The sequence below is a fragment of the Centruroides sculpturatus genome, unplaced genomic scaffold (genome assembly GCF_000671375.1).
Source record: "Centruroides sculpturatus isolate CEXI.00-Female unplaced genomic scaffold, Cexi_2.0 scaffold151, whole genome shotgun sequence".
Lineage (NCBI taxonomy): Eukaryota > Metazoa > Arthropoda > Arachnida > Scorpiones > Buthidae > Centruroides > Centruroides sculpturatus.
In genome coordinates this window covers 377,248-445,579 of record NW_019384363.1, presented here as the reverse complement: position 1 = coordinate 445,579, position 68,332 = coordinate 377,248, and the positions used below count along the sequence as shown (strand labels likewise).

General features: G+C 29.5%; 1 protein-coding gene and 1 long non-coding RNA gene across 3 annotated transcripts; both read left to right on the top strand.

Annotated features, from left to right (window-relative positions):
- Positions 1-20,169: 20,169 nt before the first annotated feature.
- On the top strand, positions 20,170-30,038 carry LOC111641514. The gene is made up of 4 exons (XR_002759420.1): positions 20,170-20,472; positions 24,353-24,424; positions 27,257-27,344; positions 29,759-30,038. It is a non-coding gene; the product is annotated as an uncharacterized LOC111641514 (long non-coding RNA).
- Positions 30,039-34,888: 4,850 nt separating this feature from the next.
- On the top strand, positions 34,889-61,968 carry LOC111641551 (rhomboid-related protein 3-like). Of its 2 annotated transcripts, none has more exons than XM_023387735.1 (7): positions 34,889-35,124; positions 39,368-39,391; positions 42,736-42,903; positions 43,012-43,182; positions 46,792-46,934; positions 48,126-48,238; positions 61,726-61,968. In XM_023387735.1, exons 1-7 carry the CDS (start codon positions 35,035-35,037, stop codon positions 61,836-61,838), a joined length of 822 nt encoding a protein of 273 aa, XP_023243503.1. In that variant the 5' UTR covers positions 34,889-35,034; the 3' UTR covers positions 61,839-61,968. The 2 variants fall into 2 exon arrangements, with proteins under 2 accessions (XP_023243503.1, XP_023243508.1); XM_023387740.1 differs by lacking the exon at positions 61,726-61,968 and adding an exon at positions 48,352-48,938.
- Positions 61,969-68,332: the final 6,364 nt, after the last annotated feature.

Here is a 68,332-nt window from a genome sequence, read left to right as displayed (position 1 = left end):
TATTATTTATAACATTTATCATAAAATATAACCATTGTTGTAAGAAAATTTAATTATATTTTATTTTACATAAAAAAAAAATAAACTGTCTGATGAATTAATTATCTATTCTAATTTGTTTTACAGAAAGCTATTAATAATTTGCAAGAAGAATTAAAAGTTATTAATGAGAAGTTAGAAAAATTAAAATGTGAAGAATGTAGCAAAGTTTCTGATCCACTCCCTCCATGAAATATTTAAAACTTAAATTTTTAAATAAGATTTTTAGGTACTTCTCCATTAACTGGGTGCCATTCAATTTTCATTCCAGTTTTAGAAAAAATAATGTTTAATTTTACATTTTTTACAGATAAACTGTATTTACAAATCTATGAAGTTTACAAAAGAAAATTACAAATAATATTACTAATTTTCAATTATTAAGATTACAAATTTTCACCATTTCATATAGGAGGCATAAATTTTGATCTCTCTTTTAGTATTGCTATAAACATTTTGTTTTTCTGTATTGCTTTTGCAACATAAATTCTGATAAATACGACTCTAGGAGGTTATTTGAGGTTTCTCATTGTACTTTATTTCGCCACTTTGCACTACCCCACAACCTTTCTATATTTTGGGTGTGGCAACCCGTTTGTGGATCAATGAAATTATATTTATGATTTACCTGGAAGTGTTCGTAACCAGTTTTTACTAATTCTTCCTTTTTATGTGCTTTTCAACAGTTGGAATAAATTGTTGTTCCTTCCTTTATGTTATTTTGAATTTTATTCATTAATGTTTTTGCAGAGTGATCAGGCACAGCTACTAAAAAACATTCATTTGTCTCCCTGTAAATTCCTCCAAAAAACCACTGTTGTGGTAAATTGTTGTTCCTTCTTTTATGTTATTTTGAATTTTATTCATTAATGTTTTTGCAGAGTGATCAGGCACAGCTACTAAAAAACATTCATTTGTCTCCCTGTAAATTCTGCCAAAAACCCACTGTTGTTGTAAATGCATCCTGTATTGTATTTTCTTTATGAAAACATACTTTCATCAATTTCCACAATTTTGTTATCGCTGTCTATTTTTACTGTAGGACAAGTTAATAAAGCATTAGTACATACCTCCCTCATATAGTTGTTCCAATCCACAGTCATGCTTGAATCAAATCCTATCTGCATTCTGCAGAAGTCAACAGAAGTTAATTTGCAACACCATAAATAGATGAACCATAAGACTTTCAAGAAAGGAATTTGGGATCCTTCAAACAATTCTGAGTTCTTAATCCTTTCTTTTCTTGACAACTGCAAATATGGCATCTCCATCTAGGGACGTCTGACATACAAAAATACAGTATCATTGGATGATTTTTAGAACAGAACCTTTTGCTGTGCAAAATAGCTTTATCTTGAAAAAAGTATATTGCACTTTCCTCGTCATCTGGTAAATTTGACAGTATATACTCCATTTTAAGTCAAAAAGAAAATATGAAGTCAAAAAATAATATAACTAGTCACCTAGTCACTTTCAACACATTAACATAGTCTGTATCTTACAGATATCTACTGCCTTTTCAAAAACCTAATTTATATAAACGCATTACATTAATGCCACAGATAAGAGAACCAGCAGGATATAATATAATGTTAAAAATAATTAAAAAACCTTATTTTAATTTTTATACTTTAGTTTGGTAAAAACTAAAAAATTAATAACTTCTTAAGTTCATAGTTTATAGATGCACAAAAATTTACAAGAAAATGTAAATTTAACACAACTACAACAATGCTATTGTGTAAATATGCTAATCATTTGTGCTATCTAACTGGTTCTAGCAAGTTTTGTTTAAAAACATAATAGACTTTTATAAATTTTAAACAATATTATTAAAGCAGTTAGCTTTGAATCAAAATCACTACAACAGCAGTTTGTTGTGAATTAAAGATGATATTAGGATTTAAACACAATTCATAAGTCATCAATTGAATGGCACCCAGTTAACGGAAAAGTACCAATTTTTATTTATATCTAGAAGCACAAGCAATAATTACACTCCAATCATTTTTTTAAAATTTTTTTTGGCTACTTTTAAGAATTTTTAATTTTATTATGAAGTAAAAAGCTCAATAATAATTTCTTTAATTTTAATTCAGAAATAATGAATTAGATAAACATTTAGTGAAATTTTATATAGATTATAACTGATTAGATTCTTAAATAGTTTTAATTATAGCAATTAGATTTTAAATAAAATATTTCATAATTATAAATTTAGTTTATTTTTATTTAATAACTTTTAGAATTTAAAATTGTTGTGAAATTTTAATAGCTGTATTATCAAAATAGTTGTGAAAATATTGAAAAAGTTATTGTGAAATTTAATGAAGTTGCTGCTTGAATTGAATTCTAAATGGTTGAACTGTTAAAATGATTGATATATATTTGGTGAAAGTAGCTATTGTAATTTGCATTTTTAAAGCACATATCTAATATTAAATTATCTCAAAAATGTGAATTCAAATATTTCTACATTTTATATATTTTTTAAAAATAATTAATCAATTTTTTTAATAAATTATAGAATTACTTTTAGCTTTAAAATTTTGTATTGCATGTTAATTTTAATGTATTGAACATTCAAGAAGGTAAATTCTGTTAAAAAATAAATTGTATGTTTTAAAGATTTTAAATTATTGTGTATTTTATAGTCAAAGTTAAAGTAATGTTGTTGTTTAATCAAATATATGATTAGTATTTATGAATGTATAATGTAAAATGTTGTATTTGTGTGATTATCACTTTGCTTTTACAGTTATCGATTGAAAATGTTTGTGGACTAAAATTGTTCTTGAACCAGTTCAAAAATTTCAATCATATCACATATGAATAGGCATATCTATTGTAGTTATTAATACAAAATAAGAAAAAAAATATATATATATATATATATCTTTATACAGTTTGAATTTAATATAATAAATTCTTAAAATGTTTTTATCACATTAAAGATATATTAAAGTAAGAGTTTTTAATGATATTATTTTTATCTGTACATATTCTATTATTTTTTAAACATTATTTTCATTTCATTTAATAATTTGTTATAGTTTTGTAATAAAAAAATTTACCTTGGGAGTTGACTTCTACTATAATTATTTTCCAAACATAACTACTGGATGATCAAATAAAATTTACTTGTCAAGTTTACTCCTTGCAACGTTTTGTACTATTGTGCTTTTTACTACTTGCTATACAAAAATATTTGAATTTTAAACATTTATTACTATAGACTCAAAAGAAAATATTTCTGAAACTTTGACTCATTTTGGACCATCAATTTATTTAATTAGGTGCTACCAATTCCTGACATCACTAAGTCATTAGTAAACTTTTCATTTGATCAATTTGATCATTCTGTAATGTATATAATATGCATATAAATTTTATACTGTCAGAAAGATTTTAAAATTTTATTTTTCTTTCCTTTACTCATTAACTTGCACATTATAAAGGACAGATGATCAAAAATTATAAAAATGGTTCTAAATTCTATTCTGTTCTAATAACTTGCTATATTAAACATCAAAACATTTAAGATACAGAAATGATTTACTAAAATATTTTTATTTACTTATTAAATCAGTCAAGAACTCCTGAAGAAATAGCTGTACTGTGTAATTATTTTCATAAATGTGAAAATAAAGAATTACATAGTATAGCCATTTCTTTAGGAGTTTAATAATAATTTAGGGTGAATGGATTTGATTCCACTTTAAATATAAAAAGAAATGGTTTTAAGAATGCTTGAAAATGAAGAAATTGGGTTTAAGTTTTCATTCATGTGCCTCCATAAGAGAATAATAGATCACAAACAACTCTAAACTGGACAGCACAGTAATACATTTTTGGGTGTCACCTTACTCATTGATTACCTTTTTTTCTTATCTCAAAATATGGCTGGGTTGCAAGGTTGGGATACAGTTGGTAAAAGGGGGTTAAGGCCTTGGAGGTATAGCCCTAGGAGGAGAAAGGAGGGGAGGATTAGGGAATGGTAATAGAAGGAGAAAGAGGAGGAAGGGTGCCAGCTGGGTTTGTTTAATAAAACAGAATTACATAATTGCAATTTATGATGTTTGTACATAATGACAATTAGACGATAGGCCTGAACGTTAATTGGGCCGTGGTTGGACTTACATTATAATTGAAGGGTGGGTGCTGAATTAGATTAATCAACTGTGTGAAATTTGTAGAGGAGAAGGTGGTATTATGGAACACTGCGGGTATTATGGAACCACCCCATTTCGAACTGATAATAAAGGCGAACTGTAGAGGAATGTGGCTGAACTGAACTAGGCAGACATCCATAGCAAGGGGAAAACCCGTTTTACTTCAGTTAAACGGTTGTCCGCATTTAATCAGCAAATTTGTTTTTTTCAAAATTCGAAAGTTTTGAATGCTAAGTGAATTTAATTATTTTTAAAATATAAATCGTGTAGTTGTAGGTTCACTGGTGCATGTATTCCGTTCCAGAGACTTAGGGGTACATATTAATCTGTGTGATGTTCACGTTTTTAAATTTTGGTCTCGACAGACATAAGTTAATTCAAGACGGCGATGCGTGAAATATGGACCCCATTGGTGCTTTTACAGTAATATGGAACTCAACTCCTCCGAACTTTCTATTTGCGAGCAGACATTCCTCCAGAGCAATTTGTGAAAAAGACACTAGGTAGAAAGCCAATTCTTCCCGAAAATACGAAAAAGAGCTGCTGGAGTATATATTGTTGATGGAGGTCATATTTTTCTATTATAAAAGTATTTTTGCGATAAAATACATTGGAGTAAATAATTTGGTAATTATTTAACTTTTTTTGTTCTTTCCTATTTGTTTTTGGCTACATTAAAGCATTTTTTTGAAAATATACAGTAAGGTTCCATATTACTACCCGATTTTCTCTAAGCCTACTTTCGGACTTTTTGTACAAAAGCATTCAAAAACCATACTTATAATTACACTAGCGAAAAATCCAATTAGGAACATTTAGATTACTAGTTACTAGTACTTTTCGCACAAAAAATGTGAATGTAGTTATGATACCTTGTTTACAATTCACTAAAATGTAATTGGGGTTCCATAATACCACCTTCAGTCATCTGCCTTTACCATTCCACCGATGGCCAAGCTATTCCATTCCCTGACCACCTGGATTCGGTCGTGAGTTCGCGCCTCGCCAAGACGGGCTGGCCACGTGGAATTTTCCAGGTTTACTCCATGCAGTGGCGTGCCGTTCTTGGAAGCGGTGGAAGCTTCCCTATCATTAAATGGCACGCCATTCCACTGTATTTTAGTCATGTATACATTGTTATTCATATGTCCAACCGGGATTTCGGCGCTCGATAACGTAATAACCAAGCAAAAACAGCAGAATAACTTTGCGCCACACAAGTCTTGGCCATAACAGGTTTCAATACAAAGGTAAGAGGTTTAGGAACAGACTGTATTTTCAAAAACCTGCTTTTAGTGATCGAGTAGTTAGTTTAAACGTATAATCGACAATCGACCCATAAGCTTTAAATGGCGAAATTTGACCTCAAAATCTCGAATTTATCAAATGTATCTTTTTCTATTTGACTTGTATAACTTAGTGATTATAAATGAGCAAAGGTATTTACAGTTCCTCCGTTTTTCCACTCTTGTATGTCTATTTGCTTGTGTATAATGTTTTTATTTTTAATTGGTTCCTTCTGAATAATCTCCATTAAATTAAATTTCTGTTCTGGTTATGTAAACAAATTTAGCCAAAAATCTCTCTCAAATATATAAAATATATAAATTATGCTAATAACCAAATACTAAAACGAAGAGTTTTCTACAAATTATTTAACTGAAAAGAGTTATATCAAAGTATTAATTTATATAATGAATATTTTATTTTAAATTTATGAAAATGGAAAAGATTTTCTCTTTTGATTATTTTTTGTGTCAAAATAAATTATGTATTCTTTCTTTCGATATATTAATATAAGCTAAAATTTTATCAGATTTTCCTAACAAAAAGTATTTTTCATAATAATATTCCTAGCTTATTACGTTATATAAATACAGCATTAAGTTGAAATTTATAATAATAATATCATAGCTCACAGTTTTTGATAATTAATAACATCAAATAACTATATCATTCAATGAATATATTATCATTTTATTTACGTAAAAAACCCAGAATTTCAGAAAATACAATAATAATGTAATTAAATTTTTCGTAAGTCCGTAAACTTCTTAAATTATTGTATAAAAATTAATTAAACACATAAAAAAAAAACAAAAATTATCGTAAAAATAGGATAAGACATATGCAATAGAAATCATTTTTCTTATAATACTTTTTTTTGGTACTAGAACATGATAATATGCCAATATAATGCTTTCTATTATTAAGTTTTAATTAGGAATAATTTTATTTAATGAGAATTAAAATTTAAATTGTAAAAATTTATAAGAATTTATTTTTGTTACAACTTTAATACAACAAATTTCAAATAATTCTCATCGGTAATGACTTATATTTTGTTTTCTCTTTATTAACCGACTTGTACTGACTTACAGTGTATTTTAAACATAGGTTCAGCTGTTAGGTCACGTGTATTCTAACCTAACCATCCGGTAAAATCGCTTCTCTTGCCCAAATGATGCCGGATTATTGATGGTCGACTAATTGATGTAATTGTTCATAAACTAAGATAATTTAACTGACTTTTTGTATTCATTTTGTAAGAAACAATTGGCATTGAAGAAATAGCATCCGATAAGAATCGTTTTGACAATCGTCAAAATTGTATTATTGACGTTATTCGTTTATGTAACAATTGAAAACTCTCAGGTCAATCAGTTTTCAATTGTTTTTACTGTAATTTTTCTGTAAAATCAGCAGTCAAATCGTAATTTAATACTTTTCGACGGCGCGGCGCAACGCACTGTATTGGAGTATCAAAAGACAAATGAAATAAATTGCTACATAACCAGGCAATACAACTGGATAACAAGACAAGTTTAACTCACCAAAGACGAAAACCGAGATATTTAAAAAGTTCCAACCGTAATTACGACAACGAAAATTATCAAAGTAGTAGAAAATGCAAGACACATTACATTATCAACTTGAAAGGAAAACACTGCACAGAAGAAGAAACTTGTCTGATACACACTGCAACAATACTGTATACGCCTGGAAAGTATGCTTTACAAACTAGGTTTACTTCTTGTAGATAGATTCAATGATTCGATTTTAGTCTTTAGGAAACATTCTTCTTTTCTCAACTCACCGATCAGATAAATATGCGAATCTCTTCAAGACAACGATGGCATCTGCATTTATAACAAGTAAATAACAGTCTAATTGTCTAATTGCATAAATGCAAAATATTGCAATATTCAGATTACATTGATATAAAGAATATAATTTCGACAGAAGTTTCTTACAATAGCAATTTCCTGTCTTAATTTCAAATATCACTAACGATAAGAAGATTGGTCGTAGGAAAACATACAACACACAAATTACGTACTGGTTACATATTTTATTCTTAGTTATTAAATACAAAGAATTTAGATATAGATTCAGTTTCGGTTCAGTAGTTCAGTTACAAAATATTTTGTTAAATACACCAAATGTACCAAATTTCTGCTGGTGTTGGCATATTTTCATTCCTTATTATAGTATTCAATCCAACATAAACACGCAGCTTTTCGCTTGCCCTTCGACATTTCCAGACGAATGGCAACCCAGAACTCACCACGTGGAGGTGGCTGCGTCAGAGTTCCATCAAGAGTTAGAAAAAAAGAAATTCCACACATGACTAACATCATTTGCTGAGTTTCATTCGTCCTAACTCACTCTATAAAAACCTCTGTACACTTCGGATTCAACTTTTCCAAACTTATATTATTACTATCTAAACTAATGGATCTAATATTACAACTAGTAATAATGAAAGACAAAACCATTTAACGATATCAGGTTATAAAACAAACGCACGTTATGGTGACTAAACTATAATTTACTTTAGAGAAAACGCCAAAATACTCGCCCTGTACTGGCTTTGAAGAAGCGGGACACACACAGAGAACCCTCTTCGTATGCCGTCGGTGTTTTCTGTCTTCGGCCAAAGTGTCGACCTTAAGAGTGCCAAAATGAACCCGGAGAATTTTTTTTTATAATTAACGTTGAATCAGGCTGCAAAGTACAATGTTTGTCTCGGGCGCCAAAACGTTTCGGCACGGCTCTGAGGAAGATACATTGGAGTGTTAACGAAATGGTATTAAATGGAAACCCTACATAATACAGCTATGTTCACCCGAAGCGTTACTCGAGTTAACGCAATTCGAGTTAGAAAACTTTTACTGTACATAAAAAAACGACATTTAAAAGCAGCAGGTAATCTCTTAAACTTGTAAGGAAGGTACAGTACATATTTATTACGGAGTTTACATTTAAATACAGTAAATATTACACTATAGATACCAAATTCTATATATTATCTGATAAATTAACTTAATTCAACATTAAAATAATTACATATGTGTTTCAACTTCACATTCTATCGCGAATTATTCCATTTTGATTTCTTAAAAATCAAATGTAACAATTTACTTACATTACTGAATATTACTTGATCGCAATTCTATAGGGAAACCTCAGTAAAGAAAAAAAAAAGTGAAATTTGTGAAAAAATTTCTGCTAAAAAATGTCGATCTGCAATAGAAAAAGCAACAATAAACTGTAACAATTCGTTACATATTGTTAAAATATATCTCTAACAACGGGGAAATAAGCCTCTTCGACCCGCATTCGTGTCTTCTTTCTTCGCCCTACGCGGGCTTTATTTTTACGGGGAAGTCGGCCGTCTTCGACCCGCATTCGTGTCTTCTTTCTTCGCCCTACGCGGGCTTTATTTTTACGGGGAAGTCAACCGTTTTTGACCCGCATTCGTGTCTTCTTTCTTCGCCCTACGCGGGCTTTATTTTTACGGGGAAGTCGGCCGTCTTCGACCCGCATTCGTGTCTTCTTTCTTCGCCCTACGAGGGCTTTATTCGAATTGTTTTTTTTTTTGTGAGAAATAAAAAATTTGTATTCTCTTTGCACTATAAGGTAGTATACGGGTCGTTTACATATTCAACTGGAGGAATGTTAGTGAAAATGTTTGCTATTAAGATCGTTTCTATTTATTACGTGTAAAGTTTTCTAGTAAAGTTTATTTTTCGGTTTACAAAGATGGCTGCGCTCGATGAACGTAATCGAGCATTAATTAAAATACTGTTGAATACTTGTTAAATATTATTATTTTTCTTGAAGGAACTTTGGCAAAATAGTACTTTACATGTAATAACTTTAAATAACTCGTCGAACAGTGCGTAACTGTACAGATACGATGTTGTTTAGTCACTTTGTATAAACAGATTTAAAAATCCTTCTCCTCATGCATAGTTTTTATAATTTAAAAAATATAATTTGTGATCTGTCGATAGAAATTCAGCTAATGTTCGAATTTGAAAAACTACATACAGTCGAACCTGTCTATAAGGAATTTCACGAGAAAGAAAAGCGAATTTGAGATAAATGGGTTTCGAGATTTAGTGGTTCCTTCATTATACGTATCTTATTAATATTATACAATAGCAGATACAGTAAACACCTGCGTTAAGTAAGTAAATAAAACATTTTTGACATATCTTAACGAAGTTTGTCAATTGTTTCTAGTGGCTGACTTTAGTCTACTACTTCAGACGTTTCCTCAGAAAATAAAATTTTTAGGGGTTTAGAATAGACTTTATAGTTTATCGAGTTTAATCCCATATCTTATTTTATTAATATTAGGCGAATCATTGCAGGATGGGGTGAGAAATGGGCTATGGTATATGTTATTCGCAATTGATATTGTGTTAATGAGATAGAAAGTAATTAAAGTTGAGCCAGAAAAAGTTAGGAACTGATTTACAGAGAGGGGGGATTAAAAAGTCGATAGAAGATTTAGTTTATGGAGTTAAGATTTGGGCTGTTAGAGAGAGAAAAGAGAAAGAATTTAATGAGTTTAAAACAGAAATTTCAACTATTCAGGTTCATATTTACAGCAGGAAATGGGTTCGAGGTTGACAAATAGAATAAATGTACGATGGCAAAAACTCAAACGGTATTACAGTATTAGATATTGACAGTGAATGCGATGATGTGGAGTCGTAAAAGACACATTATGTGGTATTTTAGCAGTGACTTCCCTTGTATTTTCTAAAATATAAATACGTATTACGCGATTATTTTCATATTTTAACGTAGTACTTTAAATTAGTTAAAATTAATATTTTATTATAACCGCATTATGCATCTTTATTATAAATTTGTATACTACATGTGAAAAAACGATAAAATTGCTATTGTATATTCGAATATCAGTGGCGGAATGGAAGCGCTGTATTGTCGAATACGGGACAGCTTCCACGGCGAAAATACAGTATCTGAATGGTGTAAAGTAGCCAACCTCATGCGGTTTAGCTGGGTGGATGTTACACACCAAAATGTCGTATAACGCTTCCAATGATTCTATCCAGGACCGGTTTTGGGCCCGCTAGATATTTGGCCGCCTTCGCCCCATTACGTGAAACGCGAGCAGATTTATAACCAGGGCTGTGGAGTCGCGTAATAATCTACCGACTCCGACTCCGACTCCGACTAGGGGCAGACTTGTTACCGAAAGAGACCCGGAAATTCTGATATCATCACGTGACCTCAGAATAAAATATTCAATAAATAGAGTTGTAATAAAGATAGAGCGTAGAAACTTTTTATTCCAAAGCTAAAAGATTTCTCTAAGTAATATATAAATATGAATTCGATAATTTTTACTTTTCCGGCTGTTATATATAACAGAGGAAAGTGTAGCGCTCGGTCAAAAAATGAACCTTCCCAAATTTTTACATTTTTGGACTCGGGACACCTTGTAATTTCGAGATATGCAAAAGATTCGAGGTTTTTTCTATATGTGTGGATGTTAGACTGTGTGCGGGGGGACATGATTTCGTTCACCCTGTTCGAAGCCTAATAATTTCTGTGGTCGGAGTGGTCAGAATCGGAGTCGGATGGTTTAACACAGGAGTAGGTTATTTAAGTCAAAGTGATTGAACTAAATCATGTCCTCATATACATTCTAACATCTTAGGCGAGAACATCTTAACAGATTTTACTGTACTATTATAAAATAACAAAAAGTTTACTTTGAGGGTAGAGACGAATTTTATTTTTTTAAATTTTGAACGCTAATAACGAGTAAAATATTCATTAAGAGATATGACACACGACCACTTTTATGTCTTCACCCTGTCGACCTTTAATTAAGAACCAAAATTTAATAGTATTAATGCCCCTTTATACGCAAGCTACAGTGCCACATTTCGTTTCTTAAACTTTACCCATTCTGAGATATTGTTTAATATCTCAGAACAGAAAATAAAGAAATTAAACAAATTAGACGCCAACACACACGCGCGCGCGAATTTTTCCCCTTTATTGACTTTTTTGAGGGGTTCGGGAGGTCTCCAAACGTGTAGATTTGCAAAAAAAAAAAAAAAAAAAAACTTGGAGGGTTAAATTTGACACGATTTCAATACTTTTCCGTTTTATATACATAACAAGTTGGTAAGTAAAAAGGAGTCGGAGTCGGCGGATTTTTTGACGACTCCGACTCCGGCTAAAACATCAAAACTCCACGACTCCGACTCCATAGCCCTGTTTATAACTGAAGCTTTTGTTTAATTAAAATTTTGGCATTTTCAGAAGGGTTTATTTATGTCCCTATTCCCTAATCTCTTAATTATTTAACTATTTCTTAAGTACGAAATAAGTCGAAATCGGTTACTTTGTACGTACAGTACTTGAATGTTTATAGTCTCGGAAAAAGTGGAAAGACAAATTTTTATCCTGCTTCTAACACAATAAAGTGCTATAAATTAAGACACTTGGCGGTTTTTCTCATCTTTATTTAGTTGATCAACTAAATAAAGATGAACTAAATAAAGATGAAAATTAACCTAAGCTGTGAATGCCGAAAATATGAAACAATGGAACGCATCTATAAAGACTGTCCCTCCACTGAATACCAAAGGTAATTTACATCTTATTTTCATTCAATTCAAAACCTGATAGCCCACTAGTGCCGAGTGGATAAAACCACCGTACACTGATCGAGGGTTCGCGCCTGGCCAACTGGCTAACCACATGGAGTTTTACGGGCTTTCACATGTCTAACACCAAACCAGGAGCTAGTTTCTATGGATAGTCATCACGGAAGGCATCTTTTCTTGATAGATTCGACGTGTTGCGTTGTCTTATCTCATCAATACAATACAATTCAAAACTCGACAATGAGAAAGTTTTCTCACTCGTTGTCATTTGCCAGATTCCCATTACACAAATTGATGTCGACGATTACGTCCATACTTCATCCTTCATTCGATCGAAATCATAGTTTCAGGCATTTTAAAAACAAATCCTCTAATAGATCCACATACAATCATCTTCGTCGTATTTATGTCACAGACTTATATCTAATTGTTGCTTTTTCTTCTAGAAACTTCTCTGCTGTCCATTTTGTTCAGATTTCTGCTCTTCAAGGTTTTTCTCATCTTTATTTAGTTGATCAAATAAATAAAGATGAGAAAAACCGCCAAGTGTCTTAATTTATAGCACTTTATTGTGTTAGAAGCAGAAACAAATTTCAAAGCACGGTTTCATACCATTAAAACAAATTTTTATGACAAACCGATACATAAGTCGTAAATTTAAGGAAAATAAATTCTAGAGTTTTTTCTGTACTTCGCGTGTCTCATTCATTAAATTTAGTTGTAAATGATACTACCAAAGTAACAGTTAATTTTTTAACGTTGTATAAGAATTGTACACGTTTTTCTTTACATCCCCTTAAAGATGGGACATACGAAATCGTAATATCACTAGTTTAACATTGAAATCTGTAAGTAGTACAAGATGGAAGAGCAGAATAAAGGCAGAATAAATATATGAAATATTTTAATGGATTTTTTAAAACTCCTATCAACTATACAGAACTATCATAAAAACATACCAGTAAACTTATCGGTTGGATTAACTGAACCAATCTCTAGCCGAGTACAGTGGGGACTGATTTCTTCGTAATATTAGATGTAATAAACAAGAATTTTTCCAGTTCAACGAGAGTAACCGAAAAGTTTAAATTTTGGAAACTTCCGTGGACATTTGGTCCTAAAACGAATTAGGTAGAAAACAAATGACGGACAATGTATTGAGTTTAACATACGGTATTTAGATTTTTACAGCTGTGGTGAGAAACGTTTAAAATTTACAATAACCCTGTAACGTCCTTTGAGATACACTAGTAATGAGACAAAAGATGCATTTGACATTGACCGGTATCGGCATCCTCGGAATTTGGCAGCCTATGTGCATGCACGCACTGCACACCTATCAGGACCCCTCTGATTGCGTCAATTAGCCACTCGTATGGAGCTATTTGACTAATTGTTTTAAGATTCAAAGAGTAAAGAAGATTTTATGTTATTTTTACGTACGTTTCTTTACAAAGTTATATTTAATTATAATTTTCTTTAAAAGTATATTCATACAATTGAAGAATATTTTGTACCAGGTATGTAACGGTACATCCACCACACATTTTATTTCACCGAGTAAGTTTTCATTATTTTATTTTTAGTTGTAGCCCTTATATCGTGGTTAGCGATTCGGAATGTAATTGCGATATTAAATGTCACGGCACGCTACTGACTCCACGTCTGTAACGCCTGAATAGGGCCAGTTACCCTTAAAAAGACCTCCTAGAAGGCATTACCCAAGTGTTGCGTTGCCATAACTTAAAAAACAAGCCCTAACCATCTCGGTCTTCCGGTTTTTTTTCATTTGCAGATTTTTTCTTGCCTTAAGGGCACTAAGAGGGTCCCCCCTTTTTAACATACCCATTAGGGTTCGGCCAAACTCATAATGGATGCGACCGGATGCAAACGGACAGACTACTTCCGAAATATTCCTGGGATTTTTCATAGCCGGATTCTAACCCTGGTCTCCCAAAGTGGCAAGCCGACGCCGTTACGCCTCGGCCATCCGGCCGATCCGCTGGGTATTAAACGAGTTCTGGAAATTGAAGTCAGGAAATCCAGATAATATAAATTAATACTCAGTTTAAAATAGCGTATAATTATATTAAATTTATTTATTTATTCTTATTTCATTTAAAATTTATTATTATTATTATTATTATTATTTTAATATAAAATTTTTGCCACTAGGTGTCGATTCGNATAGGATGACAAAGAAAGATAAATTTTCTATTTTTTTACAACTTTAAAAATATCTAAAAAATCACTTTTTTAAAGTGATTTTTAGAAAATTTAGAATATTTTTAAAATATGAAAATGTTCACTAACAAACTCTTGGTTCTCACATCACTTCAGACTTTCTAAAAATTATGTGGATCATCATCTTGTAATTTTTCACAAAATTTGTAAATTTTACACACAACTTCTAATACTCTCTTTTACAAGATTAAAATTGTATTTATTAAAAAATAAAATTGCATGTGTACACGTGAAGAAACTTCTATCATAGAATTACAAAATTTGCTTCTTTTCTTGTTGATGAGTGATGCAATTGTTCTTTATCAAAGTCTGTAGGTCACTGATTTGTTTTCATCTTCACGGGGGAATTGATATGCTTTGCATTGGTGAAATTCATCTGGAATCACTGACTTCTAATGGCATCACAAACTGTTCCAAAAATTTGCAAAAATTCAAAGTTAATTTCAATTGTATGTAATTAAAAAGTTCATTTGCTTTTCACTCATCAGGCAACATTTTAATTGTTCACAAAAATTTACAAGCTCTCTTTTCCAAATTATTTTCCTGTAACTACCTTATCATCTAATCTACAGCTACTATTTTCTTATCTCTACTCGATCCATTGAATGACATGTATGAAGGTACGGATGTTCTCTTTTTACCCCCCTCCACTTTTCTGAATGTCTCATCAGTTTGAGCTTCTTGATATCTTGTTCTTTTGCTGAAGAAGGGGAAGAGTTCCAAATGTATTTTCTTGGACATTGGTAAATTCTTTTGATGTAATTCAATCATGAATTACTTGGATTTGTGATTATGTGCTTTTTTTGAATTTTGTTTTTCAATATTTTTGTGGTTTCATATCTTCTTGACTTTCTTTTTCTAGTTTTTCTACCTTGTGGTGATGTTTTGCTCTCTTTGATCTGAGACAACATTTTCTTTGTTGCTTCAATCTGACTAATGATATCTTCCTCATTATCTGGAGTTTGTTCTTGTTTGTCAACCTCATCTAAGTTGAACATATGTACAACTTTTCCATCAGGAAGGATTATCTGATTTTTCACCAGGTCGATTGTTAATCCTTTGCTGCCTATCATATCTCTACCTAATATTCCATTGTAATGCAATGTAATTTTTTAATCTGTTATGTAACAAGGGAAGGAAAATTGTAAACTTCCAATTTCAAATATGAGTTCTAAAATTCCATATGTTTGTATGGATGACTTGTTACGCTTTGAAACTGGAGCTCTCTATCAGAGTTTTTCTTTCTATTTTCTTTTAATTTGAGAGCAAAATCTTTGGTGAGAAATGTCACTTTAGATTTAGTGTCAATTGCAAAATTTACAGGTTCATCCTCTAGAATACATCTGTAAGTTTGCTGACCTGATGGAGATTGGAAACTTTTTATCCCACTCTCGGACACCAGTGTAAGTTCGCCGACTTCCGGGGGGGGAATCGTTAATCCCGCGTCAGAATGATCTAGGGTGAACGCATGTGGGTGTGGCGGAGGAGACACAGATGACAAGAATCTCACATAAATCTGTTTAATTTAACAGGAAATAACTTACACTATGCACAAAGTTCCTCAACCAATTAAATGTTCGTAAGTTTTAAACGTCGAGGATGTTTTTCTATCGTCACTCGGAGATGGGCCCTGGGCTGCAGCGGGTAAGGAGACTTGTCGGTAGGCGTCGGCGGCACGGCTCTCTCAATGGACACTGTGCGGACTCTTCGTCTTCTGTGCGTTGACACACAAAGAGTTTTCGCTTTGGACTTTTTTGGAGTGCAGGTACTCCGTAGCACAGTTTACGGAAGAAGTCCTTCTGTCCTTGAAGATCGGGGATTATATCAATCTCCGTTCTCTAATTTGTTTTCTGATTGGCTCCCTCGTCTGTTTCTAAGCGAAAAACGATTCCTTTTCGAGTCACGAGAAAGATTCGCCTTGAAGAATCTACTTGACACCATCCGTTATTCTGGCTGCAAAATGTTGATGGAACTTTGAAACTTGCGCTCATATTTTCCACCATTGTTGTCTAGTCTGTGACGTTTTTGGAATTTAATCACACGACACGATGTCCTTTTTCGACATTAATCTTTCCTCTTTTCAAAATTTCTATTTTCTAATTATGTGCATATGAGCGACTTTTCAAAGGTCCATCTCTACTGGAGGTCGTTTGTTTACAATTATTAATTAATCATTCAAAATTATTACATTCTGTTTACATCAATAAAGTTTTTTTTTCTCTCGTCGCGGTTTCATATGACTAACACAACTAATTCGATCTTTGATCGGTTTTTAACAATAGACGATTTTTCTTCTAGTTTCGTTTTAATAAATTTCTAATAATAATTATTTAATTTCAGCTCATTTTTGGGGCTTCACACATCTTATTACTGGTCTTCCAGAATCTGTACTACTGATTATCTCCTTTTTCTTTCCTTACTCTCCTTTTGAATTTCGAGTTTCTCTCTTTTTGTTGTTTTCATATTTCTTTCTACCATCTATGTTTCAATTTCCTTTGGGACTTTGTATGTTTATTCTTGGTTGGCTAAATTGTTTGTTACCTTTTTTTCTAAATTGTTTGTTACCTTTGTGTTGGGAGGAAATTTCTATCATTGCTAAATTTGTGTGTGACCCTATCTATTCACCATCAATGTATATTTGATCTAAATCTGTTCTGACAGAAGTTCAAATTTCCTTTCATTAAAGATTCCATTCGTTGCAGAATCTGAAAGTTCTGATGGGCTCTAAAATTCTTCTGATTTCTCCTACTTGCTCAAAGACCTCTTTTCAACTCTATTTGTTTTTGCATCCCAAGAATTAAATTTTTCGCTCATCTGTTCTGCGGTTTCTTCTTTTTCAATTTGTGCAATGGTGTCCCATCTCCTATTTATCAACCACTCTATTGTCTCCTTGCTGATTGCTACTTTTAACACCTTGTCAAACGTAGCAAGTTCTCTCCAGATAACTGTCTAATTCTGTGGTCTATGCCATTTTGAAATTATATTTTGGGTCTTTTGTCAAGTTTTTTAGTCTTAAGTTTTTGTATTAGCGTTGTCTCTGTAGCATCTGTGCCTAGTTGTTCTATTTCTATCTCTATCACTAGGGACCAAAGTCTAACCACATAAGTTTGTACATCTTCTGATCTACTCTGAATGCATGCATAAAATTTCTGCAATTGCAACGAATATGACTCTCTATTGAAATGCTCTATCATGATCTTTTTGAAAACTGTGAAATCTTCTACATCTTTTATTCATTTATCTTTTCTGGTGAATTTTCTTGCTATTCAGGTCAACTTTAACCTTGCTAATGCTAGCATCTGTGATTTTGACCATACTGCAAATCTAGTAACATCTGTTAGTGAATCAAAGAAGTCAATTATGCGTAGACTGTTGGGATCTCCTGAATATGTTGGAAGTAGTGGAATCATACCATCTAAACCACACTCAGTGGTTTAGGTGGTATGATTTTTTTTCATAAAATGCCAAAGAAATAAATTTTTTAAAATCTAATATAATAAAACAACATTGGTCTCTCTCTCTCCCTCTCACTCATTGATATGAAATGTTTGAATACAAAAAAGAGTTTTCATAGTAAATTGAAGTTAATCAAAAGAGGATATTGAATATGTTACCATAAATCTAAGAATGTAAAAATATTTTGGACATTGAAGTGCCAAAGTTAAATTCTCAATACTTCACAGAACACCATGGCATCCAATTATTTAAATACTTTATACCTATTTTTTAATTATTGTTATTAATAATTTACTATGCATTATTTTAAATTACATCATTTTATTTTGTTATTTTATTAAGCTACTGTGAAGCATCAAATCCACACTAATTGGGGCCAGATCCATCCAATTTTCAAATATACATATAAATTAGCATTTTAGGCACTTTAACTTCAAATACATTGTAAATTAAGTTTGGATCAAAGTTCAAGTCAGTATCTCACAAGGAATGTAGGAATATTTTCAAAGATCCAAAATATAATTTACAGAATCACTATATTTAAACAATATTTAAAAAACTATCACTATATTTAAAAAATATGCTAATTAATTGATATTTCAAAATTAAAAAATTCCAATTGAATGCTAAACATCAACAATGCAAAGCTGAAAGAATATCAATAACAAAGTTACCATTTGAAGGGGGTTAATATTCAATTTTTGACAGCCAAATCTGGATTTTCCAATGCTTCAGTGTAATTATAATTTATAATTATAAAACTAAAGTTGTTTTATATAAGGACATACTATAAATTGCAATGCAGATGTGGAAAGCATTATAAAACAGTGCATAATGCTGAGGTTGGACTACTAAATGCATTCAGAGTTCCCTAATATAATAAATTATAAATTATTATTATAACTCTCAAGATAACTCAATTATTTTGAGCAAAATTACTTCAATATTTTTCTAGAAATAGTATAAATGTTTGATTTTGAGCTCTATTTCAAGATCTGCTTGTAGCTTCAAAATTCTGTGCTACTACCAATTATATCATTGTTGTCGGAAAACTTAAATATCAGCTGTATATAATAGATAAATTTTTACTTTTTAGACCTCTTTGGAAGTTATGAAGATATACTTTTTCTTTACAAAAAATGTTTTTTTTAATATTTATTTAATTTATTTACTATTTCAAATATGGATGTTAGTTTCTGTAGTTTCCTTATTTTTTTTAGAAGAGATATTATTTTTCCTATAACTTGATTTGAAAAATAAAATATAGAACTTAAGTCACTGAAAAATTAGTACAGTGGTGCCTTGTATTTTGAATTTAATTCATTCCAGGAGATCATTCAAACTCTGAATCATTTGAAGTCCGAATCAACTTTTTCCTATTAGAAATAATGGAAAGTGAATAATCCATTTCCAGACCCCAAAGAGTATGCATTTTGATAAACTTAAAACAACAAATACAAATAATTGAGGATAAAAATAACCTAATTAAATGCCTTAATAATAAACTAAAACACAAAAACCATAAATAAAATACATAAATACTGTATAATAAAGTGAAAAACTGCATTTATTGGTCAGCAATATGGACTACCACATCTTAACATAGATGTGTGATTTAATTATAACAGTTGTAAAATTTAACATATAGATAATGTGAAATTTTATTCTTTGTTTAGAATCTTGCTTTAAAAGCTTACTTCACACTTAATTTGAATAAAATCAAGCTGAGATGTATTTGGATAAAAAGCCTATTAGGCATATTATTCTTTATTACTTTTGAATAGGATATAACACTCTACAAACAGTAAATACAATTATAATGTGTATAGGGAAGATGCTCCTAAATTTTGAACATGTCAAATGTGGTTTAAAAAATACTATTTGGAAAATTTTAAACTAAATGATACAAAACATATAGGGTACTCAAAAACTATTGACAATTAAAAATTGCAGGAAGAAATTGTTAAAAATTGACAAATAACACAATACAGTATATATAACCAAATATCAAAATTAAAGTAAGAAGTGCACTGAAACCATACAAGCATAATGCAAGAGCAAGAGATGGCTTGGACGCATAAGAGTTTTCATTTATGCTTCCAGCACATTTTTACACTGTGCGCATAGTTCGAACTTTGAAACATCATTTGAAATATGAGGTGAATTTTTTTTGACTTTTGCATTTGAAGTACAAGGTATCACTGTATATTAGAATTTAATTAACTTAAATAATTTTTTCATTAAATTTTATATTTAAATGTTAACATTGCCACTAAATAATGTGATGACATAGAGACAGGGCTTGACAAATCTCAATTGTCAGGTCACCATAGTATTTGAAATTTTATGTGAACTTATTTGCTCCGTTATATAGCACATTGCATATTACATTTATTATTATACTTAATACCATAATCTAGATTGAAGCTGGTGCTTTGATGAAGGAAAAGTTTGTTGAGCCCTGGTTTAAGAATTTCAAAAAATTTTGTTGTTGTTTCATTTATAGTTACATTATTATTTTGCAGTTAAGTTGTTAAATCATCAGATGCTTTTATCAGATTATTGATCAATAGGATTTATCATGGTGGAACTTTTTTACTGTATTTAATATTAAAGTAAGAGCAATTATTGAATTTTTTTATTAATGTATAATTAAATTATAAAAGTGGAATCTTTAGTTGATAATGAATGAAATTGATTTATAGTTTGTTTTAAGATCATTCAAATACTAAACTATTTCATTCTACATAAAATGGCAATAAGAGTTATGATAACATCATAACGTGTATTGTTAATATAATAATTATAGGGTTTGTCCAATAAGTATCGGAACTGAAGTTGTAAAAAGAAATTTGTTGAAGATATATGTACAGTAAGTTAATAATCTTCAAAATATGATCCTCCTGCATCAATACACTGCTGCCAGTGCTTTTTCCAGTCTTTATACGTCTCCTAGAAGTTGGCAACCGCAAGGATGTTCATGCATCCTGTCGAAGTCACTTGGATGGCCTCAATTGTCCTGAAATGATGTCCTTCAGGCTTCTTTTGATCTGAGGGAATGAAAAGAAGTTAGGGGGAGTCACATCTGGATTGTAGGGAAGTTAGGTAGCTTTGACACATATTTGGCCAGTACCTCCCTCACAATTTGCTACATGTGACTGGGCACATTGTCGTGATGGAGCATCCAAGTATGAGTGATCTCTCTTTGGATGCGGCAAACCCTAATCCTCAAACGAATACTTAACCAGTGATCAGAGTTCAAAAGTTCTTGCACTTTGGCTACATTTTTATCAGTTTGGGTTGTTGTAGGATGTCCAGCACGTTGTTCATCTTCAACGTCTTTCCGGCCATCTTTGAATTGTTTGTCACTCAAAAACATATGTTCTGGACATGGCTTTGTCCTTGTAAGCCTTATGGATCATATCAAAAGTCTTCATAGCAGATTTGTTCAATTTAATGCAAAATTTGATGGCAAAACGCTGCTTAATGGTTTGCTGTATCTTGACTCTTGATGCGAACACTAAGCACATTTTCACTTCAGGTGTGATCTACACACTCCAAAAGCTCAGAGACAACTGAGCCTGGTCTGGTAGCTTAAGTGACATCCCCCATCACCAGTCCTGCTCATAGAGACCACCCTCCATCTCTTCCAATTGGCAGAAAAAAATCAGTCCCGTTACTTATTGGACAAACCCTGTATATACTAAAAGCTATTAATTTACAATAAAATTAGAGAGGTTTCGGATGTTCAGCACTGCTTTCCTGTAAGCTTAGAAGTTTGACAATGGCATTTGGAACATTGAGCATGATTGCACTGACGTTCTAAATGCCATTGTCAAACTTCTAAGTTTACAAGAAGGCGGCGCTGAACATCCAACATACACGTTTTCAACGTCTTTAATACAATTAATAGCAATGTTGCGGCAGACATTTTCAACGTCTGCCGCAACATTGCTATTAATTGAAAGCATTTGCTGTTATATTTTTAAAGCATTTGAAGGTTTTCAAAAGTTTAGTTTCCTTTATTAGAAACATTTAAAAACTTATCTTAATAACCATGAAATATCCTAAAGATTTTTGTTCTCATCATTGTGTAGATGTTTAGTATTTTTTTTATAGTTTAGAATATTGTCCTGTTTAACTGAATAGATTGTTTTTATGTGCGCCACATTTTAATGGTTTCATTTAATTGTTTAATATATTAATTTGATATTTTATCAATATATTTATTAACATCAACTAATATTTGTAATCATCTATAATAATTTTCAAAATGTTTGATTTAATCAGATAATTGCTGTATTAATAATTCTGTGAATTGAATTTTATGCATGTTTAATTTCTGAATGACAGCATGAAAATTGCATTGTTTTTCCATTAGGAGAATTCTGTATCTATAACCTAAATTCTTCTGTAATCTATTTTCTGAATGCTCATAAATGTGATTTTATATTTTAAGTTTCTCTCTACTGATGATTCTTAACAATTCTTTGGAAAGAGTTGATCATGCCATAAAATTGGTTTTTTTTTAGAATTTAAGGAAATATAATTTTGTTTTTCAATACTTCAATATAAATTTAAAGTTATAACAAAGAATGTAACAGTAGTATTTCTTTTTTAATTTATTACTTAAAACATAATTTACAAATTTTAACTTGTTTTTGTTTCCAAACATTTTTTACTTTTTATTTTTCCATTTGAGAAAAATCTATTTTTTTTTTAAACTTCTGTACTTTTTACATAAAAGTTAAATTTATACTTTTAATAAATTAATATATAATAANTAAATTGTTTGATGTATTTTTCTTAAAATAATAGTTTTAAATTATTTTATCTGAGAAATTTCAATTGAACGTTATTTCAATACTGATATTAAATAAATAAATACTTTAAGTTATAATTGTTATATATATAATTGTACATAATTTGTATGTGTGTATGTATATGCATATATATATATATATACACATATATATATATATATACATACATACATATACAGGAAATCCTCATTAGTTCAAAATTGAAGAGAGAAAATAATTACGATTTCTTCAAATTATCGAGTTTTGAATGATCCAAGATTTATATACAGTAGACCCCCTATAACATGGTAGATACATTCCGTGTTGTATGAATCACTTAAATACATGAGCCAATCACAGCCTGGCATGTGTGCAGTTTAGGAGCTACGGCTGTTTGAAAGGTTTTCTTCCATAAAATTAACCAATTCTAGACTAATTCAACTCAACATTTCCAAAACTCATATAATTTTTTGGGGAATAATCCGTATAAACTATGCTCTAAACAAAAAATTGTAGGATTACTTACTGAGTGTTCACCGTTCAAGATGCCATTGCTTAAGCTTGTTTTCGTCGTGGAGCAACTCGTCGCGTGTTTCCTGATAAGTTATTTTTCTGCAAAAAATTTGAACTTTGGAGACATCATTAATATAAATATAATTTTTATGGGCGTTAAATAAATGGTTTTTAGTAGGTCCGCTGCTCGTTTAAACTCAATGGTTTGTACAATATCCGTTATTGGTCCAGATTCAACCAATCCTGTTGCGATAAAAATTGGCAACAACATTTTACTATGTTATATGAACATGATTGCAATTTTTTCGCCATGATATACGAACCCGTGTTATAGGGGGGGTCTACTGTATTTCTGTACAATATGCCAAATATTACATAACTGATGTAATTTAAAAGTTAGAAGCAAATGGAATATGGCTATGTATACAAAATGCTATTTTTAATAATTAATAATAAAAATATAAATAAACTGCAGGTAACAGTATGTGTCTGGTGACAACCTCATATGTTGAAATATTTTACGAAAAGTAAAGCAAAATTCCTTGAAATGTAGCCTAGATTATTTTTAAAGTGGTCCAAAAACTAGTAAGTTGCCCAAATACAAAAGCATAGAGCCTACAAATATCTCAATTTACTATTCGTAGCTCAATCTTGTAATCCCAAAACCCAGCTGTATTTTATGAGATAAGAGAAAAAAAAAAAAAAAAGGTTAGTCCATCACCCAAAAATGTATTACTGTAAAAGCAGTGTCTTATTGACTAGATTAGAGTTATTCTTGATGTATTGTTTTCTTACAGTATGGAGGCATGTCAGTCTAAACAAATGAGTTAATGTATGCATATTGGACAGAATTTTAACTTCAAATTGTGTAGCCTTATTTCAAACTAACTGAATTTCTTAACTTGTAAATCTTTATATCCCTGGTCAGGATGAAAATACAGTTATGAACTAACAGGATTTTGAACTATCCGAGTTTGAATTAATGGAATTTCTTGTATTATATTGCAAGTTATATATAGACAATTTGTATGTTATATATGTAGTTAGACTTGCCTGACTAAGTATATATATGTGTGTGTGTAGTATATATACATATACACACATATACAGCAATCTGTTAATTTTCTTAATTATGCTTAATAATTTTCACAATAAAATTATTAATGAAATTCTTTCATAGTGCTACACAAAATAAGGAGGAACGAAAAAATTTAAATTTTCGAACCATACTGAAACAACTGAATATTAATAAGTAAGTTTTTTAAATTTATTATTGTGAATAATTTGAATGTGTGCATTAATTTATTTTTTATTTTGGGAGTTTCTTAAGTTTATAGCATTTCTTAAGTAAAGCAAAATTCGTAAAGTAAAGCTAGACCGTCAGAACTGATCTGCGCATGTTTTCTGTTTTATACAGTGGAACCCCAGTTAACGAACGTAATCTGTTCCACGAGTCCATTCATTAACCGAAGCAATTTTTCCCATAGAAATTAATGCAAATACAATTAATCCATTCTAGCCGTCAGTATTTTTGTAATTTTATTTGTAAAATGGGTTTTCTTTAATGAAAATATAGGAAAATGTGCTCACAAACAGTTGATCTAGATTAAATTTTCGGAAAAGGGGAAAGATTTGACGAGTATAAAAACATCACATACGATCGTTAAAGTTCTAAAATGACAGATAGCAGAAACAATAGGCTAAATTATGAGTGAAAGGCTTATAGGTTTATCAACAATCTCTGATCAGAGTGACGAACAGGTGTCAAATAAACACCCCGGAACAAACCTTTCTCATGATCTGATCTGGTTTCAGTTTTCACCTGGAAACAAAGAAGAAAACAATCGGGAAGTGAGGAATGGGACGCAGGACTAATCGTAAGGTGAGATTCAAGGAAGAAATACTATAAAAACCCCGAATCTCAAGGTCAAAATGCAGTTTTCCTAAAAATTCTATGGCAATTAATCTGTGTCGTCTTCATCTGGATTAAGCCTGAAATCGTGCCCGCTAAAATTTGTGTTGTGTCTTGCGGACCGCTCCAGTCGTTGCTCTGTCGCCTACCATCGCTTCTGTGACCAAGCGAACCCATCTTGTCTGCTCTGGGGCTATGACTGATCAGCTTGCATTATCGTAGAACCAGCGATACACCACTCCTCAGTGTCGAGAGAAAATACTGTAGATAAGCCATTTCCAACTACCTCAAATATGTAAGCTTCTTCCCGTTCTAATAAACGATTTTCACTGTAAAATACTTGTCATCTTTGTCTCCTCCGCCACCACCAACGTACGAATGGACCCTAGACCATCACTGACACATGATTAACTGATTTTCCCTAAAAGTCGGCAAGTTTATAAATTTGACACAAAAAGCCATTAAGTTCGTTATCCGAGACAAAATTTTTGCAAAATAAAAGTTCGTTAACCGATTTGGTCGTTAACCAAAACATTTGTTAACCGGGGTTTCACTGTACTCTCTCTCTCACTCTCTCTCTCAACTTCTTAAATCTTAAATGAAGGTGGTGGAAAAAGTATTATTGTGAATGGTATTAAAGCATTTAATAATTAAAGGCTTTGTATTGTCATGCTTCATTGGAATAAGAGAATTAAATACAGGATGTCCATAAAGTCCGTGTGTAATTTAAAAAATGTATAACTGTATTAGTATTTGTGATAGAGAAAGTTTGTAGAATGTATTGGAAATAAGAAAATCTATATTTTTTTTATTTTATTAAGTTTCCACACGTCCATCGTTATTAGTAATACAAAGGGTAATATGATTTTGTAGTTCTCTAAAAACATATGATTTACAGTAATTCTTGAAATCAAATTGGTCATTTTATTCTGAATTTTCCGATAGTTTAGCTGTTTGTAATGTTGATTCAGTAAATGTCTCTTCAATCCGAGAAAAATTCTTTTTGGTAGACTACCTCACAGCCAGTCTGTGAGGTAGTCTACCGAAAAGAATTTTTTTCGGATTGAAGAGACATTTACTGAATCAACATTGGTCATTTTAGTTTTCAAGTCTTCTAATGATTGAGGTTTTATTGCATATACTATTGTTTTCACATTTTCTCATTAAAAAAAATCAAATGGAGTAAAGTCTGGTGAACATGGAGACCAAGAAAATGGTCCACTTTTTCCAGTTTCTAAAAACATTTGTTACTAAATAATTTTACTTAAAACTAGGTACATTAAGCTTTCTAATACTTGTATAGATTCTTTTTTATCACAAATACTAATAAAGTTATAAATTTTTTAAATTGCACATGGACTTTATGGACCCCTGTATATGCATTGTACATATCAATTATTGAAAAGACAAATTATCATATGAATTATATTTTATTATACTGGTAATTTTCATAAAGAAACCTAAACAAATAAAATACTGAATATATTGTTAAACTAATAGAAATGATAAAACTGCAGAAAAGAGGACTAATGCTATTTTGAGGAAACTGTTTTTTTCCCTCTTTTGCTTATCAACACTATTTGCAATTATGCTAGCAGCCAGAGCTTGAATAATTTAGACCAGTGATTTCCAAACTTTTTTGAGCTACTGTCCCCTTAGTTCCATAAAGTTATACCCAATGTTCCCTAATCCATTTTCCTTTGTGTGAGAAAGACTTGGAAGTATTCTTAGGAGAACTTTTTTATGAACCTCACATTTTGTGTCCTTACCATGATTGTTCTGTGCATTGGAAACCATTAAATGCAATACAACATTTCTTCTTACCTGTTTTAACAGAGGAAAGCGAAAGGCTGTCAGTGATCTCCAACATTTACCTATGTTCACTGTTTAGTACCATGCCTCCAGCACCCCTAGATTTACTAAGCATCCATAGAGGTGGTAGCACCCACTTTGAGAACCACTTAGCACAAGGGTCTAAATTTTAGAGCTTTGTGCTAGCAAGTATGCTATGTAGTATCCAATTTACCTAAATCCAAATTAATGATATTTATCAATAAATTTGGATCTCTAATTTTGATTATTGTATATAATCCTTGTTATTGTTCAAAAAATACATTGTGTTTAAAGTTTAAACAATTTAATAATAATCTCTATTTTCTTTTTTATTTTTAGAAGTCCAGGTGGAACACCGATGATGCATAATACTCAGTATGGGGATTCATTTACACCACCAGCAATTCAAGTTGCTAGGAAACTTATGGTACTTATTTTTTTTTTCACAATAAGTAATTAGTATAAATAATAGAAAATTGATATTCAAATTACATGATTACATTTTTGCAAAAAATATTGATGTATGATTTATGCAAACAATCATGCTCTAACAATTTGCAAGCAGCTATCTTAATTTGAATATTATTGTATTGACAAGACTATGTCTTGTTTATAAAATCGTACTGCTGTTTTATGTTACAGGCATAGAGGTATGAAAGAGTACATGTCGAGAGTTGATATTTGGCACAGAGTATTAGGTGCCCAAATCATTTGCACATAAAAAAAATCCAGACTTGTAGGTAGTCAGGGGACCAAGAACCAAGTCAAAATAAAATACAAAATGGCGACCCTCTTCTACAAACAGGCAAAACAGGCACCTCACCCCATCGAAGTCAGGTGGGGGAGAGTACCACCCGCAGTCATTCTAAGAAGTGAACTCTGACCTTAGGACTGAACACACAGTTTCTTCTATGTTAAATTTGTAATCTAATTTTGTAAATTTGGAGTGCTTCAAATATGACATTAAAACGGTTTTATGTCATTACAAGTGGGTTTTTTAACATTATCTAGTATAGTAAAATCGTGGGACCAATAAAAATTTGACATTATATTAGGGTTGTCATTAGATCCGATGACGTTATAATTGGGTTAAACTGTATATCGTTTGTGCAAAATAAAAAAATAATTTTGGACGATACAATAGCCATGATTATTTTTTTCAAAAATGGGAAATTTTTGTTATACATCGATAAAAATTCAACCCGGGCCGACATGCAACAAAGAGAAATTTCAAAATTGGATAGGCTAATTTCATCGAAAATGCATTGTGGCCGGTGAAGTTTGAACAATCGTGCCCAAAAGTAGCAATACCAAAGAAGATTAGAGAATGAGAGTTGCCTTGATTGTGAAAGTGATTCCGCTTAGTAGTGAGTCTCTGAGACATAGTCTTGTCCCAAACACGGTTTTGCTGTTTTACTTGTTTTATTTTTGTGATTGCATTATTCCTCATACATCCTGTGGACAATACAATTAGATATAATTTGATGATGCTACCTTAACACTATTAATTTAAATAAATGAAATCAAATGAAAATTTGAAAATTTAAATTAAAACATCATATAATGTAACAATCTGTATAATCAGTTACATTATGAAGACCATTTCACACAGAGCTTCAACGTCTTCTAACCTTTCTTTTTAGGCATCTAGAATGATGATTTAGATGCCTCTTGTTACTTTGCTATTTTAATTTAATATATGACCAACATTTTTACAATATTTTTATAATTTTATTGAAAAAGCTGTTAGATATTAGTCATTTACTTCCATTGATAAATACTGTACTAATTAAAAATTGACAAATAACAGTAAGTTTAATATATGAAAATATTCTTCTTTTGGTCATTGAAATCTTTGAAGCCTGTTTTTATAAAAATAAAATTTTATCTAAAATCATATAACTGTTCTCTACAATTGGAAAGTCTATTTTTACTTTTCTGGCTGTTATATAGAGGAAAAGTTATCAGTCAATAAATGACCCCCCTCAAGATTTTTACATTTTTGGACTCAGGAACTTGAAACGTCAAGAAATGCAAAAAAAATTTGGGGTTTTTTTTCTATGTATGGATGTTAGTGTGTGTGTGGCACGATTTTGTTCACCCTTGTTGAAGCTTAATAATTCCTGTGCTTTTTTGTTGAAATTTTCTGAAATTTTGCAGGGAAGTTTGTGTATTGGGGGATTGATGCTATTAAATTTTGGTAGTTAAAGGTCGAGGAGGTGGAGAGATAGAGGATCGTGTCATATCTCAAGTAGGGTCTAACTTCATGACAATTTTACTTGTTATTAGCAGTTACAATTTTTTATAAAATCCATCCCTACCCTCAAAATTAAGTTTTTTGTCAGTTTTATAATAATTAAAATACAAAAAGTTATTTTTAATAAAATATTGTAATAGATGGTGCCTAAAATGTTGCTGGGGAAGTTAAGCAACTTGTTGCTGGATTTTTTTCTGTTTCAGTGTTTTAGCAACTCATGCAGCATGACAGGAAGTTTAATCATGTATAATACCAATCATATAAGCACAACTGGATTATGGCAAGATAATGTTTTTCATTGTTTCAGCCATCCTCACATTCCTATTGGCTTAATTAAAATTTGATATACTGTAATTCTATTTAAATAAGCATGTATATTTCATTTCAAAATTTGTAATTGAAAATGTCTTCTCCTCCTCAAAAAGAAATGTTAATATTCTATTATATTATTATTATTATTTATCAAACTATATGTTTTGATTAATAATAATAATAGTAGTTAATTATTATTGAGATATATATATATACATATTTTTATATAATTGAATCAATAATTTAAATTATTTTTGCTCTTTATTTTTCAGAATTCTAGAGGCCTTTTATCGTCACCCAAGAAGAAATATAAAGAAAATGCATCAGACACATTTGAAATTCTCAAATTTTGATGGTTTTGTATTATAAAAGTTGATTTTTAATTTCAATGCCTTATTTATTTTATAAAAAATATCAGACTTGTTTTGATTATGTATCATCACATATGTTACATTTTAAAAAGTTTTTAATAGGAAAAAAGAAAAAAACTTTAAAACTGTATATATTAACAATTATAGCATCATAACTTTTAGCCAATTATTTTAGTTTTATAAATGGTAATATTGTATATTGTTGTAAGAATAATAATTTATAGGATTATATTTTATATAATTTATTAAAAGAAAATAATAATGTAATTTTGTATATTGTTAGGTTATTATAAAAGATTGTACTATAAGTAAATAAGCTGTTAAAAAAAGTACAGTGTTTATTTTTGATAAATTTACCATAATTTCATTTGGATAACCCACAGAAAATTACTAGAACGGAAATAGAACCAACTCATTTTGCTCCTCTGGAGCAGCTGTGGAAATCATGACACTGGTACGCATTTTAAAAAGCTACCATTTCAAATGTTGAAATGTTTTTCTACACAGTCAAAGCTCAGTTCATGAACATAAGTTCAAACTTGCCAAACATGTTACAATTCAGAAGTTAACATTGCCGAGATTGCCTCTGTCATTAGATGTCATGACACAAATCATCGCTGATGTTGCTATTTAAATTAGTTTTCAATGCATGTGCAGGGAAGATACTACTACAGTGGCATGCCGTGACATTTTATGATAGGGAAGCTGTGTTTCTGTAAGAAGCCGACATCCAGGGACAATCAGTCAATTGCACGTCAGTGATGGTCTAGGGTCCATTCGTATCATTTATTCGATAAGCCAGTAAAAACCGTAGACTTCTCTAAATGCATTTTTAATATCACAATTACATTCTGAATCGCTAGCCACAATATAAGGGCTACAACTAAAAATAAAATAATAAAAACTTACTCAGTGAAATAAAATGTGTGGTGGATGTACCGTTATATACCTGGTACAAAATATTCTTCAATTGTATGAATATACTTTTAAAGAAAATTATAATTAAATATAGCTTTGTAAAGAAACATACATAAAAATATAAAATATTCTTTACTTTTTAAATCTTAAAACAATGTATGTAGTCAAATAGCTTCCTACAAGTGGCTAATGGATGGAATCGAAGACGGTTGCAAAGCGTGCATACACGCGGACTGCCAAATCCCCAGGGTGCCAATACCGGTCAATGTCAAATACCTCTTTTGTCGCGCCACTAGTATATCTCAAAGGACACGACAGGGCTGTTGTAGATTATAAACGTTTCTCACCATAGCTGTAAAAGTCTAAATATGTTAGAAAACAAATGACTATTAAGTTTAACTAATTTGTTTTAGGACTGGGTGTCCACGGAAATTTCCAAAATTTAAAACTTTTCGGTCACTCTCATTGAACTGGAAAAATTTGTCTTTATTACATTAATAATATGAAGAAATCAGTCCCCACTGAGATGGTTCCGTTAAGCTTTTAAGTAATATTCCGGCTCTTTCAGCAGGGTTTTATTTATGTCCCCAATTCCCTAATCTCTTAACTATTTCTTAAGTAGAAATAAGTCGAAACCGGTTACTTTGTACTCGAATATTTGTAGTCTAGGGAAAAAAGTGGAAAGACAAATTTTTATGACAAACGGATACATAAATCGTAAATTTAAGGAAAATAAATTCTAGAGCTTTTTCTGTACCTCGTGCATCTCTCTCATTCATTAAATATAGTTGTAAATGATGCTGTCAAAGTAACAGTTAATTTTTTAACATTATACAAGAATTGTACACTTTTTTTCTACATCCCCTTAAAGATGGGACATACGAAATCGTAATATCACTGGGTTAACATTGAAATCCGTGAGTAATATGAAATCGGAGAGCGGAATAAAAATATCAAATATTTTAATGGATTTTTTTAAACTCAACTATACAGAACTCATAAAAACGTACCAGTAAATTCTTATCAGTTGGGTTAAGTTATATAAATCTCGCGATTCACGTAATCGGGCAAGGGTGGCCAAATACATAGCAGGCAAGCGGCTAACAGCCCAGAACCAGTCCTGGATAGAATTGGATGCGGTAAGCCGGATGCACACATGCGGCGCGGCAAGGAAAAGCTGTGTCGCAAACTCATCTTCGCCGTGCGGCAGCACAGCCACACAAGCGGCAATCTGCTTACATTTCGGCTCATGCGTTCGGTATTCAAGATGGCAAACGATAACGATATTGTCGCTATCCATGTGTTTACAAATTTTGTTTTGTATTTTTGTACGGCTTGCTTTATTTAGAAGATTTTGCATTAGATTTTCTTGGATTTTGTACACCAGTTCTTCGATAAAGAACTGGTGTACAAAATACGCTGATTCCTCGATAAAGAATAATATTTCGAGTAAGATTCAGTTGTTTTGTTCTTTGAATTAAATTATATATGATTATTTGTGTAGAATTTGTGTTAAATTTATTATCCTTTCCTCTTTATTCTGATGTTAGTTATCTCTGTTAACCACGTCGAACTTTCCGCCATTAAAACACCATGCGATTGTATTTTCTCACGTGACTACCGGACGAACTGTTATTGGCTGATAGAAACGCGTCTTGGCGGCGGTCACCACAAAAGATAGAATTCAACCAACTTTTGCAGAACGAGAAAAGCGGAACAAAATCGACTTCTGTGGCGAGAGAAAGTGACGTCATCCTGCCGCCCCGCATGTATGCATCCGGCTGTATACGTGCAGCATCCACCCAAGGCCCTAGGCTTCCACCAGCTAAACCGTGTGAGGTTGGTGCTCTGTAAAGCGGATGCGTGAATCTGGCTTTTTGGATGCTGACGATACAGCGCTTCCACACCGCCACTAACATTCGAATATACAATAGCGATCTTTTTTTTTTCAAGTGTAGTATAGAAATTTGTAATAAGATAGATAAATGCGGTTATAATAAAATATTGTGCGATTATTTTCATATAATTAAAATTAATATGTATTTATTTTTTAGAAAATACAAGGGAAGCGGCGCATATACCGCTTCCAATGACGGTACGCTACTGTACTACTACAATTTTTTGATATCCACCACAGTTGAATTTAAATCAAAGTAGTTAATACACATTACACGAATTGACTTTCATGTAATATAAATGGCATCAAAGAATTTGTCTTTAAAGGTGCTTGTCAAATAACAATTTATAATATATAATACAGTACAGTATTATATTATCTTCTATCTATATAACCCATTGAACGCATGTCCGTCCGCATAACGGTATGCCTAAAACGGGCACTAGAGGCGCCCTAGCGATGATTTTAAATTAACAATAAATTATTCTTATTTGTAATAGGAATTTATTATTTATACCACGGAATGGTATAAATAATTATTATATGCGTTGCCTTGCCTTATTATATGCCTTAACCTTGCGCCGCACGTTTACAACATCCCGTGATTTAGTGAACGTCGCGCATTGACTCACGGGAAATTTGTTGAAAAAATGGCGGATACATTTAAAATCGAGGTTTACAAGTGAAGGTAAATAAACAAATTAAACTATTTTAAAGTATTTATAGAATGTTTAATAGGTAGAAATCTAGATCCGTATGACACGATTGGGACTTTAACAGAGCTGTAGAGCATATTGATAGGAATAAAAAAGTCAAAGGAACCGTACCTCCTGTGGCTCCGTCCGGATATGTCGGGCCCCATCCCTCATCACCCGGCCTGACATATCCGGACGGACCCATTGTGGGCCTATCCAAACCCATAATGAACTTGCTAAAAGAGGCTCTCTTAGTGCTCACAGGGCGGAAAAAATTTAAAATATAAACAAAAGATGCCTCTATTGTTCTTAGAGAATAATTTAGGAATACAGTTGTCCCTTGATAATCCGATAGGTATGGGACCAAAGGTGTGTCAGATTACCAAAAGTGTCCGGATTACCGAAAATAATTACATATTTCGCATTGTTTTGCTAGCAGTAACTTACAATATTCTCTACTCCAACTGTTCGAACAGAACTGCTCACATAAAACACACGAAATGTGTGTCATTGTGTAAAAATTGGATGGGGAGATTCACATCGCGACATGCTTCTGTGCAAGCAGACACGTAACGGGGACGGGTACCTTGACGGGAGGTGCGTCGGACTACTGAGCATGTCGGATTAAAAAACGTCGGACTATAGAGGGACAACTGTATTTTTATAGTTATTAAAACTTTCAATTTTTTCAAACATTACGACAGTGTACAAAATAATTTATGTAACAAATGCGATACACATAGGTTTTCTAAATTCCTCATACACTCCTGAATAGATACCATTCTTTCGATCATAAACAAATACTAAGTTGAGATATGTTGATTTAAATACCCCCAACTTTAACTAATTATGCAGAAAAATGTCGTGATTCTAGAATTCTCTAAAATTTGAAACTATATTGTGCACAAAGTTATATATATATAAGAACAAATGGTTGAATTACATTCTTTATACATCACTTAAGATAAAAGTAGGTCTTTGTTTTATTCGTATTGTTGCCGAGGGGGAAATGCCTCCCGGGAGGTCTTTTATGGAAAACTGGCTCCTATTTAGGTGTCATGAAAGGTTGCGGTCGACGTTTTCAACGCGAAAACGTGTACGTCGGACGTTCAGCGCCGCTTTCCTGTAAGCCTAGAAGTTTGATAATGGCGTTTGGAACGTCGAGCATGATTCCACTGACGTTCCAAACGCCATTGTCAAACGTCTAGGCTTACAGGAAGGCGGCGCTGAACGTCCGACGTACACGTTTTCGCGTTGTAAAACGTCGGCCGCAACTTCTCTATTAACGTGAAGAAAACCCGGAAAACTCCATATGGCCAGACCGTCGGCGAGGCTCGAACCCAGGACTAGTGTTAAGAAGTTACGAATGGGACCGAATCCGATTTGCTGCTTTAACAATTTATTTTTAAGAAGCAATAAAATTGGTTTTAAAACATTTAAAACGGTATTATTTTATATTTAAAATTTAAAATACAAAAACATTAAAATTATTAAAGATTAATGACAATTTATCATCACCAGGTGGCGAACAATCCGAGCCATAGCGTGGTGAGAGGGTTGGGCCGGTTTAGTGTAAACAGAGTAATGTAGTAAGTTATCGAGTGTTTGTGTTTGACAGTGCGGTTTGTTATTACACGTAAATATTGACATAACGAGTAGAAGAGAAGATGACATCGACGACACAGGAACTGAATTTAAAATATCTGCCGTCTAGTTCACGAAAAGCTAAGGATTACGATGTTATTGAATTAGAAAGGGTAATTAATTGTTATCTTGATATAAAATTAACGAAATAAGTTTATCAGCAAATGAAATTTTCGTATTGATATGTAAATATATATACAATTGCTTATATTCTAGCTTGTTATTCAAACAAATAAGAGAAAACCAGTAAAGCCATGACTAGTAAAAACAGCTGTAGAATTTGTCAATTTCGTGTTTCGAGATGACAAGTGCAACTCGTGAGTGAGGTTTTTGGTATCTTATTGGAGCCATAGACCGGGTGCGGGCAACTGCGACAGGCATTAATATTTTGTGTGTCTCACGTCGCACAAAATATTAATAAATATATCAGTTTCCCACCTTAAGGAAGCATGCTGCAAAAATTCAATTGTTATTTTCTAAACTTATGCGTGTGAGCAGCTTTTACTGTGCCCACCAGTGGTCGAGTGGATAAAACTGCTAAACACTGCGATTGTGGATTCGTGCTTTGCCGACGGGCTGGCTGTGCTTTCTAGGTTTTCTTTGCATTGGTAATGCCTAAATGGGGACTGGTTTCCCGTAAAAGACCTCCTGAAAGGCACTTCCCCCCTTGGCATTGCCTTAATCGAATAAATAAGCCTTTTTCACAGTGTAAATTCACTGCAGAAAAAGCTTTTTTCTATTTAGTAAAAAGTAAAATGAGAAACTGGCTAATGGACATGTGTCAGAACTAATTTAAAGCTATTCGAACATATTATTCTGATTATTGTGACTATTATTCGAACATAAAAACTTCAATGGCACAAGCAAACTGGAACAATATATATAGAATCTCACCTAAATGCAAAATTTACAGCAATGAAACACCCAAATTTGGTTTTTGAACATTTTTGGCCACTCCTTTATTGGCCTTCTTTGGGCCATTCTATAAATAGAAAAGTTATTTTCGTTTTACATTTCCTGAAGAAGGCCAATAAAGGAGTGGCTGAATTTGGGTGTTTTGTTGCTGGAAATTTTGCATTTAGGTGAGATTCTAGACTATTATTCGGCCATATTGCATATATTGCATTTGGATTGGTTCTGGGAGTCAAATTACATATACTTATATAGTTTATAATCATATATGAGTAAATAATTGTGATGTACTCACATTTAAAAAAAATATTTTTTTTCTTGTGTGTAGCCTGTTTCAGCTGAAAATTTTCAAATGTGGCCCATATGTAGAAAAAAGTTGCCCATCCTTTCTGTAGACTATATCTGTAGGAGTAGAAAAGTCAAGAGAACTGATGATCTACATGTGAATCCTCCCGAGATATAAGCTCCCCAAAATTAGCATGTCTGGAACTTTAAAGACCTTGATATTGGTGTGTTATCCTATGGGCAAAAAGGACAATTGCCTGGAGTCCCAAATGAATGCTTTTATAAGAAAATACTTTCCCAAAAATTTCCCCAAAGAAAAATGTCTATACTGTACATGTGGTGCCCTAATTCAAATTTGCCTGTGAAACTATAATGCACCAGTGACTCTTGAGGGTTTTTAAATCCCTCATTCAGATTGAAATTTTACCATTTTAAGCATTGGTTCTGTTTTTGAATCTAATTTTCAGATTGTATGCTTGAAATCTTACATATTATTAATAAATGAAAAAAGAGCAAGTCATCCTGTAATTTATGATTTTTAACATTTAACTTGTTTATATTTAATAAAAAATTGTTTAAAATATAATCATACAATATTTAAGATGTAAAGTAGAAGATTGATTTAAATTGTCTAAATTAAAATGAATGATTTTGGTAAAAATGATTTTTCTCTATTTTCATATATTGAAAGTTTTGTTTAGAAGTGAAAGTGGAAATAGATAGTCACTTACAATTGAAGGGTTTGAGTGTAAAAGGTGCACATAAAAGTGCATTTTTTAAGGTATCTTCACTGATGTTACTCTGCCTAATTCCTAGCTTGTGAAAAGATCAGAAGTGTCAATTTATACTCGTAGAGAGAAAGCAAAGTCATAAGAGGTTCCTGTAATTATGCCTTTTAAAAATAAAGAGAAAAATTTGTTAACGTTTAAACAGATTTTAATTCAACCAAACCTGCAACTCCCACTTACCATGTGATTGCATCACTAATTTTGCTACTTGGACCTTTGTCTTATCCTCCCTTCCAGAATCTATTAATTTGTGGGCATTGCATAGCTTGCACAGGAGTCCTGCTTCAGGCTGATTCTTTTCTTCCAAAACTTTCTAAATTAATTATTAAAACGTTAATTATAATTATTAAATTTAGCAAGAGATAGCACCTAATGCCTGTCTCTAGTGCCAAATTACTTAGCATTTAATTAATAATAGTAGTAGTAATATAGTCCGATATAATTTGGCAATCATTTGGCTTGAACAATTTATTCTACGTTTGATTTGCCTGATAATGGCAATCTTGCATTTTGCCAAAATTACTCATATATTTTGATATGTGATGTGTTTTGTTTATTCATTAAAATCTGTTCTAATGTCTCCTTAGTTTTCTCCTTATTTTTATTACTGACATATAATGCCACACTTATGCTTATTATGCCTTTTAAAGGAAAAACAAAAAAAGGAATTTTTATCTGCATTTTTTTCCAAAACTACATTTACATAGGTTACTATCTTACAATCTGGTTCCTTCAAACATATCAAATAAATATTTTTTTAAAGAAGAAAATACATTAGAAGATTTTGGTATTTTTTCATACATACCGTTTTAACAGATTTTAATAATGCTTGATGTTAGAATATTATAGTAACTAAAGCTTTATTTGATATTTTTGTGAATACGGGGGCGTAAGGCTCCCGTTCACTTGACAGGACATCTAATTGACTCTCAATTGTCAGGCGAGTGGATGGAGAGAATTTGGGGTTGACGATAAGGTGACGGATGTGATCGAGTAAAGGAGACTACCATCCTTTTAACAAATAAAATAACAATTTATTAAAACAAGCGAATTAATCAAAGACTACACAAATTGCATTTCTACCGCCTAATATGCTCTAGAGAGAGTTTCCCTCGTTCATACCTCTTTATGGAGTTCCTTGATAGGTTTAATTCCAGGGAGGCGCTTAAATGTTCAAATCTATTATCCACAGGAACACAAATTTAAAAAAGATTCGCAACTTTTGCAATGATTTTATTCGAGGTTCATTGGAGATCGGAATTCGGTGGGTTTGGAAGATCGGCGCGATGTCGTTAGTCCTGCGTTCGTTCGTAGACTCTCCAGTGAGGGGGTAAGAATGGTCTTTTATAGGTTTTAGTGGGGAATTTCCACCACGTGATCGGATGTTCATGAGTTAAAGGTTATAGGTGTTCCAGGGATCTAAAACAAATGACGACATTTAGATGCTAACTGTAACTTGCAAGACGAGATGCAAGTTCTGCAAAGAACAATGGATGTTGCTAGTTATGACCGGAAAGTTTACACAAGCCTGGTTTTCCTTCTAGGGCGTTACATAAATGAGAGTTTAATTAACGTTTTTGTTAATAAAAGAGTGGGATTTCCGTCACAAAAATTCCGGATCTCACATTTTAAATAGTTTAGTAATCAAGTATGAATCATAATATGTGTGAAATTAGCTTATTTTATAACTAAATTTGGCTTTAAAATAGCATAAGAGTAAAATGACTGCTTAGTTTAATATAGTTAAATAATTTTCATTAATTTAGACATCAATAAATGTAAATATTGGATTGTGAATTATATATATATATAGTTTGCAAACTGACAAAATTAAAATTACAAATGAATAATTTATTTACTGTATTTGAAATGAAAGTGAAAAATGATAAAATCCATAGATTAAAGTTAATTTTATCCATTGTATTTTTCATAATATTTTTCAAAATTTCCAATCTAATCTGATTGTATTTTAAAATGACATCATTCGTAAAGCATCTTGATTACATCATATTAGAAAAAAATATTTCTAATTAAATATATACAACTCTTTTCAAACCTTATTTTTTATTTAAAAACATTATAATTAGATGAAAAAAAAATAATTGAATAAAATTAAACTAAAATATACTATAATAATACATATTGTAATGTTTAAAAGAAATACAATATTAATTTTATGCTTTTTTAATCAACTAAAAATTTAGTAAAACCTGTTAAGTTGAAAAATAAAATAAATTAATATTATAAATACATAAATAATAAGGATTTAATAACATATTTAACAATTAATATTGTAGTAATTATAAAAATAATTATATTTAAAAACTTCAAATTATTATACGTAATTACATTTTTAAAATTTTTATTACAGTTATGGAAACCAGTGTTTGACCGAGTAAGTATTATTGAAAAATATATATTTGTGTATTAAGTTAATTTTATATTACTGTATTTAAAATCGTATGCATTTTAAATGTATGCTTTACAAATATATACAAAAACAATGTTTTCTGAGAGAGCAAATAAATTATAAACTTTGATGTATATTAAAAGCATATGTTGTATTAAAGTCAATAGCACTCTGAAATTTAGTTTATTGGGGGTTAAAAATTCAGAAATTTTCAGGGTTCTTAACAGCCAAAAAACTGAATTTCTCTTCACTATTGATTAAATTGTAAACTTAAAAATAAATTGAAGTTATTATTATTATTTTAGATTATCTTAAAATATTTTTTTATTAATAAAAGCTAAGCACCAATAATAATTTTTAAGCATTAAAACATAGGATGTTATCTTATGCACTTCAACTTAAAATCAAATTCAAAACAAGTAACAGATTTTTAGAAATTGAATACATTTAAGTCTATTTATAGACCATCAGGATACACTCCAATTTGAAAAAATTCTAATTTTTTTTTTTAGAATGTTTCTATTTTCGAATTGAAATGTATCCTGATGATGGTCTATGAATAGACTGAAAATGTTTGATTTTTAATGATCTGTCATTTGTTGTGGTATTGGATTTTAAGAGAAAATAATCTGTATAAGGGAAAGTTAGTGGCTTATTAATAATTTTTGAATTAATTAGTATCATAATTTATTTCAGATTCATAAATGTATGGTTAAAATGTATAATGCAATGAAACATTTAATAAATCTGTAAGACCTTTCAACTAATTACATAATCTTTGAGAGGAATTTTATTTTCTTTAAAGAGAGAAAAAAAATGCACTAATTTGAAATATTTAAGCAAACTTATATACTTTCAAATACAGTAGAGCGTCGATTTTTCGAAAGTCAATCATCCGAAAGAATTCCAGTCGGCAAATTTAAATTTTCACCAGTGCTGTGGCGCTTCAATCTTTGGCTATGTCTTGGGCTACTCAAATATTTTACGTTTTTGATACTAAATTAACTTCTGCAGTATATTTTTTTTATTGTTTTTATATTTTTCAATATATTTATTTTGTTTGTACAAAATAAAAAAATAATTTTTAACGATACAATAGTCTTCATTAGGCTTAACATCGACGAAAATTCAACGCGAAGCGACACGCAACGGATAAAAATTTCGACATTGGATACGTTAAACTATTTTTTCGTACGTAAATCAGTTATCCAGACAACCCCAGTCCCCAATTGATTCGGAAATCGACGCTCTACTGTATTTATAAATCCATCCAATAAAGACAATGTGAAGTGGTTTACATTAGCTTCTTCAGAATTGCATATTTCTCTGTATTTTTTTAAGATGGTTTATTTTACATAAAACATATTTTACTATTTTACCTGGTAATAAAAGTGAATACAAAAAAGTAAATGTAACAGTTTATGAAGGATTTATTATTTTGATTCTGACAAAGGTTAATGGCATTGTTAGTATTATGACATAATTAACATGTAGAAATAATTAATTTTGCAATGCTGTTAGCATTCACTATATACATATTTCTTAATATAATTAATATCAATTAAAAACATTTTTTATTTATGTAATCTCTTGTAATTATCATATCTCTTCTTTAAACGCTTTTAATTTTTTATCTACTAGACATTTTATTAAAGTGATGTTCGCTATTCATTATTATGCTTCTTTATGGTATAATTAAACAGTTCTTAACATTTAGATTATCTCAATGAACCGTATATATGCAAGTTTTCAAATTTATTTAAAACCTTGATATTATTATATGAAAATTGTTTGTTTCAATTGTATTCAATTTTATTCAACAAGTGTTTCAATATTTTCCAAACAATAGTATTGTTTGGAAAATATTTTATATTTTAAAATGTAAACAGTATGTGGGCAATAATAGCAGTATAAAAATGAAAATTAAATAGTTCTTTATAAGTTTTGCAAGTCACATTTATGACAATATTAAAGGATGTGACTTGCAAAATTTATTATTGAAGGTTAATGAATTCTAATATATTTTTTAAAATTTGTACAAATGCATGGTCTATATATTTAGATTTTTGTTAGTATTGTTTAAAGGTTGTATAGTCTTTCAAAGTTGTGAATGGACACTTGCTATGGTTATTTCTTGTCTCTAGAAATTTACCATACAAATCTTTTACATTTTGAAGATATCATTTCTTGTTAATGTATTATTTTTATAATGACATTTTATTTTTATCACTTAAGTTCTTAAGGATTAATGTAAATTTTAAATTGTTAGGATTTTCAAATTTGTGAAGTGAATTGTCTTTCTAAATAAAACATGTTTTTCTTAGTTAGTCCTTTCCTTTCATACACTAAAAAAAAAAAAGAGTAAAATATGTCTTTTTCAAGTATTTTTGACAAATTACATATTATCTGAAGGTTTACAACACAGTAAATTGGAAATTTTTTATTACATCAAAAATTGAATATTGTTAACCACTTTAAATGAATTAAGCCATTTTAAACCATTTATCTCGATATAAAGCTTCAACAAAATTAATATTTAATACAAAGCTAAAATTAGTAATATTTGCCAGATATAATCAGTCACTTTTATAACCACTTAAAAGGGGTTTTTTGGAGGAATAAACCTAAATGTTATGTCCTTTGAATCCAACACTCATCAGAGTTCAAGAATTACTCAGAAAGCAATTAATTAATTCTCAGATATTTTATTTAAATGCATTTTGGATCAGAATTCTTGTCTCTTCAGTAAAGATACAATCCGCAACAGAGCCTATACTGATATTTCAGACTCTTTGAAATCAATCACAGTAACAAAGTAAGAATTAATATTAAGACATAAAAAATACATACAAACAATGGAATCCTGTTGTAATGAACTTGAAGGAATCCCAAAAATGTTTGTTAAATGTTTGTTAAATGAAAGTTTGTTGTAATAAAAATATACATAAATTATTATCAAGCAAGTTAAATAGTTAAATAAGAAGCCCGTATTTGAAACAAAGATGCTATGCAAATATGTGTTATTTATATTAGTTTCTTATACTTATTTCATGTAAATAAAGTAATTTAGTTCTGAAATTTTCAATTTTAAGTTATGCTCCAAATCAGATTTTTTTTTTTTTATGCTTTGGTTTCCTATACCAGAAGTTTCTATTCTCAAAATGGTCAATTTTAAAATATTTGATTATATATATATGTGTGTATATATAAAGCACGGAAGTGTTAACTTGCATTAAAATATTTATAAATTTACTCATAGATATTATTATACAGTTTTTATTAAATTAATTTTAGTATTCATTGTGATAAAAGCATATTTTGTTGTTCAGTATGATACAGATAATGATGGGAAAATTCCATTACAAGAATTGAAAAATTTATTAACAACAGAAGCTGATATTAGTAAGGATTTACCTCCTGAAGTAATAAAAGAGATTCTAGAATGGGCTGATTTAAATAAAGATAACTATTTATCTTATTCTGAATTTGAACATATGGTGAGTTACGTTGTGTTTACTTTTGGTTGTTGTAATCTTTAATTTTATATTAAAAATTTATGTCATGTTTTAAATAAGTGATTGATTTAAACTTTTTTTAAAATAAAGATGCATGCAGCTGATTTAGGTGCTGCGAGACCAAGATTTCATCGTTTAGTACGTTATGCTGCACTGGCTGTTATACCAAAGAGTCACAGAGCCATTGTTGTGAGACATTATATTGAACATTATGACTGTATGCCTCCACCTATATTTTTACTGTTAGTTAGTGTTATAGAGGTAAGATTACAGTTTTTAAAAAAGAAAAAATACTATAATTAAAAAATTAAATCCAAAATAGTTCAAAACAAAATTTAAGCACTCTTATTAAAATACAGTGGTACCTTATACTTTGAATTTAATTTACTCCAGGAGGCTGTTTGAACTTTGAATCACTTGAAGTCTGAATCGGTTTTTCACATTAGAAACAATGGAAAGTGAATTAATCCATTCCCAGACCTTAAACAATACTCATTTCAATAAACTTAAAATAGCAAATACACATAATTTAAGGTAAAAATAACAATTAAATGCTTTAATAATAAATTAAAACATAAAAAATGAAATAAAATATAATAAAATGAAAATTACTATCACACAGTTCTTGGATGCCATGGTTAATAAGTAAATGTTATATTGGATTGAACAGAAAGTTTTTGGGTATTTTTTAACAGCTGTCATTACTTATCCTAGCTGTGTGATTTAATTATAACAGTTCTGAATTTAATACACTATTGCTAATGTGAGATTGTATTCTTTGTTTAGAAGCTTATTTTAAACTTCACATTTTGTTTGAATAAAATCAAGTTTAAATGTCCTCAGATAAAAAGCATATCAGGTATAATATGAGTTTTAAAAAGGATGTAACATTGCATAAATGGTAAAAAAGAATTGCAATGTCTATGGGGAAGAAACTTTGAACATGTCACATGTGATAAAAAATAAAAAATTGCCAGGACAAATTATGACATATATATAGAAAATATATTTCGTCTTGACTATACATACATAGATGAGTCTTTGTCTACTTTCTGTCCTTTCACACGCTGTACAAGGCAATAACAATTCCACCGGCGAAGTCGACCTTTCTATGTAGGCTACCGTTCGCCTTTGCCGGTGGAATTGTTATTGCCTCGTACAGCGTGTGAAAGGACAGAAAGTAGACAAAGACTCATCTATGTATGTATAGTCAAGACGAAATATATTTTCTATATAAATGTCATAATTTGTCCTGGCAATTTTTTATTTTTTATCAAATGTAATTATTAATTTGTTATGCCACTGCTAGAGGATGTTTTAACTGTTTTACATTTTACGGCGAACGGTAGCCTACATAGAAAGGTCGACTTCGCTGGTGGAATTGTTATTGCCTTGTACAGCATGTGAAAGGACAGAAAGTAGACAAAGACTCATCTATGTATGTATAGTCAAGAAGAAATATATTTTCTATATATATGTATGTCACATGTTGTTTAAAAAGTTTTTAGGAAATTTTAAACTAAGAGATGGAAAATATAGCAGGAAGAAATTATTAAAAATTGAGAAATAACAAGCAATATATTTATATAACCAAACGCACCAAAAATAAAGTGAAAAAGTACTGAAAAGTTAAGAGCATAACATAAGAGTGAGAGACAACTTGGGCACACAACAGATGGCATTTAGACTTCAAGGGCATCTTTTTTTCCACTGTGTGCACAGTTTGAACTTTGAAGCATTGTTCAGACTTTGAGACCGATTTTCGTCAAATTTAGCATTTGAATTCTGAAGCATTCAAAGTTAGTGTCATTTGATGTACAAGGTACTACTGTATTTTGCATTACTTTGAGAGATAAGTTCTATGTAATATAAATTAAATGTTATTTGAGGCATTGCTATGCATAGATATATTTTAAAATATATAAAATTTATGAAATGGCCTGTAAGAATAAATATAAGAATTATAATTCATAATTAATTTACTAATTTTTTCTGTATATTAAAATGTATTATCTTTCTGATTACAGTTGTTCTAATATGACATTTTAATACAAATAATATAAAGACAGAAAGCAAAATAGCTTTCCTCAAACAATACAATACCAAATATTCTAATTAAATTGTTATAATACTGTACATTCAAATTTTGAAATTTAAAATATTAAAAAAAATTTTATCTATAAATTGTAAAATTCACAAAAATGTAAAAAATCAAAACTGAAAAATATGATAAATCTATACATTAAACATTAGCCTATTAGTTATGGCTATAATTAAAAGTAGATNCTCTAGTGCCAAATTACTTAGCATTTAATTAATAATAAATCTAATTTTAGATAACAAAATAACTAAATACTAAATTTTTTGAAATTTATTTAGGCTATGCATTGATTAGTGAAACTGAATTAAAAATTTTTGTAAAAACAGATAGTTCTGTATCTAGTGTTTATGAGATTTCTTTTATAATTTCTGTCTCTGATTCAAAAAAGTTTAAAAATGCTTGAAAGTTAGGCAGTTAGTCATAAGCTCCATAATAAAATAGAAAACAGATTTTAGTTCAATAAATCAAAAATTTTAATAAATAAAATGTTTTCAATCAATTATATGACAATTATTAGCATTTAAAATCACACTCAAAACTCTGTAGAACAGAATGATGTAGAATATTTTCAATTTAATAAACTTAATTCTAAAAGGATCAATTTTCTGTACATGGTGTTAAGATACAAAAATTTATAACAAATGTTAATTTTATAACAGTATTATTACATCATTACACTTCTGCACACAATTTATAAACATAAGAACAAAATAAGATTATAGTAGTCTTATATAACAAATTTTTGAAAATAATTATACAAATTAAATATTGTCTTATATCAGATATGTGAAAAAATATACAAAAACTTCTCATCTTTAATATTTTCTAATTTAAAGAGATGGTATCAGCATTGTAATTCATGAGTTTTGTTACATAAACAAAAAATATGAAGTGTAAAACTTCTATTATATCTGTAACAGTCATCACATAGAATATAATTAAAATAAAAGAAAGGGTGAATTTAAATTGATAGTAAAATTAAATTATAATAGAATTATAACAATAATAAAGTCATAATACAAATAAAATAAAAATATACAAGGGTGGTTTTTTTTTCAACTTTCGATGGTCCGTAAAACAAAGACAAGTGTAAATAACAAAATGAATTTATTACCATAAGTTAGGTACAAACATGGTTACTTTTCAACTTAATCATCATGAAGATTGAGGCATTTGTCTATCTGTGGACAATATTTGAAATCCCCTCTTCGTAGAATGCTGCTGTCAGTGATTGAGATGGATCTTAACATTGTTTTGAATATTGTCATTAGTCTTCAAACCTCACCCCTGCTAACCAAGTTTTCAGTTCAGGAAAGAGGTGGAAGTCTTCACACATTAAAGGTGTGAAGACTCACCTTTGAGACTTCCACTTAGCTCAACTTTTTAAACACTCAGCATATAGCCCTGATTTAGTGCCAAGAGACTTCTTCCTCTTTCAAAGATCGTCTACAGATCGACAAATGCATCAGTCTTCATGGTAATTATGTCAAAAAGTCAATGTTTGTACCTAACTTTTGGTAATAAATTCGTTTTGTTATTTACACTTGTCTTTGTTTTATGGACCATCAGAGGTTAAAAAAAAAACAGCCTATGTATTTGGAGTTCTATCAAAAGAAAATTTGATTCTTATAAATACACTTTTTCAATTGATTATGCATACTGTACTGTACATTCTAATGTAAATAAGTTACTTTTGTATTATGATTGCATTTTAAGAATAAATATTAAAAGTATATATTTTTTTATTAATTTGCATTTTAACATTTTAGCTTGCTGTTTACATTTACTATTGCGTCAAGTTGGATGAGTTCAGTGCAACCGGGCCTGTTCCTATTGATAGTCATCTTATATATAATCCATATCGCAGATATGAAGCTTGGAGATTTTTAACATATATGCTAATTCATGCTGGGTATGTTGTTGTTAATTGCAATTTTTGCATACATTAGAATTAATAAATGCAAAAATATAAAAAAAAACTTTCTTGTTTAATAAAAAGTTCAATATTTTCCGATAAAAGAAATGTTACAAAATTTATATAAATTTTTGAAAATAATTAAAAAACAGGTTTTTTTCAGGAACATTTTCATATAAAAAATTATTTCATTATTGATAAAACAAAATTTTAACTTTTTTTCTATTACCTTATTTTTTTATTTTGTTTTTTATATTTTTGTATATCTTTATTTGTTTAATTAGACTAATTATATGTTTATCTTATATTAATAACTTACATTTATATAGTTGAATATAGATTTTTTTATATGTATTTTAACTGACAAAAATCTTTACTTTTTAATAAAATGATGTTGAGAAGAAAATGTGTTATCACTTTCTAGACACTCTTACAAAATTGTCTTTAAATGAATGTAATTTTAAATAAACATAACTGTGTCTACGTTTAGATTAGCTTAAAAATGAGTAAAAGTAAAATTGTTATATAAATATTGTACAGTATTTGCTAATTTTCATAATTGAGTAAAGAAAATTTGAATCTATTTTTTTATTTGGCATTTTTATATCAAACTTAACAGTCATTTGTCAAATTTTTTCATATTATATTTCCAATGCTTTATTACCTAACATTCTAATATACATATATGAAAAATAATTCAAAAATATATTAAATTTGTCTACATGGCATTGCTTCTCTGTCTTAATGCAATAGAACATTTGTTTAATTGAAAAATACCACTGTTTCATATTATATAAAAATATTTATAAAATAATTGTTCTGCTACTTGTCTTTTCAAAGATTTATTTTTGACACTAAAATTACTTTTAATTTTGTTATTAAAATATTGGGTTAAAGTTTCCTGCATTGCATTTTTCATAGAATGAAATGCTAAATAATACTTGATCATACAACTTGATAACAATTATTATAGATTATGAGACTTTATTATAGACTAATGAAAACTTTATGAACTAACAATTTCGCTGACTTTCAGAAGCTTTATTTTAAGTTGTTGAAAAGTTTAATTAAAAAACAAAGTATTAAATGCTTTGCAGTTTATTAATATATTAACACACTAAATACTTTAAAAATCAAAGAAGTATCAATCCAATTTATTTTTTAAATTAAAATTTAAATAAATTACAGAGCGGTCCATATATTTTTCAATCTTCTTGTCCAAATAATACTTGGAATTCCTTTAGAAATGGTGCATAAATGGTGGCGTGTTGGTCTTGTGTATATGGCTGGTGTTATAGCTGGTAAGAAATTGTTTCTTCAGTAATAATTTGTAATTGAATATTTAATATTAAAAATATTTTTGTTTCTAAAATTTTTCTTTTATTTATTTTTTATTTGTCATTTGATGTTTCAGGAGCATGTTGAAAACAGTAGTTTAGTTGAAAAGAATACCAAGAGAAATTTAATTTAAAGCATATTAATTGCTAAAATACATATTTCTAAAATTAATGCTGTTTAAATATTTTTAACCTGACTTAAATTTAATATAATATACTTAGGTTGTTTAAAAATTATTAGCAGCACTGGAACTAAGCAGCTTATCAGTGATTTGATGAATGCATACTCTGTAATAAACAACTTTTGCTAACATGTATATAGAAGTGAATGAAGTTTAAACATCACTTAATCATATAAATTACTAAATACCATATAATAACTCTAAAAGCATATTAGCAAATATAGACTGCTTCACCAAAATCCAAATTATTATAAGGACAGAAGATATGATAGCAATGCAGAAAATTGCTGGATATGCTCTGCATGACTGTCAAATGATTTATGTATTTTGAATTGAGAGAAGGAATAGTTAACACAAATTAGAGTTGATTGACTAATCATAGTAATTGATAAAGTTCATATCATAACTGTGAGATCATTAATAAATGGTTTGATCATAGATATTTACTAAGTAGTTTGGTGAGCATGCTGTTATATTTTGTATTATTCACAATTCACAAAATTTTGATATAGAATTTTTGAGTTTAGTATTTATAATACATAGAATAAATATGAATTTGCATTACATGATCATTTTAAAATTTCATTTTTGACTTTTCAAATTTTCATTAAAATGTAGATGTTAAATGAAAATTAAAAATATCTTTTAATCAGAGTTCTTATTTGTGATCAAATTTGATAGTAAAATATTTTTTCTAAATTATTATAATAGATAAAATAAATGACAGTAACTTAGTATTTTCACTAAAGATTATTATAATTATGAGATTTTAAAAGAGAATTTATAATTATATTTAGTTACTTATAATAATTAATTATTATTCCCATTATATTAACTTCTCAGGATTGATTTCATGTTCCTTGACTGCTATCTCTATATATCTCATCTTAGTTTCTAATTTACCATATTAAAGAGATGTTAAATGGAAGTCAAATTTCATAAATTATCAATAATTTCCTATTTATTGTAATCATTTACAATAATAATAATAAGTTATTGTTAATTTTTATAACTATTAATATTATTATCATTTTTGAAATAAGAAACAATCCTAAACCTAAACAGCTATGTTATGTTTGTGTTTGTTAGCTGCAAGTTGATTTCATAGTTAGGATTTGCTGTAAGTTAAGAAGTTTGATGATGATTAAGGTTTTCTTTAGTTAGTCTAATTCTATAATTATTATTTTCCTTTACATTAATTATGACTAATAATAATATTTTGTGCACTTTTTATAATTAAAGCAGCTAAAATTATATTGCCTAATTGGAGAAGCTCAATAGTGACAATTAGATTTAGTTCAATAAAATTTTTATTTTTAACTAACTTTGATGCTAGGTATATGTTATTTTGTTATCTAATTGATTAATCAAATTATGGAAATATAGACAATAGGAATACAATCTGTTAAGAAATTATAAGACCGCTACATTTTTTAGTTTTCTCAAAACTAACAATGTTTAATGGTTATTTATAATTCTGAATAAAGTAAATACAATAAATAATCACATTTTGAACATTTAGGAATCTTAACATATTTTAGTTATCAGTTTCACAAAAGTTAAATTTTCACTGTTAATAAATTATAAGACCACCATGAGAAAATGGTTTAATCCCTTTCTTTATGAAAAATTTCTGTGATGTCACATGACTAATTGTAAAGGTTTTTTAACAGTTTTCTTAAGTTTAATTTCAAGTGGCTGTGATTAAACACTATGCCAGCAAGAAGTGAATTGGGAGAAGAAGAAATCTAGAAAATTTATTATTATGCTGGTACTGGTTACTCAGAAAGAACTGTAATTGGTCTCCTTAATAAGTCCAAAACAATAATTCAGCATTGAAAAAAAAATTATGGACAGAACAAAAGATCTGGTCAAAAAATCATTATCTTCATGGAATTACAGGCATGTTTTTGGTCTGGCAACTTAACAGAACATGTTCACAAGAGAGATTTCATGTGAAGTTGGGGCAAAAGTTTCATATAAAACTGTTTGGAAAACATTAAGGAAAAATAAGAATGCAACTTACACAAAACTGAAGAGTAAGTAACAAGGAAGATTAGAATGGATCAAGAACTGTATATCCTGGTAACAGTGCAGTGTTTTCAGACTAAAAGATGTTCAGTATTGATGATCCAGATTGGAATAATGCATATTGGCATGATTTGCACAATGCACCTAAGAAACTTTTAGTAGACAAATGGGTGGAGGCTCTGCCATGGTTTGGGGAACATTCTGTTATGATGCTAAACTCGTTCTTGTTAAAATTAAATTAAAATTTGAAAATTATCAGGTGTTATTGGAAAAACATTTGCTCCCATTTAGATCACATTTTAGAGGAAGAAAATGGTACTACCAACAAGATAATGCAAGACTTACTTAAGGCTAATAAATTAATGTTTTACCTTGACCATCAAGAAGTCCTGACTTAAATCCCATTTAAAACATTTGGGAATTTTAAGTCAGAAAGTATATGCAAACAATTGCCAATTTTCAAGTGTTCAAGAACTTGAATGTGAAATTATGTGCCAATGGGATAATGTTGTCAATTATCTACTGCAAAAATTGGTAGAATCAATGCCAAACAGGCTATTTGAAGTTATATGAAGAAATGGAGCAACAATCAACTATTAATCAACAATAAAGTTATTTCTCAATCTTTGTTTTCATGGTGGTATTGTAATTTATTAATGGTAAAAATTTGACTTTTGTAAAACTAATAACTAAAATGTGGTAAGATTGTTGAATTAATTGTTCAAATGTGATTGGGTTGCAATTTGAAAAAATTGTAGACCTATAAATTCCCACTGTCATCTGTCTCTCTATTCATCTGTCTTTCTTTAATTTCGAGAACATAGATAGATGAAAGACGAGACCAGATATGGAAACCTTGGGTCAGAAGGTTCCGATTAACTATATATGAATTTCTGATACAAACCAGAAGTCACATTATTTTAATTAAAAAATTTTTTCCCAAAACATGTTAGATAGATGACCGGCACAACTCTATTGTTAAAGGAAAAGTATGATGTACAGGGGCAAGACTACTAATTTGAGATGGGAAGAATATATTTTAAATTAAATAAATTAAAAATTGCAGCTTCAATTCATAATTTTTTAACAGACTGTATTTAACATTTGGATTTATTGTACATTGTGTTTGTTTCCATTTGTATTTGTCACTGCAATGAAACATTTCTGAAATTATGCTGAACTTTTCCTGTTACAAAATGGTGAAAATATATCACTTGCATACACAGTAAATTTTAAATAATTATCTCCTCAGGAATTTTCATGTGCATTGCATTGACTGGTCTGTGTAAATTGTTTAATTGAAAGATTTTGAGAATGTGCATAATTAAATATGCATAAGTTTATATTCAATCAGTAATTTTTATGAAACAAAAAATATTAGCAGTAATGTGTATAAGGAATTTCATTGAAGATGAAATAAACTTACATAAACTATTATTTTGTCACATCAAAGAGAAAAAATATACATATATTGGATTCCTTTTGGTGATATATCAAAATATTTGCAGTTAACCTAAATTGATAATATTTTGGGCATTGAATAAATTCTTAGCCAGTGAAAATTTTAAAAATAATGCATTTAAACAACCAGTGTTGCTAATTTTTGAATGACCTCTGTACTATTATGGTGAATTAAGTTTGTGGATTGATTTCTTCACTTTTGTAATACTATTATTAAATCTAATTAATTTTCAATGCTAATATTGCTTGCCCTAACATATTTTGGTAAATTCAATGCAGCATAAATTTGACCTTAAAGTTATAATTTTACTAAATTTAATACAGCAGATAAAAAGAAAAACGTTTAAAAAATTATATAGCTTACTAATTTATAATATTAATCAATTAAAACAGAAACTCATCAAATAAGCGGTAAGTAAAAAATTAATAAAAATGTTTAGATTTATTACTACAACATTCAACAAATAATAAAAATACAGGAAATCCTTGTTAGTTCGAAATTCAAGGGATGAAATAATTGTGGCTTTGAATTATTCAGTTTCGAATTATTCGAGATTTACATACAGTATTTCTGTAGAATATGCCAAATGCCATGCAATTGATGTGATTCATTAAGAAAACAGAATACAGTTACATATATTACATATACAGAATGCTATTTTCATTAATTAGTAATTGATTAATAATAATAATAATATGAATAAACTGTGTATAAATAACATGTGTCCAGGAGAATCTCACAGGTTGCCAGATAGATATTATATAAACTAAAGCAGAATTCCTCAAAATAGAGCCCAAATTATTTTTAAAGTTGCCCAATTGCAGTAGCCTAGATCCTACAAATATTTCAATTTACTACTGGTAGCCCAATCTTATAATCCTGAAAAATTTTCTCAGAAATTTACAAAGTACACAAAATGATAAATAATTTAAATGGTATTATTTATCATTTTTCATTTTAATAATTTTGATTGCGTAACAAAACAATTTCTGATTTTTTTTCAGTTTATTAAATTTTATAAAGTTCAGGTAATTTATTAAGAGATAAATTTAACAAATATATACTTTTGTACATAAATTATATAGAATTTGTTAATGAATAATAAAAAATAATTTTTTTCTTTTTTTTTGATTTATGATGGTGGATTAATAACAGAATTTTAATAAAACATTTTATTTTTAATTTTAATAACTTGGCAATTATAAAATATATATAACTGTTAATTAGAAAAAATAAATAATTAAATCATTGGAGAAGCAAAACATATATGCTTAGGAAGTCAAATGCTGTTTTAGTTTGTAAGGAATGTGACGGTCAGGGAAAGTCATGGAAATTAAAACAAAAATTTGAGTAGGAGCCCGCTTATTGCATGGAGGCACTTTAGTCTAAACAAATGAGTTAACATACTCGTATGACAATTTAGACAGAATTTTCACTTTGATTTTGCAGTAGCCATATTTTGAACTAACTGAATTTCTTAATGTGTAAATCTATATATCCCCAGCCAGGACAAAAGTATGGTTATGAACTAATGGGATTTTGAACTATCCAAGTTTGAACTAACTAGAATTTCTTGTATATGTGAAATTTAAATTTTTATATGAAAGTATTGTATACAATTAATTTACTTTAAACTTTAATTAATAATTTAGTGACTTAATTATTTCCCTAAATATGAAATTTTAAGTTTTATAGAAATTTAATTGATTTAAAATTTTTCCGTAATTTAAGAAATAACTCTTAAAATGTTAATTAAAATGACATTAAATGTCTTAATTACATAATTATTAATGATGATAAATATCTTTATTACTGTTGATGGATGTTTCACAATGTTCTCTATTTGATGAGAGGCATCTCTGATCTCCATGTACTTAATATGCATGGTCTGATCAATTAAAAAATGAAAATGGTGTTAGATAAAATCTACTTAATATGTGCATTCAATCTAATATTTGTCAAGAATTCTGTGACTGAATATAGGCAGCACATTTCACTTCCTATACTTTAATTTGAATAGGAATTAAACTTAAAATCATTAATTTATTTGAAATACACACTCATTGACAAAACTTATGCATCATGAAGGAAGCATTGAATTCATATGAAACTTTATTAGTGCGAACACAACGACAATGGTAGTAAGCAATTACAATGTCATAACAAAGTGACAATGGATGGTACAATTTAAATGAACCTTTAGTACCTTGTAGGACCTTCTCTTGTCTGGACATATTTACAATACATTCAGAACCATATGCTGTCTATATATGTTGCCTATATGTCACCATGCAACAGATTTGTCCACAGATATAACTGTTGCCTTCATATCTTTTGCAGTTGTAAATGGCCAATGCTGGAATCCTGTTGGTCTCAAATGCTTGATGGGTGACAGATATGGAGATCAGGTAAATCAAGGAACTATGGCAACATTATGTAGATAGCAGAAGATCCATTGACATCTAATTTTGGTGTTTGGAGAGGTTTTATTTAGGGGAATGCTAAAATGGGATTGATTATGTTGTTATTAGTATTTTAAACAATAATTAAACTCTCACTGAATCTAATTGACTTTAAGAAACTGGTCCAAAATTCTGTTCAAAGTGACTTGGCCAGTAATTTGCAAGAGATTTTATAATTTTAATTGATGATGATAATGGACAATTATAACTTCGAAAAACTAATAACATAAAAGTTATTTAATATGAAATTAAATTTGGAAGCTAATTTCTATTAAATGATACTTTATTGGACTTTTTCAACATATTACATCAGAGTTGTAAACGGCTTTTATTATTGCCATTATTTAAAATTACTACTGTACTGAACAAGTTGATTTGAATAGAAAAAAATATTGGATTAGTTCTTAAAAATATTATGATTTAAATTTATCACCTGTCAGTTACCTTTTTCATCTTTAATTAATGATTAGTAAAAATTATTTTATTTTTTTAACCCTTTGGAGGGCATACCTATGGCAAATTGCTGCACAGTTTTGACAATGTATTGTTTAAGACATTGTACAAAGGTAATGTAGTATTCTCATAGAATATATTAGGGGCAGTCAAATGAAAACGAGACAGACTATATAACAAGTGTGGCACGGAAGTTGGTAATGCAGGTAGGTGTGTATATAGAAGTGCCCTCTATTGGGAATCAGGAAGGAACAGTGTGAACGTTCATCGCTGTGCCATTTGTCTGTTAGACGTGCTCAAAGTGAGGTCGGCGAGTCGTGTGTGTGTCCACCATCACTATGGAGGTCTGCTGCTCGTTGACTTTCTGGAACACAGCGCCACAATTAACACACAGCAGTACATAGAAACTTTGCAAAAATTGAAGTGTGCCATCAAATTCAAACACCCAGGAATGTTGACAGACAGCATCATTCTGTTGCAGGATAATGCCCATCCATATGTTACCAAGATTGTTTTGACTACGCTGCAGAAGTTTCTCTGGGAACTTCTGCAGCATAGTTTATACACATCCTCCATACAGTCCCGATTTCTCCCCATGCAATTTCCATATTTTTGGAATCCCAAAGAAAGACATTCATGGCCGTCAATTTGCTTCAGACAAAAAGGGTACAATCTGGGTACAATCATGGTTCCGTAGGCATCCGTAAACATTTTTCTATGAAGGCATTGACCATCTTGTCTCACAGTAGGATAAATGTATTAACAGTTATGGCAATTACTTTTGAAATAATAAACAGTTTACTTACTTTTTTTCCATCTGTCTCATTTTCATTTGACTGCCCCTAATATCATTATCTATGCACGAAATGGTTTTCCTGTTTTTAATCATTTAGTTGTTTCTGAGCTTTAAATTAAGTGATATTGTATCTCAAGTATACTTGCTGTTAAGTGCATTGTGAAGCAAATATAATTGGGCTGCAATTTGAAAATTGCAGACCTATAAATTCCCACTGTCTGTCTGTCCTTCTATGATCTCGCAAACAAAGTTAGATAGGTGACTGGCATGACACTATTGTTAACAGGAAAACTGTGATATACAGAGGCAAGACACTAAAATTGATAGCATATATTTTAAATTAAATCAATTAAAAATATGATTAAAAATTGCATCCCAGCATTGTGACGATGTTATAATAAATAATTGTATGTTTGTGTTTACTTTTTAATTTATTTTTTGTGTGTTTGAAAGGGTATGTTATGTTTTGCATATCCATTGCATAAATATCTGTATTTAATAATGCCATAGCTTTCAATAAATTCTTAGACTTGTATTAGTTTGAAAATATACCAAACAACTTTTGGGGTGCTTAGATTTGCATGATGTTTCTAGCTCTAATACAGCTTTGACTCCAAAGGAATTGGATGTTGCTTTAGAATTAGTTGTAAGGGAATTGATAGGAAAAGGGAGGAGAGCCAGAATTGATTGATTATGACACTGAAACTGAATCAGAAGAGTGAGAGATTATAGAAGATAATTGGGACAGTAACTCAGAACAATTGGCTAATTAGACAGATGACTTTTTGTAAAAGACAAGAACAGTAGAACAAAATTGATCTGTTAAGAATGTGATAAAAAACATCTGCAAGGAGCACAGTCATATAATCACTATGTGACATTTGTGAAAATTAGCAACAGATGGTGTTGGAATGACCTATTTTTATTAATCTAGATGATTTATTACTGCATTTATTCAATAAAAAGTTTGATTATTAAAGATTAATTTTCATTTATTTTATTCATGTTTTCAAAAATAAATATTTCAGGATATGAAATAATATTTTGTAAGCAGTATAATAGCCACAATGCACCCTCTCATGAATGCCATGCCCACCAAAGGGTTAACTAATGCTGATATATTTTTAATTGTTAAAAATGCTCAAAAACAAAGTAAAAACATTTTTAATATATTGAGGAAATCATAATTTAATACTAGATAAGTGTTTTGAAGCTTTCAAACTATCTTTAAATGCATTGAAAACTTTGTTCCAATGAAAATGAAAGCAAACAGTTTGACAGAACATTTCAAAAATGTGCTATTCAAAATTGTTTATGTTGCTTATGTATGAAAATGTTTGCTTAATTTGTTTTTACTGTTAAATTAAAAAGTTATTTATTTTATATTTTTTGAGATCCCATGAAGTGTTGACACTAGACACTGGACTTTTTCATGGACATCCACTTTATTTTCTTATGTACTGTAAAATACATAAGAAAATAAAATGGATGTGAAACTGATTGTTTTAATTTTCAATACACATTTTGGGCTGGTGCCTCTCATCTAGAGGATTTGATCCCGGGATCTCAAAAATCAGGATCCCAGGATCCTGACAACTTTTCAGTCCCAAAATTTTCGGGATTAAGTTTTACCTAATCCCGAGATTTTCGGGATTGACATCATTTTAAAAAAGTTGCAAAATAGACTGCATGAAGAGAAATGTTCAGTGCCAGTGCTTTTAACAGAATTGCTTGCCTATCATTTTAATATAAAATACAAGAAATTTTATTCCAAGCAAGCAGCAGAAATTAACCAAGTGGGCTTGCGATGCTTGCTTGGAATAAAACTTGTATTTTCAACTAAAATGATAGGCAAGCAGTTCTCACTGGGTTACTTGGTAATATACTTCATTTTTGTATTTTTGAATTTTTGCGGGCGCCAATCGATTTTCTGGTGCAGTCAAGAGCACTACTCAGTGCGTTTTACATGTCAATGTGTCAGCCATCTTGTTTTGCCAGTGTAGTTAATATAGACCCGACGCCTCTCACTTAGGGGGTCGACCTTAGGTGAAAAGGTTATGACCCTCGCCTTGCCCGCGATCTGTCAAGATGATGTGAGAAAGTCTTTTTACCTTTCGGGGTAGTGGTTTGCTGGACGCTGAGAGACTCGCACAGAGACCAAATTTACAAAATTAACGCGTTTATTTTTAGAAAGACATGCTTACAATGATCGAAACAATCGGGATTGTAGCCTTTACTCCTACAATCCCGATCCGTGTCGACCGGACTGTTTTCTTCCATCCTCCCCGTGTCCTCGAAGCTTATAAGTATTTACTAACGATTCCTCCAACTTCCATCAAACCTAAACGCGTTTTCTCAGCAGCTGCATATATGTGCAACAAATTGAGAAGCAGACTTGGTGATGAGACACTGGATGCGTTGTTATTTCTCAGATCATATTTTCGCAATTCAAATTAGAATGTTCCTATTAGATTAGTTTTCTTTATATTTAAGAAAAATGTGACTGATTAATATTATTTTTAAATACTTTTTGCTAAGAAACTTACTTTACTACCTACTTACTAGGTTGTTATATGAAAGTAGTCTATTTAGTCGATGTTAAGAGAGATTTTTGTTAATTTTCAACGTTTATTTGCATAGTTTGTTACATAAAGGTTTTTTCAATTTATGTGAGTTTAAAGAGATGTCAGTGATGCTTAAAAAAGAATAAATTTAACATGAAACAGTGATTTTAAGTCTGGTTAGTCTGACTCTAAGTCTGATTAGTTAGAGTGATTAAATTAACTAGGTGTATACCATAAAATACGTTGATTTTTGTCTACATTTTGATTTTTGATTTCTGTAAGATTTTCTTATTTTTTATTAACCCTCAATACCGAAATGATCCCGGGATTGAATAAGTATAATCCCAAAATCCTGGGATTAGAAATAAGGATCGGGATCGAATTCCCTACTCTCATCTGATACACATTTTCTACAGCAATTTTATTTTATTGTTGACATACATAAAACCAAAACAACACCACTGTGTACATTAAACCAGTTAAAAATTTCTAAAAATGTTGTAATTTTCATTTAAAGAATTACTTGCAGAGTTCCATTTTTTACATTGGATACAGTACCAATAATATTGCGCATACCATCGGACAGCAGCCATATAATACTTAACACAAGTTTAGCACTCTGCGAATCATCCCACAAACTTCACGTCCACGTTAATTAATTTGCATATATGCAAATTAATTAATGTAAAATATGTAAGAAAATAAAGTGGATGTGAAAAAGTGCAGTGTCTAGTGTCAATACTTGGTAGTGTCTCAAAAAATATAACATAAAAAGAGGACACTGTTTCAACATTGAGATGTTATTCATTTTGTTAAAAGTATTATTTATTGATTATTTAACATGCTGTTAAAAATGATTCTTTAAAACATGAGAAAAACAACATTATTGGAGTAGGAAAGCAAACACCACTTCCCTAGTTCTTTTGGATCTCTTAATTCTATCTTCAGAGAATAAAGTTTACGAAGAAGCACAAAACGTATACAAAATCAAACAACAATTTAAAAACAGACCATACTTTTTACTTTCAGTAGAGCACATTTTACAAATATACTTTATTTTTAAATTGAAAGCATTCATGAATGTTTTTATTCAGTTGAAATGGGATTTTGTATACATTTTATTTTGTTTATCTTTCTTGTTTTTTGTGAATTTTCTGTCTGAAGATGAATTTAAAAGATTTGATAGTAGTGGGAAAGTGATATTTGTTTTCCTTCTTTCTCCAATAAAGCTGTTTTTCTTGTGTTGGTTGAAGTTTTGTTTGGAATACTGATGCATATAATATGATTATCCCCTCTCTTGAAAATTAGGTCAATGTCTAATTAACCCAGTAATGATATTACAAAATTGTCATTTGGCATTTTTTATTTAGTATAAATATATATTTTTATTTGCTATTGTTAGAAGTTATTGTATGCTAAATGAGTTTTTGAGATAATTTCCATATTGTTAACTTTGCTCACTTTGAAACCAATATCCTTCTTTTTGTGTATAAAGAAACGTGTTAATTTCATTTAATTTTTATATTAAATTCTCCTTCAGCTGAGGACTATTAATATAATATATTTGAATGGAAGAAATTTAGAATGGAACTCCAACAAAATAGTTTGTGTAGTTTGTGTGTATAAAAGGAAAGATGTGGCTAGTTTAAATTGTAAAAATAAAATAGTTAGTTAAAATCATTTATAAATGAATAAAGAATGTAAGGTTATTTTGTTATACAAAGATAAAATCAAAATAATTCATATATGCTAAATTTATGGTTTCGAAATGAGTATGAACTTTTGCAAAAATAAATAAATAGATAAATAATATTGAGCAATATTCAGAGCAATGAACTATATAAGCTGATGTAAAGCAATAGCACTTATGCAACAATGTAATGAATGTGCAAAATAGTCTGTTTAACAGAGTGCAAATTATTATAGTTTACTGTAACAAAAATTTGGTGGAGATTTCAGAATCATGTAAATGAAAGCAAATCATAAAGGCTGTAGATAGTTAAAAAAATTAGAAGTATGATTATGTCAAAAGAATTGGAAAACTGGAAAAGGGGCAGACCTATCAGTGCAGAACTTTGAAAAGTATTATGGAATTATGCAAAGATCACTTGAGAACTGAGTCAAGTAAATTGTCAGTTAAATTATTTTTTAATAAGACAATGCAAAGACACTTACGGGGAAAATAACTATGGCTTGGTTTCAGAAAAAGGATCAACCTCTTGCCTTACATAGTTTGGATCTTAATATGATTAAAAGCTTGTGGGAGTGTCTAAAACACAGAGTTAATAAATTAAAACCAACAATGCTACAGCATTTCAACATCTTTCTGGAAGGATGAAATAAAATTTTCCACACCAAATTCAGCAACTGATTGATTTAATGCCTGAAAATATTGCTAAAGTGATCTGGCAAAGATACAACTCATCTAACTAAGTATTGAAATTTAGCACATTGTAAGAAATAAATTGACTTGAGTCAAAGAAACTTTTTGCATATTCATTACTAAAGTGTTACACTTTATTTTTTATGATCAGTCATGTATACTAAAGTTTTGAAATTTGGCAGAGTTATTTTTATATATAGGGCATTAATGCTACTAAGTTTGGCAGTTAAAGGTCAAGGGATGGAGAGATAGGAGGTTGTGTCATATCTTAATTAATTAATTGGGTCAGATGTAGTGAAAGTTTTACTAGTTATTAGCATTTAGAATTTGCTCAGAAGTTCACTCCTACACCCAAAAATTATTTTTTAATAAAATCTCATAACAGATGGAGTCACACATAACTTTAACTTTGTAAATTATGATTGCTGGAAAAGTCAGGCATGATCTCTTGTCAGCCTTATTTTTTTTTGTACATTTAACATTACAAGAAAGCCAGACATCTTTTTACATATTGATTAGTTAACTTATTTGTAGTAGGATTTAAAATTTTTTTTTAATACCATCTTAAAAAGATAAAATATTGTGAGGATTAATAAAAAATGTATTGTTAGATGTTTAGGATAATTTTATCATTTTACTAAAATGCACTATTGATATTCTATTTAACATATTATGATACTGCTTACATTATTGATGAGACTATGTCTTGTCTCTAAAATTGTGCTGCTGTCAACGGCTGTACACCTTAGAGGTATGAAGGAGTGCATGTTAGGAGTTGCAATTTGGCACAGAGTGTTTGGTGCCCAATCATGCGCACATAAAATAAACCAGACTTTCAGGTAGTCGGGACCAAGAACTGGGTCAAAGGAAAATACAAAATGCTGAGACTGTTTCTACAAACAGGTGCAAGTGAGAGATTTGCACATGTGTTGCTCGCACTCTCTGAGACATAGACTCGTCCCAAAAATAGACTTTGCCATTTTACTTGTTATATATTAAAAATTAATATTAATATTTGTTTTTTAATGTAATAATTATGAATATTCATAAAATTATAAGAATAATATTTATTAATATATACTTTTATGTGTAAGAATAATAATATGCTTTTTAAATAGGATCTTTAGGAGCTTCAATATCTGATCCTAAGACATTTTTGGCTGGTGCTTCAGGTGGAGTTTATGCTTTAATTGCTGCTCATCTTGCAAATGTTGTTATTGTAAGTGTATAAAGTGAATATATATATATATATATATACATATATATATTGAAATGATGAGCCTTTTAGGCATATTTTTCTTAATATGACTAAATACATGATGTTTTTACACATTTTCTGAACTTTGTTGCAGCTCTTATACAACTTTGTCACATTTTATCCACAGAACCAGATCTTTAAAATATATTAAAATAAATAAATAATGTTAAAATGTAATTGTCAATAAAATATATGGTAAAGATTAAATATGAGCTTTATAAGAAAAATATATAAATACAGTAAGGCCTCATAAATAATCAAAAGTGAAGTTTAGTAGTAAAACAAAATTACTACTAAAATTTTTGCAGTGATTTCAGAACAACAGTAATGTTTACAGATTTAATTTTTGTAAGTACAGAATTTAGTTACAAAATTACTATTTCAAAACTATACCAAAATGTTTATTCAGAAATTCCAATTAGCAATATTTTTTTTTTTGTAAAAATTGCTAATTAAAGTTCTCACAGTCCACAGTCTTTAGAAGTCCTTAAGAAGTGCATAATTTTCTATTACTGACTCAAAAACATTCATGGAAAAACATTTCTTTACAAAAATCATTCTCTGCTGGCCAATTAGAAACAAGATAAGAGAACAGTGTATAATCAAGACTTCGGTGGTTTAGAGTTGGAATGATTTATTAATGGGTTGTTCATTTTTGAACAAATTTAAAAAAGAATTGCCACAATTTATTCCTTTTGTAAGCAATTTGTCAATGATGTGAATTGCACATAGAAATATTCCAATCGTGAATGTTTTGATTGATTTTAATTTTTAATAAATTTAATGAAAAATTAATGTTTATAAAAATAATATTAAATAATAAATTCATCTTATAATAAAAACTTTTCTGTCAACATCCTATATACATGTTTATCAATTTTGTTCAAAATTACTGCAAAATAAATTTTAGAATTTTTATGAAATTATTATATATACAGTAGAATATGCAAGAGCTTGAAATAATTTTATTTTACTCATTTTTTACTTTATACTGACAGGGAAGGTCACACCTGATAGAAAATTTTGGCTGATGTTTTGCCACAAAATAGGCTACTATTTTGTAGAAAGAAAAGTCTCAGTTTAGTGATTTATATGGAAAGATAATCATAAGCAATGCCCGGTGTTTTGTGAGAAAATGCCATTTGAGTTTTATGAAATGCCTTAGTTTAAATAGTAGATATTTGAATTTCCGTTAGTAGAGTTAAATATCATAGGGTAGAAATAGCTGTAAATAATAAACTAATGAATTGTGGATCATGTCTTGTAATATATATTTTTTTTCTTTTTATTATTTTATCTTTTTAATTTCTGTTATTCAAAAACTTCAAAACACAAAATTTTAATTTTAACCTTATTTTTTCTGAAACTTATTTTGTAAAATTCAAATGACATTTTCTTGTGAAGGGATTGCCGATGCCATCTAATTTAAAGGCATGTAATTATTTTTCAATATGATATATTTTGTGATGAAATCTCAGATGAATGCTTTCTGTCAGGTGTGCCACCTCCTTGTGAGTATGAGATGTAAACATTTAGCTTTCACTTGTGTAAAGAATTGTGGAATAGTCCACTTATGTAAGTTAAGGACTGTATTCTATTATAATTTCTTAACAGGTAATAGTTAATACCTAAATTTAAATCAGTTTAACATTTTCTTTTATAAAATTTTGGTTTTTCATAAATTATGAATACATTAATCACAAACAAACTTAGTAATAAAAATGAAATTTTATGGTATGAGATCTTTTGCTTATTTGTTAAATACTAACTAGTTACAAGCTTCATTTATATTTATTTCTTCTATAATTATAACAAAATGTATGCATAGTCAACTGTTCAATATTATTTTAGATATAATCTTAAATGCAGGGCTGTTGAGTCGGAGTCGGGAGGAATTTTTGGCCAGAGGAGTTTGGAAAAAATGTGTCGATTCTGACTCCGACTCCCGCATTTTAAATTTACTTTAGTTTTTTTATATAAATGAAAGAAAATTTATTATATATTTATTAATTTTTTAAAATCCTTTTGTATTTTGTTATAATTCATTCATTTTAAATACAAATGTATCAATTGAATTTATTAAATATGTAGTATTCTTTGTAGTATTTGTGTTTAGTAGTTAAATTATTTTGACCAATTGAATTTGAATATTTTTGAATCATTCCTTTATTATCCCTGCTCTAAATAAGTACTCTTTTTTTCTGAATGAGTCAGACTAATTGATCAGAGTACATATTTTTCTTTTCTGAACAAGGGGCTGAAGTAGCTAGCTAGATCGCACACTTTTTAGTTGGACTAACTCTTCTGGAAGGGTGAAATTGCCCAAATGCTGTCAAATATACGTAGATGTAGAATTTTATTGCCCCCTTTCTCCTCTTATTAAATATTTGTTAAAAATTAATTTTTTTTTATACAAATAAATATTGTATACTGTAAGTTAAATATTAAAATACTAACTATAAAAGTACTTGGGTAAAAGTACCCTAGGCTCCTTTCAGAGTTCGGAGTAGGTTACCCCCCTGTGAGCACCTCTGCCCCCATAAAATGACTTCGTATTTAATTTTGTCAGAGTTGGAGTTGGCCTACTAAAATTATCAGGAGTCAGAGTTGAGTGTTTTTTACCGACTCCGCAGCCCTGCTTAAATGGTTAAAAAGGCTCACTATATTCAATTCTTTGTGTATTGATATACAGATTTTGAGTATATAAATGCTTAAAAATTTTCTTGCAGTTCTTAAAAGTTCTTAAAAAAAAGTACTTAATTTTTAAAGGAGAAAAGAAATTAGAACCATATATAGTATAGAACCAGAAACAATATTCTGAATGAATATTGTTTCTGAATATTCTGATTCTAATTTCCTAATGTTCTGATGTCCTTGTTAAGAGTAATAAGGAATGTTATATTGGATCTTAATAATCTGCAAGATTTTTACTGATAGGCTATATTTTGTTGAATTTTGTCAAAAAATGTTTATAGTGTATGAAATATACACAATAAACTACTTGCAGATTTCTTTCTTATACTATTTTCAGACTAAAAATGACTTCTTTAAGGAAAAAACCATCTAAATCAAGCAGTGTTTTCCTGATTCATAATAAAATCAGAAAAAGCTGCTGGATTATTCCATTATCTTTGTCACATAATCTAATATTGTAAGATTTTTATTGAATGTACTTTTTATGCTAGAAACAGATAAAGAATATGTTATGTATAACATACTTTATATCAGTTAATTGTTTTTTTTTATAGTTTTTACAAGAGCCTTAAAACTCCACTACTAAATTTAAAATAATATAAACTCAAAGAATTCTTTAATGGAGTGAAAGAAAGAAATGTACAACATAAGTCAGCAGTTTTGAGGTTAATTCAGCATCACACCTTAACTTCACAATAGAATTCCAAACATCTATTATAATAAATATAAGTTATCATTGCCAGATAATCATTATGTTAGTAGTATTAAATTCCACTAATATTCAGTTTCATGTATGTAGTAATATTCAGTTTCATGATGAGCATTAAGATCAGAAACACTTATAATATTATAAGTTTCTTTGTTTTTTACTCCATTTTTTGATTAATTTATATTTTAGCTTAACATGATTTATTTTGGCTCATAATATGTAAAATAATTCAGTGTGAAGTCTGTCTTGCCAGTCTATCATAGAACAGATCAATGCAATCTTTCTATGTTTTTAGCTTTTGTTTTTACTATAATAATGTGATAAATTATTAATAACTGCAAATATAATAAAAGTATATTGTTAGAATTTACAAATATGTAAAATAAATATATATACATATTTTGGAAGTAAATAATTTGTTATATTTACAGAACCAACTTTGTCACATTTTATCCACAGAACCAGATCTTTAAAATATATTAAAATAAATAAATAATGTTAAAATGTAATTGTCAATAAAATATATGGTAAAGATTAAATATGAGCTTTATAAGAAAAATATATAAATACAGTAAGGCCTCATAAATAATCAAAAGTGAAGTTTAGTAGTAAAACAAAATTACTACTAAAATTTTTGCAGTGATTTCAGAACAACAGTAATGTTTACAGATTTAATTTTTGTAAGTACAGAATTTAGTTACAAAATTACTATTTCAAAACTATACCAAAATGTTTATTCAGAAATTCCAATTAGCAATATTTTTTTTTTTGTAAAAATTGCTAATTAAAGTTCTCACAGTCCACAGTCTTTAGAAGTCCTTAAGAAGTGCATAATTTTCTATTACTGACTCAAAAACATTCATGGAAAAACATTTCTTTACAAAAATCATTCTCTGCTGGCCAATTAGAAACAAGATAAGAGAACAGTGTATAATCAAGACTTCGGTGGTTTAGAGTTGGAATGATTTATTAATGGGTTGTTCATTTTTGAACAAATTTAAAAAAGAATTGCCACAATTTATTCCTTTTGTAAGCAATTTGTCAATGATGTGAATTGCACATAGAAATATTCCAATCGTGAATGTTTTGATTGATTTTAATTTTTAATAAATTTAATGAAAAATTAATGTTTATAAAAATAATATTAAATAATAAATTCATCTTATAATAAAAACTTTTCTGTCAACATCCTATATACATGTTTATCAATTTTGTTCAAAATTACTGCAAAATAAATTTTAGAATTTTTATGAAATTATTATATATACAGTAGAATATGCAAGAGCTTGAAATAATTTTATTTTACTCATTTTTTACTTTATACTGACAGGGAAGGTCACACCTGATAGAAAATTTTGGCTGATGTTTTGCCACAAAATAGGCTACTATTTTGTAGAAAGAAAAGTCTCAGTTTAGTGATTTATATGGAAAGATAATCATAAGCAATGCCCGGTGTTTTGTGAGAAAATGCCATTTGAGTTTTATGAAATGCCTTAGTTTAAATAGTAGATATTTGAATTTCCGTTAGTAGAGTTAAATATCATAGGGTAGAAATAGCTGTAAATAATAAACTAATGAATTGTGGATCATGTCTTGTAATATATATTTTTTTTCTTTTTATTATTTTATCTTTTTAATTTCTGTTATTCAAAAACTTCAAAACACAAAATTTTAATTTTAACCTTATTTTTTCTGAAACTTATTTTGTAAAATTCAAATGACATTTTCTTGTGAAGGGATTGCCGATGCCATCTAATTTAAAGGCATGTAATTATTTTTCAATATGATATATTTTGTGATGAAATCTCAGATGAATGCTTTCTGTCAGGTGTGCCACCTCCTTGTGAGTATGAGATGTAAACATTTAGCTTTCACTTGTGTAAAGAATTGTGGAATAGTCCACTTATGTAAGTTAAGGACTGTATTCTATTATAATTTCTTAACAGGTAATAGTTAATACCTAAATTTAAATCAGTTTAACATTTTCTTTTATAAAATTTTGGTTTTTCATAAATTATGAATACATTAATCACAAACAAACTTAGTAATAAAAATGAAATTTTATGGTATGAGATCTTTTGCTTATTTGTTAAATACTAACTAGTTACAAGCTTCATTTATATTTATTTCTTCTATAATTATAACAAAATGTATGCATAGTCAACTGTTCAATATTATTTTAGATATAATCTTAAATGCAGGGCTGTTGAGTCGGAGTCGGGAGGAATTTTTGGCCAGAGGAGTTTGGAAAAAATGTGTCGATTCTGACTCCGACTCCCGCATTTTAAATTTACTTTAGTTTTTTTATATAAATGAAAGAAAATTAAATATATTGGATATTCGAATACAGATTATATAGACCCGAAATTGTCAAAGAAAGTATAGAAATATCTAAATTATTTAAGATTATTTAGAGTAAAACCTGTGTAAACCGGAATTTTTAAATATAAACTATAACAGATATCTCGTTCTGCTGTATACTAATTGCATTATGTGATCTGTTTATCTGTCCTCTTTATCCAGGTTAAGTTACATACTTGTACTCAAATATCTCTTCCGTTTCCGCGTTAGACAGGTTTCCTGCTTATAGTAAATTTAACATAGAAAGTCGCTCTGTTCCGAAGAATTCTTTTAGTTTAGGCAGGTTTTGTCTTAGACAGGTTTTACTGGATTCTTTTTTAATTAGATCTTGTTTCCAAATATCTATCTATATATATATATATTTTTTTTTTCATGTTTTTAACAAATAAAAGTAAACAAATTCTCAAAAATAAATTAAATCGACATGAAAACTAATTTAACTAAAAGACGAGTATACTAAATTAATGAAAAAGAATTCTGTAATTTAGACAGATAAAATTTATTTTTAAAAACATACAAAAGTATCTAAAAGTAAAATAAAGAAATAAAATTATTTTAAGGAAGAAGCGAGAGTCAATTCCCTTTGCTTTAATTCGACTGAAATATAATTTAGTCTTTGGGAGTTAAAATAAAATAAAATAAAATAAAATAAAAATTTCTTCAAAAATTCTTTTAAAATTAAAATATTCTTTATATAGGCCTA

What these genes read in the sequence shown, in the direction of transcription:
- LOC111641551 (XM_023387735.1), top strand. Translation starts at nt 35,035, where the DNA reads ATGACATCGACGACACAGGAACTGAATTTAAAATATCTGCCGTCTAGT. An exon ending in ATTCTGAATTTGAACATATG is followed by an intron (nt 42,904 to 43,011) that starts GTGAGTTACGTT and finishes TTTAAAATAAAG; the next exon opens with ATGCATGCAGCTGATTTAGG. An exon ending in TATATGCTAATTCATGCTGG is followed by an intron (nt 46,935 to 48,125) that starts GTATGTTGTTGT and finishes AATAAATTACAG; the next exon opens with AGCGGTCCATATATTTTTCA.